General features: G+C 33.6%; 4 protein-coding genes and 1 long non-coding RNA gene across 6 annotated transcripts; 3 read left to right on the top strand and 2 right to left on the bottom strand.

The window, feature by feature from the left end:
- The first annotated feature begins 16852 nt into the window (after window positions 1-16852).
- On the top strand, window positions 16853-32655 carry LOC115977092 (topless-related protein 4-like). Of its 2 annotated transcripts, none has more exons than XM_031098746.1 (26): window positions 16853-17063; window positions 17307-17396; window positions 17494-17673; window positions 17836-17949; window positions 18099-18257; window positions 18373-18550; window positions 18651-18774; window positions 19135-19244; window positions 23024-23192; window positions 23307-23416; window positions 23522-23591; window positions 23742-23815; window positions 24183-24278; window positions 24360-24455; window positions 25554-25681; window positions 25783-26017; window positions 26104-26265; window positions 26370-26465; window positions 26659-26802; window positions 29239-29349; window positions 29439-29618; window positions 30200-30328; window positions 30712-30807; window positions 31301-31489; window positions 31720-31886; window positions 31973-32655. In XM_031098746.1, exons 2-26 carry the CDS (start codon window positions 17317-17319, stop codon window positions 32169-32171), a joined length of 3396 nt encoding a protein of 1131 aa, XP_030954606.1. In that variant the 5' UTR covers window positions 16853-17063; window positions 17307-17316; the 3' UTR covers window positions 32172-32655. The 2 variants fall into 2 exon arrangements, with proteins under 2 accessions (XP_030954606.1, XP_030954605.1); XM_031098745.1 differs by having other exon boundaries at window positions 17216-17396.
- Window positions 32656-33222: 567 nt separating this feature from the next.
- On the bottom strand, window positions 33223-39642 carry LOC115977093 (BRAP2 RING ZnF UBP domain-containing protein 1). The gene is made up of 11 exons (XM_031098748.1): window positions 39207-39642; window positions 38980-39088; window positions 38773-38887; window positions 38570-38667; window positions 35997-36103; window positions 35582-35831; window positions 35186-35239; window positions 34490-34633; window positions 34257-34321; window positions 33652-33706; window positions 33223-33560 (listed from the first exon to the last, which is right to left on the bottom strand). Exons 1-11 carry the CDS (start codon window positions 39497-39499, stop codon window positions 33405-33407), a joined length of 1446 nt encoding a protein of 481 aa, XP_030954608.1. The 5' UTR covers window positions 39500-39642; the 3' UTR covers window positions 33223-33404.
- Window positions 39643-55354: 15712 nt separating this feature from the next.
- Window positions 55355-57820, top strand: LOC115977091 (putative clathrin assembly protein At2g25430). Its single transcript, XM_031098744.1, has 2 exons — window positions 55355-55622; window positions 55669-57820. Exon 2 carries the CDS (start codon window positions 55699-55701, stop codon window positions 57565-57567), a length of 1869 nt encoding a protein of 622 aa, XP_030954604.1. The 5' UTR covers window positions 55355-55622; window positions 55669-55698; the 3' UTR covers window positions 57568-57820.
- A 2502-nt stretch (window positions 57821-60322) lies between these two features.
- On the top strand, window positions 60323-63639 carry LOC115977088 (actin-related protein 6). Its single transcript, XM_031098743.1, has 8 exons — window positions 60323-61234; window positions 61658-61877; window positions 61949-62012; window positions 62322-62406; window positions 62537-62587; window positions 62682-62744; window positions 62828-62975; window positions 63057-63639. The coding sequence occupies exons 1-7, from the start codon at window positions 60498-60500 to the stop codon at window positions 62955-62957; spliced, it is 1350 nt and encodes a 449-aa protein (XP_030954603.1). The 5' UTR covers window positions 60323-60497; the 3' UTR covers window positions 62958-62975; window positions 63057-63639.
- Window positions 63386-66228, bottom strand: LOC115977090. Its single transcript, XR_004088490.1, has 2 exons — window positions 65026-66228; window positions 63386-64946 (listed from the first exon to the last, which is right to left on the bottom strand). It is a non-coding gene; the product is annotated as an uncharacterized LOC115977090 (long non-coding RNA).
- Between the last annotated feature and the right edge of the window lie 5861 nt (window positions 66229-72089).

Here is a 72089-nt window from a genome sequence, read left to right as displayed (position 1 = left end):
AAGATAAGCTCATTCTCAAAAAAGAAAAAAAAAAAAAGAAAAAAAAAAAAGAAAGATAAGCTTATTTCTTTTTTCTTTTTTTATATATTATGTTTTATATATATATATAATTGTTTTTTTTTTTTTTTGAAACTTATACATATAATTGTTATGAAAAGTAATATTATATTATTAATTTTCTTTTAAGTGTACCCATATCCTCGGCATTAGCTGATTCTATAATTTCTATTGTCAAATTTTTTATTTATTAATACTTTATAAAATATTACAAACAATTTAAATAAAAATCTAGCCAAAAAAACTTCTCTCGCTTAAAGGTATCAAGCGGTCCTGCACATGTAAATCATAGTCTTTATCATTGACCATATGTATATACAACAAATTAACTATGTGACTATATATATGTATGTTACAGCTTGGTATAAGATGCAGATGCAAAGACAATTTGGTATCAAAATTCAAAAAAGAAAACTCTCTGCCTGCTGATTGGAGAACACGTGAATAAAACAACAAAAGAAAAAAAAAAAAAAAAAAAAAAGTTGTTGTGTTGTGTTTGTGTACCACATATTCACTGAAGCATCCAGGAAAACTCCATCGAAAGTGACATTATTGAAGTGAAATTGCATCTTATTTGCTTTTCTGCCTTTTCAGTGCGTAAGGGTCCCGTCGGAAAAGGGAGTTATGTCTTGGATGCTAAAGCCTAAAGTGCATCATTTGAATTTTTTTTTTTTTTTAAATCATATTATTATTTCAAAGAAAAGTCAATAACCAATAATTTTCTTCGAATTTTAGGCTAATTAAATTATGTAACAATAGTAGCTTCTAGTTAGCTTAAGCTACTACTGATAAAGTTTATTATTCTTGAATAACAGATAGAATTCAAACATGCTTATATCAAAAATCGATTGATGCCTTAGCTTGATAACAAAAAAATATTATGTCTATAATATTTTCACAGCAAATCCTAAATAACAAGTTGTTACAAGTTATTACTGATGGGTAAAAGAGTAATTTTAGTGGTAGATTCAAATTAAAACTAATAATAACTTACTATCTATGATTTATTGTTTAAATATTGTAAAAATGTTGTAAACGTAACACTTAAAAAAAAAATCATAAAAAAGAAAAAGTAGTTAAGCAAACTTCAAAGTGGGTAATGTCCTAGTTCCAAAAGTTATTTAAAAAAAAAAAAAAAAAAAAGTGGGTAATGTCCAATTAGTCGACGTATATAATATGGCAAGCGTATGGAATAAGTTCCGTAATGAATATTTGCAATGTAGAATGTTTTTATTCCATTATTATTATTTTTTTTTAGGGTGAGTAATGAAGATTGAAGAATCAAGAATGTCATTTGTATTTGCTATAAAACCATCTTGTATTTATTTTTATTTTTTTTTCTTCTTCTAGCTTTTACGTGTGCGTGTCACACAGATTCACGATGTTTTGTTGGTTGTGGAAAGAGCCAACTCCGCACTACTTAGACCCTTTTTAGCCACTTGTGTTTTAAGTTTTTACCTTCTCTCTTGTTTCTTTTCTGAAAATCTTTTCACCCTCAAAATATGGTGTGGCTATTAACAAATGAGGTTGATACGCTTTATATGTTAGTGGATCTTAACGTGTAAGTATACCTAATAGTTTTCTCTATTTTCCGAGTGCCATTTTGTGCGGACAAATCAATAACATATGGAGTGCAACAAAGAAACAATAAGAAATTAATCAAAAAGATTGATTATTGCTTATTCACATCTTTATTTGCAGAGGAAAGGAAACAACCATAAGTTTCCAAACATGGAGCAATTATATGGCCAATGAGAAATTTAAAATGCTTTTTAAAAAATTATTGATAATCTCCTCATGTGTGAACTGTTACTTTTTTGGGGCATGTGACCTCTTTATGAGTCACAAACAAGTTTTGCGAGCTCCTCCTTGCCTATATGCTTATTCCTTCACATGTGCTTCATTTACTATGTTATAACTGCATAGACACCACTTAACCTACAAACTTAAGTTTATGAGTTTAGTCTTAATTATATTATATTAACTACTCACTATTAACCAAGGGTCTTATAGCTGAATTAGCACATCTTCATACATAAAGTGCTTAAGGGTTTAGGAAAAAAAGGGTTCGAACTGTAGGGTTAGTAGTATACTATAATTATCTCTCCAAAAAAAAAAAAACTAATCACTATTAGTGTTATTTTATGTGAGATTCCACTCACATGTGTAACCCAACACCTAAAAAACTCTTGGCAAAAACTTTAAAATGTGTTAAATACAATAATGACATGTCCAATTCATTGCGTGTCAATAAATTAATAAATAAATAACAAGCATGTCAATCACTTGGTTTTTTAGAGTTGGCAACAAGGTGAGGTGCGGTTAGATTATGGATGTCCTGTTGCTTCTCCATCCTTTCATTATGTTAGAAAAACCTACACAGAAACAGAACAAGACATTCAAATTTTATCATCCCTAATGAGATAGTTATGATGCTAATGAGGGTGACATAAACGGGGAAAAAAAAATTAGTGAGGGCAATAAAGGAGATTGATTGATGAGTGTTTCGAATGATGGTAGACAAATTTGTGACTATCTAATCCTATCTTTAGAGTGAGGAAAAAAAAAACACGGGGAGGCAATATGAAAGTGTGGTCAAGATAGGCTTAGTCAAGCCAAGGTATAGAATGAAGACATTTTATCATTCCTAAATTTGTATGTCTCAATATTAATGACAAAATATGTCATGAGCTACTAAAAAGTCTAAAATCATTCACCTCCCAAATTTTGCCCATATCAGATCCTATCCTAGAAGTCATGGTTATGGTTACACTAAGTGGATATTCTCTTAATTGTCTTGTGTAATACTTTTAATTATATTTTTACTATTAACTAATTTATTCTTACCAACTTTTGTTTTTAATTGTTTGTTCTTTTCACTTTATCAGCTTTCATTTAGGTTAAGGGTATTAATTGTTCTTATCAACTCTTTTTAAATTATTTATTCTTATCTTTTTCCATTAGTGGAGTTTAGTGTCAAAATTCTAAACAATGCACAAGGCTTTGTTTCGGGTTAATTTGCCTTCCTTAATAAGGGGCGAAAAGTGATCACCTTTTATAGCTTTCGAGACACAAAATTATAGACAAACTTTTGTGATGCTTGTGGAGAGAGAGATGTAGATGGTTTTTAATTTTTATATTAGAAGCGATAGGGGCAGCTAATTATTTCATATTCTTATGCCCTTCTCTTATGATGGTTATTTTATTTATTTTTTTAGGGAACTTAAACTTATTATGGCTAAGTTAATTAAAAATTCTAATTTACCACTGCACCTCTTTGCATATGGTACTTGTTGGGGGGGGGGGGTAACTGGGTAAAGATCATAGTTCAAGTCTCCAAGAAAGAGTTTCAAATACATACATTTAAATTAGACTAGAATATACATAACTTCCATCTTATATTAAAAAAAAAAAAATTCCTAATTACTATTTGAAATTCTTAATCTTAGGAACTTTCTTTTACTATTAACTTATTAACTTTTTATTAACAATTTTCTTGATATTTTATATATGTTTTATTTTAATTTTTTTATATAGTGTGATACTTAGTAGAGTTTTGAGTGCCAGTTCGATTACCATGCGAGTTAACTCTACTTCCAAATTTTTTTAATAATCTGTAATGTGTGTGTATATATATAAATTATTGAATTAGGTTTTTCGCTTAGGTCTACTTCAATTGTGTTTTGATTGTTTTTAAATATAGAATTCAAAACTTTTTCATGTAAGCAAATTAAATATAAACGTCATTATGAGATAGCTTATACTTTATGTGAGAGTTATAAGATTATGTAGTATTTATTTGCTATTTAGTTATTATTTTCCAAAAATAAAAATTATATACTTTATAAGTTTATAAGTTTGCGAGCTTTCCATTAGTATATTGTTATTTCTAATGGTCAAAATCTGAACAAAGATAGATTACTTGATTTTTCTCAAAAAAAGAAAAAAAAGAAAAAAAGATAGATCTCTCGATTAGTTGTAATTCGCAATCATTGTGGATGAAAACTTCAATGATTTCAACTTTTTCAGCTTAGAGATGCATAGTTTCTCTGTTTAGATCTGTATATGGATTATGAAATCCTCTTAGATCCCCACTAATTTCAAAAGCATATCTTTTTTTTCTTTTCCTTTTTTTTTTATTTTTTTTTTATTTTTTTTTTTAGGTTTCCCCGCTTTCACTGCACAGGAGGATAGTATACAAAGTCGTATAGAATGGACCTTTCATGATGTGTACGCGTTACATTTCAATTTTGATGTGATACTTGCATGAAACGTGTTTGAGCAAACTTCCACATATACCTCTAGTCCTCTGCTACTTTACTTGGATTCTTGAAAAAGTAAGAGAAAATTTCTTCTACTTCTTTTTCTAGCTAGTTAAATGCTTCGTAGCACAATAAATACATACTTCTCTTCTTACATAAAAGTGAATTTCACTAATTAAATTCATAATAAAATTTACTATTCATGTAAGAAGAGGAGTGTATATTTATCATTCTCCTAGAATATTGAATAATTTTTTTTTTTTTTGGGATAAATAGTCACAACTCACAAGTTCTATGGGATTTGAACTATAAAGAATTAAAATTTTATTTTATTTTATAGGAAACTATGAAGGATTAAGATAACTCTATTATGAAGTTCTTAAAATCCTGTTTATTCATTATAAAATTGGTAGATTGGTAAACTTTAAATATAAATTAACTAAGTTATTTTTTGCTAAGAGCATTTAAACATATATTAGCTGCGTACTTTGGCTCAATGAAATCATTCGATTCTTCCTATTAAAAAGTCTCCACCTACCCCTTGTTGTGAAAAAAAGAAGGAAAATTTTTCTATTTAAATGATTGAAGAAATATAATTGATTTTAGTGAGGATGAAAAAAATGTCTTTGCATCGTTGCAATCAATCTTACTTTATACAATGTATATAAAAATATCTTCCCTCCTATTACTCTTACTATTCTAGTGTCTCTTATGTCTCTCACTCTCGTCAACACAGGCGTCATCCTTTTTGTTTCACCACAACTCCTCCTATTCTATGTTTAATTTGCACAAATTTTTTCTCTCTAAAAAAAAGGATAAGACAGAGACATGTATTTATAATCTGACCTCAAATAACCTATTTTTATCCTTATATTTTATAATAAATTGATATGATTTAATGAATTTCATAGTGGGATAAACTTAAAGGGTTTTGTTAATGAGTGTCTCAAATAACCTATTTTCATCCTTATATTTTATAATAAATTGATATGATTTAATGAATTTCATAGTGGGATAAACTTAAAGGGTTTTGTTAATAAGTGTCTTTAATCCATTTATTTGATAAGCTATTTTATAAAGTTTTGATATTACTTTTATAAAAAATATTAAAAAAATTGTAAAAAAATAACAATTAATTTTTTTCTTTTTTCTTAATTTTTTTTTTCTAAACCAATGTCTAAACTACAGAAGCTTTTAAATTCTTAATCAGATGAAAACCCAACCCTCATTCACCCTTGTAGATTCTAGTTAGCTCAATTGGTAAAATCTTTAAGGTCACATTTGGTAGATTATAATAGACACTGTAATGTAATAAATATTCATATGGTATAACTATTCGATTGTTTGGTTATATTTTTATTACAATGAATAGTTATTCCTTATGAATAGCTATTCTTCAAAATGAGGAATAACTATTCTTTATCAAAAGTACTGAATATTTATTCTTTAACCTTATGTAATAATTTTTTTTAAAAATTTCATAAAAACCTATTAGTTGCCACATCTTCAAAAGGAAAGAAAATAGGAGTAAATTTTACTTGTTGTTAATTATTAGCTCTATTTTGAATACCTTAAAATAAGTGTTTTGTAAAAAATTTGACTTAAAAATAATTTAATTATACATTTTTTTTAATGTATTCCTTGTAATATTTATATCTATTTCCATATAATAATTATTACAATGTATTAAACGTGTCCTAATAGTTGTATAAGAAATTAAGAACTATATAAAAAATTGATTGAGGTTTTAATTTGATGATGAAAAGTATTATTATAACGCTGAAGTGTCATTTCACCCTAGATCATTAGTGGATCGTTCTCAACCCTAGATCATTAATGAGGTAGACAATTTGGATGGAAAGTAATCCGTAAGACGGTGGTGGGTACTATGAAGTTCCACGTGTCACACCCAAAACCAAAAATTCAAAAAAACAAAAAAATCAATTGCAAATTGCAAGTAGCCATTGAAATTTGAAAGTCAAAGCAAAACTTATGGCAAAAACGTAAAATAAAATATTAAAAAAAACACCAAAGTGGTCTTATAATGAAGTGTTTCCCATGTGATCACTACCCGCTCCTTCATAGATAATTACAAAATGATCTGATTAGAATCGCTTATAATGTCCTGCGTCACATAGATTTGACGTGCGGTTGTTTTCGGCACGAGAAAATGACGTGTGACACAGAGACTCATAGAGCACTTTTAAAATATCCCTTCACGATATTTTTGAGACGATAATTAAAAACTATTCTATTTATGAACTTTCTTTTTTTCTTTTTTAATTTTTGGTGTAGAATGGCCTTCACCACTTGTATCTGATTTAACAGACGTCTGTCACACGTTTGTACGATAAGCAAAAAAAAAGTACTGCAGTCTGCTGGGCAGGTGCTATTTAAAGATTTTAAACCCTACGCGCTTAAGTAGACAAGGTTACTAGTACTCGCTCTCTGCGTGTGGCGCTTGTCATCCAGCCAGCATTGAAGTGTGTGATTCACCGGAAAATCCAAGGCACACCTATTTTGCCACGACTGTAATATGACATATTGAATTAGATAAAAAGGGTGAATCTGTGTGAAAATAATGTTTAGTCAGTCATATTCTATCATAAATAATAATTGTAAAAAATTATATGGTAAAGATTATGCTCTTAAAATAACTAGTGACTTGTATATTTCTTAAAATAGTTTACTAAGATATAATTTAAGAGTATATGTTAGTAAAACCCTTAATATATATATATATATATATATATGAAGTTATGAACATTATTATAAATCATCATAGAAATAACTACAAACTAGTTTTGAGGTAAATTTTGCTCAAAAAGAAAAATATTAAAGCTCCTAGCTAGTCTCCTGCCAAAAAAAAAAAAAAAAAGAATACTTAATTTTTTTAAATAATTAGTGCTATATAGAATAAAATTTATAGTATTCCTACTATAACTCTTTGATTTATCTTCCAATGTGAGATTTTAAAAAAAATACTTTAAATAAATAAAGCACAAATACCTATAAGTTTTGCTCAAGTCCAAAAGATTTCATGTAAATTTTTAATTAAATGTGTGTTTTTCTTTTTGTGTGTTTGAATTTAATTTTGAATCTTATTATAGTTTGTAACTTGTGCTTATATACAAAAATATTCGACAATAGTGATGATGAGGTTGTCGTCTCAACTTTTGCACTAAATATAATGAACGATGATGATGAAACGATCTTATCTAAGTGAGTGAAGTGATTGTCTTAATTTTTGTACTAAGTGTAAAAATGTCACTTAGCTTCTAAATTAAGAAAATTAAAATGGATATTTGGCGCAAAATTAAACTACAATTATAATTAAAAAATTATAAATTAAATCTTGAAATTTAAAAATATCACAAACTAAACATTATCGTCTAGCTAGTTCAAAACCGAACAATATACTTTTAAAGTCACAAAACTTTCCATAAAATTGATTGGGAGATTCTTCTCCAAGTTCAACCCATAGCTTATAAAATCATCAGTGTATAAAATCACATGATTTATTAAATAATTTTAAAGTTACATATGATTATCAAGTATGTTATATAACTAAAAGTATATGCGGATAGTTTTTTAAGTTGTGCGTAATGGATTAAAGGAACTTTTGTCCAAATTAGTTTAGAGGAAAACTCTACCCCTAATTTAAACTTTGGATTTTTGGGGTTCAATTTATCAGATTGATAATGGGGGGTTAAATTGATATGATATCAAAATTCTAGGATTTGATTTGAAACTAACAAAACTATAGGGTTTAATTTATAAGATTTTTAAAATGGTAAATCTTAATCATTTTTAATTTTGAAAATGATAAGGTTTGGCTCCAATTCGGTTTGTAACTATATCTTCCAACCCATTACATGAGAAATTATAATGCTATTGTAAGGGCAGGTTTTTGGATCCTAAGCCCAAAAGATGAATGGATTCAGGCTCAAAGAGCCCAACACAATAAATTTGTAGAGAGTGGGCTTAAAGGCTAAGTTTCAATGGATCAAACAACACGCACAATGAACCAAAGATAATAAAACAAGCTCTATGCATAGAAAACCTTCCTCGGCCAAATCTGAGGAGAGTTGTCCTTATACATCTTTCCTTTAAACTTGGATACAATTTTAGTTATTCTTACTACAATGTTTTTTCTATAGAATTTTTGATCCCCTCTTCCTAGAGGGTCTCTTATATTATATAACTCCCTTTAAATAATTTTAGCCCTCTATTTGCTGATCGTCCAAGTCACTATTTGAGTGCTTGTCCCATCAGATACCTTCCCAAGCCCCTTGTGAGTTGGGCAACCAAGACAACACTGTTCAGGGATCTTCTCCACATAAATGCAGCCAGGAGGTTTGGTGGGATGCATTAAATGTGGGGGTAGCCACCATCCCTTCAATCATGTTAGGGCTAACCCCGTCTCCGAAACTCTTCCTCTACAGTATGACCTACTCTAGTAAGTAGTAACATGCCACTGACGTGGCTTTACTGTCTGAGTGTGTGATCTCCTCAGCGCGATAATGGCCCCCTTGGCCATGGGTATAACACGTGGCGCAAATACTTTATTTAAATTCTTGTATCCCACAACTATCATTGTGCATTCTTAAAAAAGAAAAAGAAAAAAAGACTATCATTGTGTATTATTTAAACAAGTCACGTGATTCACTAAAAAAGTCATGTGACTAAAATTATACATTGATGATCTCTTCAATTGTCACATAATAGGTTGGAAGAAGATAACTTCAAACCGATTTAGAGCCAAACCTTCCCTTTTGAAAATACTTTCAAAAAAAATTTTGCCCTTTTTTTCAAGTTCCCTTATATCATGTAAAGGCAAAACTTTCAATATCATGAAAAATTGTTTTCACCTTCATAAAATCATAATCCTTTGTTTAACAAACGACAACCCTTACTTAGAAGACTAAGCATATCCAAATTTTGTTTGATTGGACAATTAGGCTCATTTGACCCTGTTTGATTATTTCAAGAGGTGGACAAGTTTGAAATATGCTGACCAAAGATTGTGCCAAAAGGCCAATTTTTATTATAAACTTTTTTTTTTTTTTTGTTTTGTTTGGCTGAGTTTTGATTATAAAATTTTTAAGCACAGACTCTTCCAATATGATTCATTGATCTAGCCGGCTTCCAGCTGGCTCAAACATCCTTATTTATTTTTGTTCTCTCCTTCTCTCGTTTAATAATGTTAACAAATGTCAAGGGATTAACAGATTGCAGTGAATCTCGTTTAGGTTCTCACTTTTCACCTTGCAGAAAAATGCTGTTCTTTTGCCACATTGTCTGCAAGATCATAACATAGACAGATTGGGTTGCACCCGTATTTTTTGTTCATTTGTAAAACAGGTTGAAATTTTCCTCGCAAAAATATTTGAAGTTGCTTACAAAATTATATATAATTTTTTTTTTTTAAAATGTTGCATGATTACAACAACAATAACAACAATCAAATCCCAAAATTTTGAGTTGGGTATGAATTCTCAACCAACTAGTTAATGTTATTTACATGTATTCTTTGCCATTAGTATATTCTATTTGAAATCATACTTTTTATTATTCCTTCAATTAACATATCCCATTTGGCTACTTCTATTAATATTAATTTTTGTCTCCATTTACATGTTTTTTTTTTTTTTGTGTGTGTGTTCATTTAACTAGAATCAAATCATTCTTCCTCCTTGGTGCATTCATCACTTTCCTTTGAACATTATCCAATCATCTCGAGCTTAAATGACTCTCCTTCATCTCATTATGCATGAGTCACTCGTATCTTTAAGTGAAATGTTGGTGCATTAATATTAATTAGTATGTAACCTATGCTTACGCACGATAATGATAAATTGAAGTGGTGCTATTGATGTTAACTTGAATTATTAAACATATAAGACATTAGTTCGATGAAGACATTTAGAGGTACTAAAATGGTTTTTATTTTTTGTTGCAATTTTCATGATATTAGTTACGCCAAATTTCTCATTTCATTGCTATTATGTATATAATTTTGAAAATTACCATTGGATACTACATATACAATATCTGTAAGGACCCGTTTTGCAGCCCAAGCCCAAAATGTATGGGATCTTGGCCCAGTGAGCCCAGTACAATAAATTTATAGAGAATGGATCGAAGAACTAGATCCTAATGAATTTGACAACGGTTAGGATGGCTTCAGAAGATGATCAAGCACGAACAAAGAATGTAGAGCTGAATGAATTCATTGTCTAAGGAGGTTTATCTCTACATAAATCAATTAAACTGATTACAAGTATAATTTTTATTGCTACAGTACTCTTTGATGAATTTCCGATCCCTATCTCATGGAGGGTCTCTCACATTATATAGCTCCCTTGGGATCATCTTGATCCTACACTTGTTGATAATTTGAGCCCTTATTTGAGCGTTTGGTCCCATCAGACATCCCCTGTGACTTCCTGTGAGTGGTGGTAACCAAGACAGCACTGTACAGAGGGTCTTCTCCACATAAATGTGGCAAAAAAAGTAACTGCAGTGCATTTAATGCGGTGGTCGCAGTTTTCCCTTATATATTTTTGGGTTTCCTTCTTTCTTGTATGTTCATGAGACACACCCCTATCATTAGAGTTTCTTGGAAGGTCACTCTAATTGCTGGAATACATACTTGAGTTGCATTCATCATATCTGAGGAGGAGTTCCTCCTCGGACCACATTTCATTCATTCCTTACTCATGAGACTTTAAATTGGAACCCCTCATAACTATTTGTCCCTCATCGGACCATTCAAAGTCCCCGGACAAAGCCTAAGACCCAATATATGATTTTAGGCCCTTATCCCTACAATATCAATTTATAATCATTATACATGAAATTCTACTAAATAACACACTAAATAAAAAGAATAAATTAGTCCAGTAGTATCTCCTAAATTGAATGGGGATAGGTGCATGGGATCGTTCAGTTTAATTACAATTTTTAAGGTTCAATTCACATACAAAACATCTACATAGAATCAGTATAAAAAATATGCTTATTAGTTTAAAGAAAAAATAAAAATAATAAAAATCTAAACGATTTAATTTTTATGAAAATCTAACAAAAATAAAATCCAATTTTGATTATAATTGAATTTTCTCTAAGTTTTGGTTTATATATATATATATATATATATAAAACCTAGTTAGTAATGGATCGCATATAGCCATGGTATATTACATAAATAACTTATAAATTTGAATTATTTTTAGTTACACAAAAAATGGCTCGTAAATATAAAATCATTCAAACTCTCTTTTCCTCTAATTTTATATATAGAGTTAGATATATGATTAGGTTTTTTTTTTTTTTTTTTTTTGATTTATTTATATTGGACTTCTCATTTTCTTCATTGGATTAACTCACTTAGCACAAAATTTTTTTTTTCAAAAGAAAAAACTTAGATTAGATGGGACACATGGCGTAAAATTAAACTCTATTTGAAATCCAATTTTTACACTGAATTAACTCACTTGGAACAAAAATTTAAAAAGTTTAAATTAGATGGGACACATGAGGCAAATTAGACTCTAATTGAATTTCAATTTGAAATCTAATTGAATTTTCTCTTAGTTTAGGCTATATATATATATATATATATATAGATTAATAAAGAAAGTGTAAATTTTCTAATAAGTATGATATTTATTTGGATTAAAAGTGGGTTGGTAAATGAAAATATGTGGGGGTTTCAATTATTTTAATGGAGATTAAGTGGCTTGTATTTTAACTCTCAATCTTTAATTTTACAAATTCTCACTAATAGCGGCAGAGCCATAAATTATTTTTAGGGGCCAAGCCAAATATAGAAATAAATAAATAAATAAACCCAAAAGAAATAAATAAATATATTTTTGTAATGAGATTTAACATATGTTATTTTCTCATTTATGATCAAAAAAAAGTTACACAAAGTTTTTTTTTTACATAACTCATGTTGATCATAATTAAAATTATGAAAACATTTTAGATAAACATTATTTTTTGTTAAATAATTAATGATTACACATTTAGAATATACTAACAGTTTCAAGAATTTCTCATAAAAAAAAAAAAAAAAAACAGTTTCAAGAATTATGAAATATATAAAAGGAAAAACCTTATGTGAAGATAATTTTCCACATTTGTCATGTGTGGTAGTATATAAAAAGTGAGTCAAATGAAAACTATCTCTTAACTTTCCTTATTTAGCTTGACATGAGATATAGTTGCTTTCCGCTCAATTTTTTTGAAAAACAATTTTATCTCATGCAAAGCTAATAATGAAAGTAACTCCATTTCACGTGAAACTAAATAAGGAAAGTTAATATATAGATTTCCAACTCATTTTTAAGATTGCTACCCAAAAAAGAAAAATGAGACAGTGTTCTTGAAAATACTTTTTGGAAAAATGATTCATTTTCCTAAAAATGTTAATGTTGAAACAAATAAAGCGTAAATAAAAAATAAAAAATAAAACATAGAGTCCATATTTATAAGTCTCCAAGGCAATTTCTTTTTATAAAAAGTTTAGAATTGGAAAATAATGAAGATTTATATTAAAGAGATTTACTTATCTATTATACTTTGGTTTAATGAGTTGCATATGGTATAAGAGCGATAAAATGGATAAAAAGTAATGCATTGATTATTAATAAAAAAAATTAATTATTTTTAGAAAAATATTGGTTGGGCTTACCTCCAGTACTTTTTTAACTGAAATATCATTTTGTTTTAATGAGAAACTGTCACATTACCCACTAACTAAATAAAATGTGAAGATTAAAACCCACTACTACTTGTCATTGTGTATTTAAAACAAAATGAGACTTCCAGTTAAAAAAGTATTGGAGGTAAGCCAAACCCGAAAAATATAAAATACACTTTGATTTATTGAGATATGTATGGTATAAAATGAATAAGAAGAAAAATGATGTATTGCTCATTTATATGTATGTAGTATAATTTTATCTTTATACCTAGAGGGCCATTAGTAAAATTATACATATAAAATTATATCTATTTTTTATAAAAAAAAAATTTAGAAGGTAGGGATAAGTTATTCAAAACAGGGGGACGCTCCCCTAGCCCACTCACTAGGATAACAATGTATAATATTTATGTGAATAGATGGTTATAATTTCCATTAATTTTGAGTAATACATGTAAACCTATAATCAGGCTCAAGCACCGTACCTAAACACAACAATACAAACATAAATATACCAAGTGATTTATATATAATAAAATTATGGTTTCCCAAAAAAAAAAAAATATATATATATAATTATGCATATTAGGGAATATTTGAACAAATAAACGTTTTTTATGCATATTTGAATAAATAAATATGTTTTATTTGGTAGAGTTTTGGGCTAAGTTATTAGTACATAAATGGCTTAAAACACACCACAATTCAAATAGGGTTGTTGAATTTTGAAGGGGACAAGTTAAATGGAAATTAGTTTCACTGATTTGTGAGTTTACCAACTATAAAGGGCTTCAATTCCATAAAAGAGTAATTAGATTTCCATGCCTAAGATTGGTTTTGTTCTAATTTTTAATTTTGTATCTCTATTAATTTAGTTTTCTTTTAATTTCTTATATTTTTTAATTATATTTTTAGTGTATTATTATCGCTAACACAAATTTCCTCATTTCAAATTATATATATATATATATATATATATTTTTTTTTTTCACTTATTCATCTCTTGTATTTTTTATTTTATCCATCTTAACATTCTCATTTTAGCTACACTCATTTTTATTAATATTAATACGTAACCTTCTTAACAATCCAACATCTAATCATAGAACATAATTGGTTTTATAACAATTTTATAAAAATTTCTTTTAAACTTAATAGGAATTTCACTTATTTTATTTTATTTTAAATTTAATAGGTATTTTATGATTTCACAATATTTGTGATATGCCTTTTCACTTCATCCAACCTTCTTTTCAAGATTAACTTAAATAGCCAAGATCCTTATAACTTAATTGACATTTTTCCAAGCACAAAATGTTTAGGATTTAAGGGGAAAAAGTTCGAATGACAGAGTTTTAAGTTTACAGCATATTTTTCTACTTTGTTTCTTACCTCCCCTTCTTTGTTTCTATTCAATTTTTTAAGCTCCATGTGGTCTTGCATTTTTGGAAAGTCAATGAAGACAATGTACACTGGACGCCCCTATCTAATATCATGCGTGCCGACCAATATCGAAGCAGCAATAGTACATGTACATCATTTAATTAGGGTTTACATTCACATGCTGACATGCAACCATTTTCTCATAAAAAAGAAAAAAGAAAAACATGCAAACATGTTTATTTTGTTTCTTATTTTTTTTTTTCAGTACCAGTGAATAATAAATTAGTCGTTACTGTTAGTCATATTCACACATTGAAATAAACTGTTCATAAATCACGTCCATGCGAATACAAATTGTTCTTCTCCTCCAAAAAGGAAACACAACTGGATAAATTCATAGAAATTTCACTGAATATATATATACACACACACACATTGATTTAGAAATTATTTTTAAAATTTTTTTATGAAAAAAAAAACTGATTTTTTAAATAACATTTTTACATTTTTCATGAAAATATTATTAAAATTTTATTTAAAAATAGTTCATTAATAAATATTTTAAGAATATCTGTGAAATGGATCTGATACATTTGTTCACTTTTTAGTTTTTAGGTACAAATGTTAACAAACGGATGAATTTTTGTTGCCTTGTAATCTAACGGTAATTACAACGTCGTTCTTATGGTACATGAAGTAGGGTATTCTTCGACATTAATATGGTAGTTCAATAAAGTGCGGTAGGTGTGGAAAAACTGTCATTTTACAAGGTTGATTATCTAATCTTACGTATTAGGTGGCTCCAAATTGTGTAATGAAGTTACCGTCACGGCGAGTTTATTTATTAGCATTTATGAATTTCCTTTTCTTTTTTCATGCATTTCAGAAGATAAAACATTGTAGGATTTTGTTAACGAATCAACTAAGGTCTAAGAACAGTGGTTAAGATGTAATTAATGTTTTATTAAATAATGTTTTATATATTTTTCAAAAAATAAAGTCAAATTATATATATACACACACAACCACAATGAATTTGTGTCAGTAAGTCAATGAATTATTACCGCATGTATTTTATTTTATAAAAACATGCGCATTACAATTTATAATTGAATATTTATTAGTCTTTAACATATGCCCTTATGACACTTGTTAACAAGACCCAATATTTTAAGTATTATATTAGGGCAAAGATTGGGTCTATTGCTCTTATTTATGCACTAGACCGATCAAGATTATGACATGTGTCCACTTTTAATTACATATTTTAATTTCAATAGCTCTAATGAGTAAGAATACTTGAACCAAGTCAAGTCAATTAGATCATATATATTAAGTTCAATGTGATACGATTATACACTCAAAGTTAAAAACTGAACTATATGCTTTGAATTTCTTGACTGACAAAAATATAGCAGTGAAGAATAGTAAATTTTTATTATTCTTTGTTATAAATAGTAAATACAATGTGGTGTGGAATCCACATATACGTGGTTTTCTTTTCATGTGACTTGAGCGATGGTTATAAATTATAATGAAAAAAATAAAATAAAAAATTCAGTCTTATTTGAATATTTCACTCTATGTTTATGTTTTACTTATAAAGTAATGAAAATTTAAAATGGTAAAACAAAAAAAAAAATCTTATTTGACTATTCTATTTTATATTCTACCAACTTAGACAGTACAAATTAGGGTGGCAAAGCATAAAGAAAAACATGAAAAGGAGAAAGTCTATAAAAGAAAAAAAATTCTACAATCATAACATTTTCAAAAGTAAAGTTATGGGTTATTATTGATTATTACTAGTGAATAAAAAAAATAATTTTAAGTATAAGTTCAAATTAGAATCGATAACAATTTATTATCTATAAAATATTGTAAAAATAGTATGAAAATATTGTGAAACATAACATTTCTAAAAAAAAAAAAAAACGTTTTTAAGATGAAATTTCTCATATATATATATATATATATACTTAAATTAGATTAAAGTAGAATCCTATAAAAAAGAAAAAAGAAAAAGAAAAGGTGGTGTTTATTGGTCTATGATAGAAGTGTTCCAAGCTACCTTCTCCCACACAAAACGTTGGAAAAGGGAACAGAGTTCAGAGATTGGAAAACAATGCCGACCACATAATAGCTTTGCCACTTAAAGAAAAAGAAAACTATAAAAAAAAAAAAAAAATCGAAAATGTAGTACTAATTAACAGTAACAACTCTTTGAAAAGCCCGCAAATCCAGCCGAAAATAAATCCAAATCCAGGCGTATTTATGACCCTTATAAGCAACATCACTTATCACCCTACATATCACACTCACTTATCACATTTACAAATTCGTACACCGTCTTATAAAATCCACTTATCAAGCCAATCCATCTCATCTCGTTTCTTTTGTCTCTCATCACGGTATTTAAACCTGTCCGATTCCTTTGTTTCTTCGCTTCAGACCTCTCTTTCTCTCTCACATTTTTCCAAATCCCTAACCCTTTTTCTCTGTATAAATACTCAGACAAGGCATATCTCGCTCTCTCAAAGCGAACAAAAGCTAGAGAGAGAAAACACAAAGCTATGGAAGCTTAGAAAAACCACTCAGAAATTCTCTCAAACCTTCCGATCTGTGAAAAATTAAATCTCTCTAAGGTATTTTTCTCTCTCTCTTCCTCATTTTCCTATTTTCTCTCTGTATTTTTTTTTTAATTTTAATTTTTGTTATTTTTTTTTCCTGGTTGAAATTTTGTACTGAGAAAATCTGTGTGTTTTTTTTTTGGGTACGTGTTTGGTGCATAATTTAGGATTTTGATGCTGAAGTGTTATCGATCTGTGAAGGTGTAGATCTTTCTGGTAGTTTTGTTCCATTTTTTTTATTTTTTATTTTTTTGTTAGAGACAAAGCCATGTCTTCGCTTAGCAGAGAACTCGTATTTCTCATACTTCAGTTTCTCGACGAAGAGAAATTCAAAGAAACTGTGCACAAGTACGCTTATTTTTTCCCTAATTTTGCTCAATTTTTATTTTATTTTATATTTTTGTATAATATATTTGGTAAATAATGGTGATTGTGGATGCGAAAGGTTGGAGCAAGAGTCAGGGTTTTTCTTCAATATGAGGTATTTTGAGGATATGGTGACAAATGGTGAGTGGGAGGAGGTGGAGAAGTACCTTTCTGGTTTCACAAAAGTTGATGATAATAGGTACTCCATGAAGATCTTCTTTGAGATTCGCAAGCAGAAGTACCTTGAAGCTTTAGATAAGTATGTGTTTTTTTTTTAATGCTTTGTATTGAATTTTGGATTTTGTGTTGAACTATGGCTTTGTTAGCTTTGCTCATTTTGAATGTTTGCTACTGGTTGTTGGTTAGTTTTTGTCTGAAAAAAATATTGAGAAATGGAATTAAAAAATTTGATAATTGGTAGGCGGGATCGTGCTAAAGCCGTGGAGATTTTAGTTAAGGACTTGAAAGTGTTCGCTGCATTTAATGAAGACCTTTTTAAGGAAATTACACAGCTTCTGACTTTGGAAAACTTTCGGTATGAAAAATGTGATTTCGAGAATTGTTTTTGTATATTTCAGGTTCTTGCGTTTGTTATGATAATGACTACAGACCATATTTTTTTAAGTAAGCTAAAATTTTCATGGGTTTCTCTCTTCTTCTTTTTTTTTAATAATTAATTTGCAGAGATAATGAACAGCTATCTAAATATGGAGATACTAAGTCTGCTAGGGGTATAATGCTTGCTGAACTAAAAAAGTTGATAGAAGCTAACCCCCTGTTTCGTGATAAGCTTCAATTTCCTCCATTGAAGAACTCAAGATTGAGAACTCTAATTAATCAGAGGTCCTTGAGAAATTCTTGCCTTTTCTTTTGTATTTTAGACTCATTGGTAGAGTCTTGCTTTAAGTAATACATATATTTTTACTATCTTCTTACATTTCTTTGCATTGGATTGCAGTTTAAATTGGCAGCATCAACTTTGTAAGAACCCAAGGCCTAACCCTGACATTAAGACACTATTTGTAGACCACACTTGTGCAACACCAAATGGTGCACGAGCCCCGTCCCCCGTCACGAATCCCTTAATGGGTGCCGTCCCTAAGGCGGGGGGTTTCCCACCACTGAGCGCTCATGGTGTAAGTGAGAACTATATGATAACTGTTCTGCCTTTAAGGTAATTAAGCTGTTTTGAAGTTTGAATTGCTGGATATTTGACTCTGTTCTATATGTTTATAGCCATTTCAGCCCACACAGGCCGCTCTTCCAACGTCTCTTGCTGGCTGGATGGCCAATCCATCTTCTGTGCCTCACCCTTCAGCTTCTGCAGGACCCATAGGTTTGGCTGCAGCTAACAATGCAGGTAGTTATATAATATACAAAGCCTTTTCACCAGCTGCTTTTGGAACTGTTTTGCTAACGATAGATGTTCCACACTGTAGACTGATATAAATGCATATCTTTATGGTTGGTTATAACTTATAAGCAAAGCATACTTGATCAAGATGATGTGATTGGTAAATCATAATCAGGATATTGAAACACGGAATTTAACAAATCATGAGAAGCATACTTATCGAAAAAGGAAAAAAAAATCCTGAGAGAAGCATGAAATTTTAATATGAAGACACTGTTGCACCCTTCTTTTTTAGTTAACTTCTTTGTGTCCATTTTAACTGATGTATTTCTACCCATTATGTGTCTGTTTTTATCATGGTGGCAGCAATGTCGAAGCGCCCAAGAACTCCTACCAATAACCCTGCTATGGACTATCAAACAGCTGATTCTGAACATGTCTTGAAGAGAGCTAGACCTTTTGGAATGTCCGATGAGGTACCACATATCTTTTTCATCCTATTTCTTCTCTTTATGACTAGATTCACTCAGTAGAAATCTGAGTAATTAGTACTATTACTAAAATTTAAAGCTTTCGCACATCTGATTTTGGGCAATCTTTTAACATGGCTTGAGTCTTGTGGTGCCAACTCTTTGAGGCTCAAGGAAATTGATTTATGCAGTCAGCAAGATGTGAGGGTTCTCTTATTACACAATTGGGGGTTGAATATTGTTGTATTTATTTATTTTTCTCTCTCTCTCTTTTCTTCGTTCTTTCTTTCAATCTTAGTTTTTCTGGTGTTGCCAATACGTTGTAGCTCAAATGATGCTTCTTTATTCCAAAATAATGGGATAGAGGGTGCTTGTAGGTACTAGTGCATATGGGGAAAAAATCACATTTTTTCTCATGTTGTGGTGTTTTAAATTTCCCTTGGCACATTGTGAGGTGCACAGTGCACTTATTACACAATTGGGAGTTGCATCCCCTCTTTCCAGTGGCGATGCCACGTGTAGCTCAGGCTGTTCTCAGAAACACCCTGAGCTGAAAAAAAAAAAAAATTTATATATAATAATTAAAATTTTTTATATTTGCTCTGTATTAGGAACACCCTCAAATTAAAAAAATATATATATATATATATATATATATATTTGTTCTACTTTAAAGCCAAAAAAAAAAAAAAAAAAAAGCCCAAAAAAAATTTTGAACTAAAATCTTAAAAAAAAAAAAAAATTGTAATAGAGCCAAGCCCACGGCAAGCCTAGGTAGCAAACCCACGGATTCTCAAAAAAAAAAAAAAAACCCAATACAGAGCAAATCACCAAATCAGATCCGAAACTTTGGTCCTTATCGTCCGCTACAGCCTCCAGTCGATGACCGGCGATCAGATTTCTCCAAATCAGTGCATAGTGGCACTAAGACTCTTTCTCCCTTTCTCCTTACTCAGACTGTTGTGTTTTCTTTTCTTTTGCTGAAATTTCTTTGGGTTGATGAAGGCTTTTTCTGTTTGGTAAAGGCATTTGTAGCTTAGGCTGCGTTTTTGGTTGAATGTAAAATATTTTTAGGTGTAAAATATTTTCGGTAAAGGAAAATATTTTCAAGTGTTTGGTTGCATTATGAAAATTGTTCTAGAAAATGTTTTCATGTGTTTGGTTACATTCTGAAAATGCTATTTTTCTACTACTTTCTCACATTTTCTCACCCATTTTCTCAGTTACCAAACAAATTTTATAATAGAAAATTTCAATATATACACTTTAAAAAACAAAAATCAAAACAACACAATTCGTTAAACTCCACCATTCGGTCAAACTGAGAGAGCGAGGAAGAGAGAGTGATCAAAAATGGAGGGAAAGGGAGAGATCAGTCATGGGTCATGGGCGACGAGATCGAGACGACGGCGCCGATGAGATCGGTTTTGGGTGGATCGGTCTTTGGTGGTGATGTGATCTCAGTGGGGTGCGATCGGTCTGGGGTGATGCGATCTTCGGTGGTGATACGATCTCGGTGGTGGTGTGAGATATATGGCGGCACCGGTGCTGGGGTGCAATCGGTTTTGGGTGGATCGGTAACTCTCTCTTCTTTCTCTCTCCCTCGCCCTCTCTTTGCACGTCTGGGACCCGGAAATGGTTTGTAGTAAAAATAAAAGTGTAAACCAATTTCCAGGTCAAAGCCATAAAACACACGGTCAATTGAAATGCTTTTCCGGAAAATTTTATTTTCCATGTGTAACCAAACACGCAGTAAGGTGTAAAATCATTTCCTGAAATGGTTTTATACCAAAACAAACGCAGCCTTAGTAAATAACGCCAGTCAAGTCTAACTTCTCGCCCACTGTATACCACTGTACCAATCTCTGTTTTGGCCACATAATTTGTTTATAGCTAGTGTACCAGTCAAATCTCTTTCTTTTCACTTCAAAAACAATCTCTTTCTTTTAATTTAATTTATTATATTTAGTTTTTAACTTAGTTGATATACGTGTATTACAGTACCACTGTACCACTACTGCCACAGTAGGCTGTAGCTTTAAGAGCTTTAGGCTTCATCAAGTCTCTTTTTTAATGTTTTAATAATATTTTTATATTAGATTTAAATTTGAAAACAGTGGTTTTCTATTTAGTTACTTTTTTTGAATTATCTATTTTTTTTATTTAGTTATTTCAGTAATGATCTTAATAAATTAACTAATTTTTATAATAAGTAAATCAACTATGATATTGTTATTCCCAAAAAAAAAAAAACTACTATAATATTGCTATATACTTATATATTTGTTTATTTATTATGTTTTGCTTAAAATTTAATATTTCTTATTTATTTTATGAAAACTATAATATGAAAAATACTTTTAGACTTGGACTTAGATATGGCTGCATGCTATGCAAGTTGATTAGTTCAACTAATGGTCTTAAAATATGTAATAAATCACACTTTTTTAGACTTGGACTTAAGCTATACGGTCTATATATTTTTGTGCTGCACAATTTATTGACTTTTCCTTTTTTTGTTAAGTAATAGTGTGATATTCCAAGTATCAAACAACCATAGTAATTAGTTGAACTAATTAATTTTGTTTGTTTGGGATATTAATTAACCAATAATTAATTGGAAAAAGCAACTAATAAACAATAATTAATAATTTAATTAACCAATACATTATAAAAGAGAAACAAATTAAATTATGTTAGGCTAAACAACAATTAATAATTTTATAATTAATAAAACAACAATATAACAAATTATAGTTTATAAAAGATAAACAAATTAATGAAACAACTAAACAACAATACATTTGGGAAAAATTCTTGGAGCCGCCACTGGGAAAAATTATGCTTCTTAAGGAACACCCTAGGAAAAATTCCTGGAGTCACCACTGCCTCTTTCTTCCCCATTTTCCCCCCCTTTCAATCGCTTTTTTTATTGTGTTGCAGTTCTTATTCATTTCCATGGGACATTGTGATTAGAAACTAGGTACTCATGCTGCATCTATGCTACTTGTCTTACGATGTGGGTTGATGGGGTGGTCCTGTTTTAATCTATGTAGGAGGAAAGCTCTTTGCCTCAATTTCGGCTTTAGGGAATGAGATTTACTTTCCTGATTGAATATCAAGCCATCAAGCAACCAATCGAAGTGAGAAAGGAGATTGACATAGAAAATAGAGTGATTTAATGTGAAGATTGGGTTACCTATGAGATATTACATTCTTTTTATTAACTAATGATTAATTGACTTATCCATTCAAAAGCACTTGTTTAGCATATATATTAGAATGCCTATTAAATTGAATTATCCTTTATATATCATGAAAATCCTTTAGTGATTATAAAAAATATCATACAGATTAATTTGAACTTGTAAAAAATAAATAAATTCATACAGATAATTTGATTCTAATATTAGGCCATATTTATTTGAAACAAATGGAGGAGTACATAAATTTAGAAGAAATGTTCATTCGGTTGTTTCACTTGTTTGGGTTCTGGTTTGTGCTTCCTTTTCTGTCCCTAGTACATGGGAAGGGGTAGGGTTCTCGGTATTCATGGTGATTACATGATTGGTATTCTTTTGGCTGTACTGTCATGTCATTTTATGAAATTTTGATAATAATCTTATAGTTTGTGAAACTGAGGTCGATGTCCTTTGTCTTCAAGCCTAACTTTTGGCTTTTGCCTTTGCTTGAAAAATGCTTCAATGTGTAATTTTTGCCTTTTCTTGAAAGAACAATGTCAAAGGTTAAGTTTACATAATTGGTGATACATGATTTTTCAACAGCTCAACAATCTGCCAGTAAATGTTCTTCCTGTTCAATACACTGGCCAGAGCCATGGTCAAAGTTCCTACACTTCTTCTGACTTGCCCAAGATTGTTGTTATGACTCTTAATCAAGGATCAACTGTCAAGAGTATGGATTTCCATCCAGTGCAACAAATTCTACTTCTTGGTGAGCACCTGTTTCTGTTTTTGCATGGAGTTTTTATTTAAATTTGGGTTTGGATTCTGGCTCGTTAGCATTCCCCCCCCCCCCCCCCTAATATGTGTGCCTCAATAATTTCAGTTGGAACAAACATGGGTGAGGTCATGGTATGGGATTTAGGTAGTCGTGAAAGGATTGCTTCTAAAAATTTCAAAGTCTGGGATATTGGGTCATGGTCAGTGGCTCTGCAGGTTTGGCTTTTGATACTGTTTTTTTCTTTTTGCACATGTCATGTTTGGTGTCTAGTAAATAAACCACTTCTTCGGTGAAAATCACTTTTTCTTGTTCTCTTATAGGCATCTCTGACAAATGATTATACAGCATCAGTCAATCGCGTTGTGTGGAGCCCTGACGGAAACCTTTTTGGTGGGTTCAAATGCTTTTGCTGATATATTGTACTGTTTAATTATTGTTTTTTGATTCAGAAACCTGAGAATCTGGTGTCTTAGAAAAAAGAATGTTAAAAGAATGACACTGAGCTTGTTGTGAGTCATGATTCTTCTTGTCCCTACTCAGGTGTTGCATATTCTAAGCACATTGTGCACATATACTCCTATCATGGGGGTGATGATCTACGAAACCACCTAGAGGTTTGTGCCATCAACTAATCCCTCTAATGTTGAGTTTCCTTTTCTAGCCGTCTTCAACATATTATTATTAAGGGCTCAGTTAGCAAGTTCCCTTATTAGGGAATTTTGTTAATGAGCCACTTTAGAAAAGTTTAAATATCACTTTTATGGAAAATATAAAAAACTGTCAAAAAATTTTGCTTTTTTCCTTTCCCATAAAAAGTTTTTGAAAGTATTTCTTAAACAAATTCCCTTAGGGCATCTGTTAACAAAATCCTATTATTAATTATTTTTTAATTTCATGTTTTTTTAGTTTCTTTCTTATGAAAATTTCATACGGTTCCCTTTGGCTAACTAATTTCTGATGGATTTCTTTTTGGTTTCTCAGATTGAGGCTCATGCTGGCAGTGTAAATGATCTTGCTTTCTCTTATCCAAATAAACAACTCTGTGTTGTCACTTGTGGCGAGGACAGAGTCATTAAGGTTTGTTTTGTTCTATAACCATTTCTGATGTGATTTTGTGGGTGGGAAATTATATATAATGTTTCAAGGATTGTTTTGCAGGTGTGGGATGTAGCCACTGGGACTAGGCAGTATACCTTTGAGGGTCATGAAGCACCTGTATATTCTGTATGTCCACATCACAAGGAAAATATTCAGGTATTTTTTTTTCAATTATATTGATTGTAAAGCAAGGAAAATGAGGTGCTCTTGTTCTGTAAATTTGTTTTTTCCTTTTAATTATGAAAGTAAGGCGTTAGGACCCAATTTAAACAAAGAAGGGGGCTTTATATATATTTTTTGTTTCACTTAAATCACACAGCAAATCTGTATAGGTTATTTGACTCCCCCCCCCCCCCCCCCCCCAAAAAAAAAAAAAAAGAAAAAGAAAAATGAAAGAAAGAGAATCTGTACTAGTTTTAACCTAACTACTAAGATTTTCATGTATTGTTTGCAGTCAAAATGTGTTTTTTCCATTGCCAATATTTGGCCTTGCTAAGCTACTTACAAGGTCCTGCCATTTTATGAGAAGCATGGATAATTAGAATCTCTGACAGATTTGTCAAAGTGTTTGCATGTCGGGCTTGCTTTGTGACTGGATGAAGAAGTAAAGAGCTACTTCCATAGTTATAGGAACAAATTATTGACGTAGGAAAAACTAAAACAATGCAACACAGATATTAAAGAGAATGTAAAATAATGATGAACTTAGGAGTTAATACCTAGGCTTGCTTAAAGTCAGCAGCAAGCATGAATAAATCTCTAGGAGTTAGCACCTAGAGTTAACTAGATTCGACACCAGACCATTAGGGCAAAATTAGAATTAGGGTTTAGTATATACAGTATTGTACTCCTATGCAGAGAGTATCATTTTAACGATGTAACAAGCCACCTCGATGAGCTGACTCTTTATGGCTAATTCTAAATGAATTGAGAAATCCAAATGATTGAATTAAAAAAAAAAAAAAAAAACCTTGGCTTTAAATAAAATTACTAATAAACCTAATTAAATAGCAGGGCCTAAAATAAAATACAATTGACCAAGGGAAATACTATTGACTCCATAATCAAATAAGTCTAAATTAAAATAAATATTTGTTTGCGCTTCTCACATCAATTTATTAAAGTAGGGAAACACGCAACCAGGAAAATGGACAGGTTTGAGTTCATTTGAGTTATTTGCTTTGGTTTTTTACTTTTAAAAAAAATTTTATAGCTGTTGGATTTTCTAAGCTTCCTAATGTTTTTTTTCACCAGTTTATCTTTTCAACTGCAACTGATGGAAAGATAAAGGCATGGTTGTATGATAACATGGGTTCAAGAGTTGACTATGATGCACCGGGCCATTCATCCACCACAATGTCATACAGTGCTGATGGAACAAGGTCCATATATGAAATTTGTACTTTATCCAAAAAAAAAAAAATTTGTTATCATATGATGATGTTACTGAAATTGCTTTCCATTATCTATTGGTAACTCATAGGTTGTTCTCATGTGGGACAAATAAAGAAGGAGAATCATTCTTAGTGGAATGGAATGAAAGTGAAGGTGCTGTCAAGCGCTCATATCATGGTCTTGGGAAGCGAACTGTGGGGATTGTGCAATTTGATACAACTAGAAATCGGTTCTTAGCTGCTGGTGATGATTTCTTGGTCAAATTTTGGGACATGGACAATAATCAGTTATTGGCAACTACTGAAGCGGAGGGTACTTTACCGGTAATTATGGTTATGCTTGGCTTAGTGTTGATTTATCTTTAGAAATCTTCTTGCCAACCAATTATCCTGGTCTTGCAAACCTGCAGGCTTCTCCTTGTATTAGATTTAACAAGGAAGGTATACTGTTAGCTGTCTCAACAAATGATAATGGTGTTAGAATCTTAGCAAATGCAGATGGAATTAGGCTTCTAAGAACTGTGGAGAATCGCACATTTGATGCTTCTAGAGTTGCTTCTGCAGCTGTTAAGGTAAACACCCCCAACACTCCCCCCCACCCTGCACATGCGTGTGCATGTGTAAGAGAAGCAAATCTGTTTCAATTATATTTTCTAATTGCATAATCTGTATATAGGCCCCCCCTTCTTTAGGCACTTTTGGATCTACCGATATAACTGTTGGAACAAGCATTGGAGATCGAGCTCCTCCTGTAGCGGCCATGGTTGGAATGGTGAGTGTTTAATTAGTGCCCTTCTGTGGGTGCTTAATAAGAGTTCATTAGAAGAACCAATCTGTTAATTTCACCTATGCATGCTATTACAAGGGAGCATGTGTGCTTGTTACTGTATACGTTTTGGATGTTCATTAAAGTTAATATTTATACATCAAGTGATTAATTTTTTTCCTTTTTTGAGTTTGTGTAGAACAATGATAGTCGAAGTTTGGATATAAAACCCAGAATTGCTGATGAGTCAGTTGATAAATCTAGGATCTGGAAACTGACAGAGATCAATGAACAATCACAATGCCGCTCCTTGAGGCTCCCTGATAATTTAACAGCAATGAGGGTATGGGTCCACTCTCTCTAATCTTATTAGAAAGAATATAATTTTTGTGCCACTTCGCCAACTTTTGTTGACTTTCAAATGATAAATACTTTCTTGTTCTTTTATTCTGTCTTGTGTACTTGTGCAAGTCTAGTTGACAATGCAGGGTTTTAATTTTGGCAAACACGTATGGGACTACTAAATCACAGCATTGGGCCAATTGTGTGCATGTGTTTGCACCACTAAAGGTCATCATGAATGCTTTACCTAGTAATCGGTTTGGGTGCATGCATATTTTGTGTTTGTGTATGTGCATGTGAGGGAGAGTATAGTATAATGTAAAAAAGTCTCCAAAAAAAAAAAAAGAAAAAAAAAAGAAAGAAAAACCTATCAAAAACTAGTGCAATCCTATGGGCGGTTTATTCTAGCTCTTGATAATGGACAAGTCATATGGCACTATTTTCAATTACTTCTTCTTTGGAGCATATTGTAATCACTTAAGGGTCTGCAAAATGAAAAAAAAAAGTTTTATTTTATTTTATTAAGACTATCATTTTTATTTATTTTAAATAGTTTTAGTAGTTATGGAATAGCATGATACTTTCTAGGAAGTTGCATTATCTATATTCGAGTTCAAGTAATCAATTAAAATCCGTCTGCCCAAACTTGGTACCATTAGAACATTGCATGGTTGCTAACGGGCAGTAAAGCAAGAATGAAATGCTATCAATTTATAAGGGTTTTTAATTTTATTAATATTAATAATAATAATAATAATAATAATAATAATAATTATTATTATTATTATTATTATTATTATTTTAATTATAAAAAAACTACATTGGATGTAAATGAATTAGTTTCAGTTGAGTAGTTATGATAATTTGCATTTGATCAGCTATGGAATGAGTGGATCATAGTCTAGTGGAGGATTGGAGTCAATGATGCTGACCAGACCAGGTGTGGTCTATCCTCAGGGATTAACAGACCACTTGGCTTTAAAAAAAAAGGATTTATAGTCACACTTTCTTTGTTTTAGCGATAATGTTTTCAAGAAAAAGAGTCATTTTTCAAAAAGTATTTTCTATAAAACTATTTCCTATTTTGATAGCAACTTTAAATGGGTTGGAAAACAATCTTTTAACTTCCCTTATTTAGCTTGCTGTGAGATAGAGTTGTTTTCTAAAAAAATTTAGGGTATGTTTGTTTTGGCTTCAAACCATTTCAGGAAATCATTTTACACCTCACCGTATATTTGGTTGTGCATGGAAAATAGAATTTTTGGAAAAGCATTTCATTTGACCATAAAATAAAGGCTTTGACTCGGAAATTGTTTTACGTTTCTATTTTCATTTCAAACCATTTCCGGACTCAAACGTGCAAAGAGAGAGAGAGAGAGAGAGAGAGAGAGAGAGAGAGAGCCTTCGACTTCGTGCAACCAAACACGCCAGCGAGATTGCGCCCCAACCCCAGATGCGCCGGCGAGATCGCGCCGTCGACTTCGTGCCGCCAAGATCATCCCACCGAGATCGCATCACATGAAGCCTGCCGCCGCTTGACCAATCTCGTCCTCCTCTGGGTCAGATCATCTCCTCCTCTGGGTCAATCTCGTTGTCCGCCACTCGCCGATCTATCTCCTCCTCTAGGTCAATCTCGTTGTCGATCTGCTTTCTCTCTTTGATCTCTGATCAATCTCGTTGTCGATCTACTTTCTCTCTTTGATCTCTGATTTTTTTTTGTTGTTGTTGTGTGGTGGTGTGGGTGGTGGCGTTTTGGTGGTTTCTGTGTTGTGTGGTGGTGGGTTTTGTGTGGATAGTGGTGGAGTTTCTATGGGTGCTGGTGTGTGGGTGGTGGTGGTGGATTTTCTGTGGGTGCTGATGTGTGGGTGGTGGTGGATTTTGTGATATAAAATTTGTTTGGAAGCTGAGAAAATAGCTGAGAAAATGTGAAAAAATTGTAGGAAAATAGCATTTTCAGAATGTTACCAAACACTGAAAATTGTTTTCTAATATAATTTTTAAAATGCAACCAAACACTAGACAATATTTTCCTTTTCCGAAAATATTTTCACCTAAAAATATTTTACACCCGGAAAATATTTTATACCGAAACAAATGCAGCCTTATTGGAAAACAATCTCTAAGAATAAACCATACTTTTTATGTTGACCAAAGATAATTTTCCTTGGACTCATTTTTCTGATGCTACCAAATATTGGAAAACACGAAAAACTACCTTTATACAATGTTCTCCATCGAAACAAACAAAGCGTCAGTGTGTGTTGCACTTAATAATTTTCATGTCCTTTGCAATTTAATATTGCAACTCTAATTTCTTTAAATATGTCTTGCATTTGATGATAAAACACCAGTTGTATAGATCTCTTTGAATTTGAGGTTAAAAAATGGTTAGTATTGGTTTTCACTTATGGTTCTAACACATTGACAACTGCTTCAGGTTTCTAGATTAATTTATACAAACTCTGGTCTAGCTATATTGGCATTGGCATCTAATGCTGTACATAAGCTTTGGAAATGGCAGAGAAATGACCGTAATTCAACAGGGAAGGTATAGAACTTTTTCCAGAAGGTTGCATTGCCATTTGATTGTTTTAACATCTGCAAGCTTACTATTTACAAAGAATTTTCTTCCTGTAGGCCACAGCTAGTGTATCACCACAATTATGGCAACCTCCAAGCGGAATATTAATGACAAATGATGTTAGTGATACAAACCCTGAGGATGCTGTTTCATGCTTTGCGCTTTCAAAGAATGACTCTTATGTCATGTCAGCTTCAGGGGGGAAAATTTCCTTATTCAATATGATGACTTTCAAGGTAGATAGTTGCGCTTCTTTGCATAGGTTTATCATTGGTATATTCTGTATACTTGGTTGATTACTTTACTCAGACCTGGCATGTAGTTTATTTTAATAAGTAAACCTCGCAAACAGTGTTGATGTAGCTGTTACTGGAGATTATTTACCAAGTCAACCTTTTTATTTTCCACTATTTACTTATCAAAAAAATAATGACCAAGTCACTGCAGAAGTATTCTTCCTGCTAAAAAATACACCTAGGAATTTTATATTGGTTTTGGGGCATGATTATTGCAATGTTATATATATTTTTAGTCCTTACATATCCATAATAATGGAGACCGTAATTATTAAGTTTATATGGTTTCTAATGCAGTTTCCAGGTTGAGTATAGGGATACTTTTTTCAGAAGTAATTATTTTCAGAAGTAATTATTAAGTTGGAAAAACGAAGTAAAAACCCAGGGCAAATTACTGATCTAGATATTATATTGGCTGGGTTTTAGTTGGGAGTTCTCTACACATTTCCTTCTTTTGCCTCTTCATTAAATTTGCTTCTGTATCTGTGGTTGTATTTATTGTGAGGCTTTTTCACTTGCAGACAATGACAACATTCATGCCCCCACCTCCTGCTGCTACATTTCTTGCATTTCACCCTCAAGACAATAACATTATTGCCATAGGCATGGAGGACTCTTCTATTCAAATTTATAATGTTCGGGTTGATGAGGTCTGACTTCTATCTAGCTGAAGCTTGAATGTGGGAATTAAATTTGTTACTTCCTCTGTCCACTTTGTTGGTTCTGTTCAGAAATTTTAACTTTTTAAGGGGGTATTATTTAATGTGTTGCTTTCAAATAAAACAGCATAACTTTTCAAAATAACCCCTTTATTTTGAACTCAAATATGGCAAATAAGAAGGGAATATCAACTTTTCAAAAAAGGTGAATGGTAGTTAGCAAAGTTATTAACATTGTGTCCATTGACTTTTTAAAGTGGACAATATTTTGTGATATCCCAAGATGAAGTAAAGGACCAACACTATGGGATAGGGGGAGTATTACTAAACTGGCTTTTGGAAATTTTAACAACTTGCATGCTTCATTTTCACAGGTTAAGACCAAGCTAAAAGGTCATCAGAAAAGAATTACAGGCCTTGCTTTCTCTCATACTTTAAATGTGCTTGTGTCATCAGGAGCAGACTCTCAGGTAAAAAAACATAAAGAGTTTTCTGTTACCATAACCAACCAGCAGCTGAAATGCTTTTGAGGGCTCAACCCCCTTCATGTTTAGCTTACACTTAGCCCTTTTTTGTCATTCACTATTCACATCAAGATCATTTCGTTATGGCCACAGGGGCAGGCCTTGACTGGAGATGTTCTCTAAAATGGATGTCACTAGAAACGTTTCTATTTACTTTCTTTATGTCAGGCCTTTGCCAATGCTTTTATTTCTCTTTTCCAATGCCTTGCATTCTTGTTTTCCTCCTAGGTAAATTTAACTTTAAGAAAAACAAAAAGAAAAACTTGTTAACCTTTTTCTTTTTGTTCTTCCTTGCATCAAGTTTTCTTTTTGTTTTTCTTTGCATTTACCATAGGAGAAAATATGAATAATTTTTGACCAAATTATGCATATTGGATGCATCAACTCAAAAATGTCACCCACATCCTTTCCAACTTTAATTTTTTGTTTTTCTTTACAGCTGTGTGTTTGGAACACAGATGGATGGGAAAAACAGGCTAGTAAATCCTTACAGATGCCAGGTGGGCGAGCTGCAGCTCCCCTTGCAGATACCCGTGTTCAATTTCATCTAGATCAGATGCATTTGCTGGTTGTTCATGAAACGCAAATAGCATTATATGATGCACCAAAATTAGAATGCCTTAAACAGGTGCGCCAGTTATATAAATACATGCATTGATAGGTAACTGCATGACATATGCTTGCATAACTAATTGAACATGCGTTGTATTTTCGAATTGTAATTGCATTTGTTTAATTGATTCACATTTACGAGTACATTGGGTATTTAAGCTTTGTTATCAATGCAATTGTGGATTTAGTTTTACCTAGTTCAATGCTACTGACATTTTTATTATTAACTTGTGTTTTCTCAAATAGTGGGCCCCTCGGGAAATTAGTGGGCCCATAACACATGCCACATATTCCTGTGATAGCCAGTCAATATATGTGAGCTTTGAAGATGGAAGTGTGGGTGTTCTTACTGCTGCAACACTAAGACTGAGATGTCGAATAAATCAGAATGCTTATCTACCTCCCAACCCAAGGTGCATACTCTTATCACTTATATATTAGCCAATTTTGACTTGTATTTACACACTTCAACTTATCTAACAACATATAATTTTTACAGCTTAAGAGTGCACCCTCTTGTCATTGCGGCGCATCCATCGGAACCCAATCAGTTTGCATTAGGTCTTACAGATGGTGGAGTGCATATACTTGAGCCATTGGAGTCAGAAGGAAAATGGGGCACCTCCCCACCAACTGAAAATGGTGCAGGACCTAGTACCGTGTCTGGTGCAGCTGGTTCGGATCAACCCCAAAGGTGACAGTTCCATGTGTGTTCATTTCACCAAGGAATTTTACTGTATGTATTAATGCGACTCCTTACCTGGTCCCAGCATATTAGATTTTCTAGGGAAGCTGCTAAATTCAGGTAAGTATAGTTTAGGATACTTCAACTCAACCTGGTAAAGTTTGTTAGTGGCATCTTACACAAATTTGTGGTTTGAGGCACGGTGGCAACGTATTCCCTTCATTTAGCATAATTGAAGAAGACGAGATTATGGTGTAAATTTGGAGGACGGCGTACCATTGATTATTGAATGGAAGATTAAGGTCTGACTATAGAGGAACTCCGGGTCTTGAGTTGCTTTGGTCTTGGGCCCTGGCTATTTTATCATTTTCCTTCACTAAGTTAATCAGCATTTTTTGCCCCTTTTTATTTTTTATTTTTTTTACCCGGTGAGTTGTGAACACAGATACTTCTAGGTCTTATTTATGAAATATAATTTTGGTTACTCTGTCCATTAATTTAATCTTCTCTGAAAAATACCTACTACAGTTGATAAGAATTGGCTCGTTGCATATTGATGTGTTGAAACTCTTGTCTGATGTATTAGCCATCGCATTCAGTGACATACGAAATGTGCTCCGAAGGCTTCCTTATTTGTAGTCTTGAAATGTATGCGGTGACATCACAAGAGTAGCGAATCATGACAAACCACAAACCACGTTGCAGCTTTGAGCATTTGACTATTGACTCAAAAGACTGCCTATCACCCACTTGGTTGGCTTAAGGTTGACACACCACAAGAAAGTTCAGAACAGCCGAACAGGTGTGGGAAAGGAGCAGTGTGAATTATTCTTTAGAGCAGTTCACAATTTCTTTTGCGCGCGTGTATATATATTCAGGTTACTTGTACGATGAGTTGAATACACCTAAAACTATTAGGTTTTTCTCAGTAAATATATTTATCTATTGGAAAAAAGGTCCTAGATTCTTGGTTCCATCATGATTGAATGCCCCCAAGACTGGTAAGCCTTTTCCCAGCGAGCATATACCTATATAACTACAACTGAAAATCCCAGTTTTTTGCCTTAAGAGAATAACAAAATCACTTCTGCTATCATCATTGACGACTAATAAATGGCTTCATATGCCAAATCTAATTAATATCTTTATACAACATCACTCAACAAGACGCGTTATCCAACTCAAGAAAATATGGTTATTTGGTTATGCCATCAATATACATTACACGCAATGAGATGATAACCATCTACCGCCTACGACCTGCCTTTGTGTGCCTTCTACTGTTTGCCGGGGAAGACTGCTTATAAGATAATGGTAGAAGTGTGCCGTCTCTGATGCCATCTGAATCTGTCATATTACCAAGTGTTTTCTGGGCTTCCATGTAGATGGTTAGATCTCTGATCTGTGATCATCATTGTCATTCAAACGTTAACAAAACTGAAAATTTCAAGCTGTGGCTTACAAGAATAAGAATTTAAAGGTAATTGTAGCACCTGTTCTTCCAGATCAAGAATCTTCTCATCCCTCGACTTCAGTAAAGTAGCTTCCCTATATGAACAAGGAGTTTAATACTTGGTTTACCCAGGATAAAATGTAAGGCAAGAATTAGTTGCCACAATCAAGAAAAAGATCTTTGCAGTCACTACTTATCTTACTGATGTAAAATTTACTGAGGACTAATGCAGGTAACTTAATTCCTGATCGCTTTATAACCTTTTTTTTGGGGGGGGTTGCAATAATAAATTGAACGTGAAGTGCTAATTTTTACCTGAAAAGCTAAGGTAATAATTTAATAGGACAGATACAACAACAACAAAAACAAAACTTTAGTCACCCTCAAAAAAAAAAAAAAAAAAACAAAGCTTTAGTCCCCAAATTTTTTTGGGGTTGGCAACAAATTTTTTGCTTAAGTGTTGGCCACATGTATTATTTTCCTATTTTCTATTATTTCTACTAATGTTATTTTTGGTCTTCCTCTACCTAAACAAGAGTTTCTGTCACAAGTATATGGCTACCTATAGCAACATTTCAGAGGTCATTGTCTAATCCAACATTGTCATTATTAAGATAAGCAAATGGAAGAATAAAGATTGCGTACCTCTCTTCAGTTTCCTTGGCCTTCTTTCGCCAAATTTCTTGGTTCTTGATGAGATCTCGATTGATCTAAGGACAAAAAGGACTCTTTTAAGGAAAGAAATTGCTAAAGATCAAGGTAAAAAATTTAAATATGACCCTAGCTATGCCAATACCTAGATGAAACTACTAAACTTGCTAGTATAAAACAGAAATTTAAAATATCCAAACTTGATTAGTATACAATTAACAACTTACATCTGCAACAGCATTTTTTTCTTCAATAAACTTTTCCAATTTATTTTGGATGTCCTGCATCTTGGAAGTCACAGCGTTCTCCACTGCTTCTGAAATAGAACTTTCCACTTTACTTTTGGCCTCTACAATTTGAGATTCATAATACTGGGAAAAAAACAAGTATATATAGATTAACTTCTAGAAAATTTATAAGAGGACATGCTGAGTGCCAAACTTGTAGTACATAAATAACTTAACTACACATATGGAGAAAAATTATCCATGCGAAATATCTCAGAAAAAGAAACCCAATTAAAAACTCCTACCGGTTTAAGCAAATACATTAGCTTTCAATGATTTATGACACAGTGATACTTAGATTTTTAAGTAGCCCTAGCTCATGCAATTAAATTCCCCACCCCCATCCCTAGCAGAGACATAAAACTGACAAATCAAAGGATGGACTTGGAACCCCGCATTCTACCAGACAATTAAACTACATTTGTAGATGCTATAAATGACTGAGAGAAAGAGAGACATACAGAAACATAGAAAAAAGTGTAGAACATATTTCAGATTCTACTAAAATTTAATGAGTGAATATCTCCAGATCAACATCCAGCAAGGGGTGGGGAGAATACAGGATAGGAGAATGAAAGGGCAGGGGATAGGGGGAGGAGGGTGCCAGGAGTAGGGGTCAATTTATAATTAACTTACTTGTCTTTGGGTATCCAGCTGATTTGCAAGAAGATGGTTGTATTCATCCATAATCTGGTGTCAATCATATAAATTGAAGATTAGTCCATGTTTACTTCATATTTTAAAAAGTTCAACTCATAGCCATCCAAGTCGTAGTAGACATGCATGCATATCGGGTAGAATCAAAGTTCAAAGTAATCTTCTTCTTTCTTTCTTTATTTTTTATTTTTTTAGATGATTAGAAATATATACATTAATATGTTATTGACCCTGCAGCTCAGACCCCCAAGCACTTTGTGCCGGGGGGGGGTACCATCTGCCTACAAGGATGGGTGGTAAGTTCAAAGTAATCTTAATAACAAAAAATTTGCATATTCAATATTTTAGAAAGAAAATATAAAAAGAGAATCTTACTGCTTCAACTTTGCTGCTAAAGAGGGCCCCACTTATGCTAGAATCTTCACTACATCCACAAGTACCACAACTTCCTTCCAATGACATACAAGGAGAGCTCATCCCCGCCAACTTGCTATCAATTTTTGACTGATTCAGTCGGTGAACATAATTGTCACCAACATAATCCCAAATTTGTTGTGTTTGCATATCAAGAGAATAGCAATGCTGAGTATCCTTGTAGTGCTCAATGGCATGGCCTTTTTTATATCTACAAAATGAAAATAAAGTCACAAACTATGAGTACCAAATTACCAGAGAAGTTTAGGAGAGAAAAATAAAACAAAAAAGGTATCAGTGCTTTATTACCCTAGAGTCTTCAGAAACAAAAGAGCAGAGTAAGAAGTAGAAATGTAGAATAAAATAAATGCATTACCTTCCACATCCTACAAAACCGCAAATCATACAAACCCAAATATTCTCCAATGTTTCACAAACAAAGCAAGCTGGTTTCTCATCTTGCTGCAGACAGAATCGGCAGACCTGATTACATACAGAAAGCACATTAGAAACCTTCTTCAATATTGTTATCCCAACATTCAGACACTTCTAGTGCAGTCAAACAGTTTAAGACAAACTCTAGATAAGACTGATGCAAGGGCTGTCGACATGAGATGGTGTGCATTATACAAGCTAAAACAAATATGTCAGTATTGTACTAAGACTTCCATGGAATCATGCAAGTTAAACAAGTCAAAGTTATGGCTACATACTTGCATAGCTAATCCAACCAGTAATATGACCAACACTAAACATAATATTTTGAGCTTACCTTCTTTTTTTGATAAGTATATCTTGACCTTACTTTCACTATGACACAGAAAGTTGGGAATGTTTTATTAAGTAAGCTATACAGAATATTGGTGGGGGACCATGGCAGCAACAATTGAACATATATAAAAAGCATCCCAAAATTATTTCTAATAATTATGCATTAATTTGGCACATGTCTGATGATGCCAAGGTTCCAAGGTTACTTAGGAGCTTGAATAGGCTTGCTAGTAGATTATGAGTTTTGTTGTTCAGGTCAGATTTCTTTTAGTCTTATTCATTTTCATGTCTGGCAATTCTGTGATTTTCTGGTCTCTGGACATGGGCTGTACTAATGGGCCATGGGGTCTTAATTTGGGTTCTATTAAGTAATAGGTTTCTTATTTGTGAGTTTAGTTATTTAGTTTGGGCCCGGTAGTAAAAGTCCTAGAAGACCAAGTTGTATTAGGTTTTCAAGGGGTCCAAGTCCTTAAGGTGTAAGTGTCACTTGCCTATATACGGATCTAAGGATTTTTATTGGAATAATAATGTAACTCACCAACAAAAAGAAAAAAGGAATAATAATAATATATGTTTATGAATAATTCAGCAACTATTGCTCTTGAGGATTGTGTGATGCAAGCAACCCTTTCCAAGGTGTGATGCCAATGAACAACAGGTGTGATGCTTAGGTATGTTTATCTTTCTACTTTCCATTGACATTTCTAGTGATCTCATCAAAATTCAGACAAGATGAAATTCTATTGTTTGAAACCTCAAACCACCCATTCATCAAGTAGCTTTCCAAAACCCTCAAAACACTAAAACACTATTTGAGGGTATTGTTTACAGATACTGTTCACAGTCTATGAACACCCCCCAATTCCTGAAGTTTTTCCCTTTTGTTTTCTTCTCTAATCTTAACCTTACAATATTAAATCCACATATTTCCCTAATATGTTCTGTTAAGAACCCATGGGTGCGATTCGGGGTGCTTCGAATTCTTTGTTTCCTTGGAAGGGTGTTTACCAAAGATTCCTAGGCGAGTGGCATTCTTTTTGTGGACAGCTGCTCATGGTCGGATCCTCACTTTGGATAATCTAATGCTTAGGGGTCGCCTATTGGCTACTTGGTGTTGTATGTGTTGTTGTGATGGGGAGTCGGTAGACCATCTTCTTCTTCATTGCCCTTTTACTCATTCCCTTTGGACTTTTATGCTTCAGGCCTTTGGTATTCATTGGGTTATGCCAGGATTAGTGGCGGGTTTGTTATCTTGTTGGCATCAGTGGCTTGGGAAACATAATTCAGACATTTGGAATTTGGTTCCAGGGTGCTTAATGTGGATTGTGTGGTTGGAACGAAATCGTCGTTCCTTTGAGGATAATGAGAAGACATTGGACGAGTTAAAAGTTTTATGCCAACGTAGTCTTTGGGAGTGGTCTCGTTGTTGGGGTTTTACTAATTGTTCTTCTCTCTCTGAGTTTATGTCTTCCCTTAGCTTAGTTTCCTGATACCTTGTTTTGCTGTGTTGTTTGTTCTTTTTTTCTTGTTGTTCATCATCATGAACAACTTGTACTTTTCTTTTCTTTTTTCTCTTTATTAATAAATTTCTGATTACCTATCAAAAAAAAAAAAAAGAGCTTATAAACACATGGTTAAGCTTACACTTAATCCATGTGAGACACTAGGATCATAACATGTCCAAACCTTTTCCATCCCAAAATCCTATAACAAGTTGTCCAAAACTTTTAAATTAGATTTGACTTCATTACTCTTTATCCTGGGTCAGGTGTCAACCCCAACTAAGGTACAACATTAGTGACATTACCAATGAAAAATTGTGGGTTTCACAATATTCAAAATACTATAATGAAATTGGAGCTTCAAGATCAAAACAAAAAGGCCAAGCAAATAAGATTCCACACAAAAAGGGTGTTAAAGCACCAACAGTACTCCAGGTGAGATGATGACAGGATGGCACTGCTTTGTACCAACATCACCATCATTGTATGCATAGAGCCATTTGAGAACTCCCAAATTCAAGAAATTGGATTGAGCAAGTCTTAAGCACGACATGCCCATGAAGGACTTTCTTGTGCATTGACACTAACGATAACTTTATATTCAACAACCAAGTTCTCCAATAAAGAACTTAAAACACAAAAGAGGAAATGTTTGTGGAATCAAGAATTAGCTCACCTGGCAAGATAAGTAAGTCCATTTAGAAATGCAGGGACACTGAAATGAATGATCACAAATTGTACGCAGTATTCCACTAGTGTCCGCATCCAATCTCTCTAACATTCACACACCAAACCAAAAGAAAACCATACAATCATTAATTCTCAACTTTAATGCATACCAAAACATAAATGAAAAAAAAAAAAAAGGTTCTAACTCACCAAGACAAACAGGGCAAGTAGGTAACTTGGTACACCCGGCAGGAGGTGTTCTGGCTATCTCTTCCGATTCCGTGTACTCAACAGACATCACGAATAGAATATGACATACCTCAGCCTAAACATTCAACCATTAAGAAAACACACACAAATTCAATGAGTACGAATTTATCATCTTGCAATCAAAACCTACACGAAAATATCATCTACCTCGCCCGGTGAGAACTTCTTCCCATTAAAATTGCAATAAAATCCATTAGCCATTGACTGATTCTCCAGCCTAATCACAACACTGTACCGATCCTCCATCCCATCGTTCCTAACAAAAAAAAAAAATTCAAATTTCCTTTCTTTTTTTTCTTTCTCTTTCTCTCAACTTTCTCGGCAACCAAACAAAGTGTAACAAATTCAATTCAGGTTCGAAGTAGTAGTAATACCTGATGAAGAGAAGTTCGGAGACGTGATCGATGCGGGACTCGCAGAAGCGGATGAAGTCGTCGAAGGAGAGGTAGTTAGGGACGGCGACGATGAAGAGGAAAGTGGATCGGGAGCTAGGGTTTGGGAGCGAGGAGTGCGATGTGCTTCGGAAGAGGTGGGCCTCGCCTCTGCGTTCGCGGAATTTAGGGTTAGGGTTAGGATTTGATGGAGTGGTGGTGGCGGTGGTGAACTCGGTGGCTTCCAATTTTAGAGTGTGATCGGTGTCCAGTGAGTGAACTCGGAGGAAGAACATGATAGATGGTCGGGATCGCTATTGTGTCGAATCGGCGAGCTGAGCTGACTCAGTTTTTGACAGGGAAATGATAAAAATTTTCGCGGGAAATCGGCGGTTGGGATGGTTAAGTAAAGTTTGACCATCCTGCTGAAATGAACTTAAAAACTTTTTTTTTTTTTTTTTTTGATTGAGAGAGCTTCAAATTTTTCTTTACATTATCCGTACGGGTGTTCACGGTGTGGTGCGGTGTAGTTTTGGGTCATTTTTAGTACTGCACTTTACGGTGCGGTTTACCTAAAATTATAACTGCACTGCACCTTGTTTTTACGGTCACATGTGCTGTGCGGTGCAGTGTGGTGCAGTTTAAAGTTTAGTCAAAATTATAACCGCACCGCACCTTACTTTTGCGACTATATGTGCGATACTATGTATAAGATGCGGTTTAAAATCGGTATATTTTTAAAATTTTGAGCTTTTCTTACTCAGCCCAAAACTAATTTTCCCTTTTTTTGGGCCAATTTTTAAATTATTGAGCTAATTTTTCTTTATTTTGGGTTGGCTTTTCTATTCAACACTTGCTATGGTTATTAAACTTTTTTTTTTTGTTTGAAAACTAAGGTTATTAAACTATTAATAATATATTTAATATTAATAAATAAATAAATATATTAATATATAGGGAGGGTACGGTGCGGTGCAGTTTATACGGTTTTCTTATTATAAAACCGCACTGCACAATGTGGTGCGGTGCACTATTACTTGCGGTGCGGTGTGGTGCGGTGCGGTTATGCCATTTTGCGGGCAGTTTTGGTGTGGTTTTTGCAGTTTGTGCGGTTTGGTGAACACTTACACATACATACATTTTCTCCCAAGTACACAAAATGGGGGGCAGTTTTGGTGTGGTTTTTGCAGTTTGTGCGGTTTGGTGAACACTTACACATACATACATTTTCTCCCAAGTACACAAAATGGGGATTTAAAAAAAAAAATTAAAAGGAACTTTCCTTTTTTTTTTTTTAAAAAAAATATTAATTTTTTATGAAATGTATTTCTTTTGTTACCATTTTCATTTTACCCTAGTTACTTAAAATTGGGCCAAAATTGTTATATACCACTATTTGTAAAATATTTAGCAATATATCACTGTTGTGAAATATTTAGCAATTTTACAAACTCGAGTTCTTTGAAAAAATGGCCTTCAAATTCGTTTTGTTATTTTTTATGGAACTCAAGTTTTACAAACTTAAGTTTTAAAAAGTGGTAAATCCTTAATTATTTTGCAAACAGTTATAGATCCATATATATTTTGCCAAGCAGTAGTACTCGGCCATTTTGGCCCTTCAACTTGTCTTAATTTATTTGAAAGGAAAACTTTGTTGAATATTTAAGATTTTAAAAGTTTCAGTCCTAAAAATTGTACCTAAGCCTTCTTTGTTTTAGTTAAAAGAATATTTTAAATAAATGAGATAATAAATTAATTTTTATTTGATTTATAAAATAAAAAATAAAAAGTGATGTTAGGATATCACCCTACAAACCCATGTGTCACCAATTATTATTTTTTTTAAAAAAATCTATGCTTTTAAGAAGACTATTATCCTTACTATAGGGGGGAAAAAGACTAATAGGCCCGTTTGAATATCTATACTGGGCCAAGGGCCCAGTCCATGGAAAAACCCCTCCTTGGCTTGGAAAAATCCTCCTCGGATGGATATAGCTGAGGGTAAAAGAGGTAACAGACCATCAATAGCGAAACTCCAGATCGTTCCACAGGGCAGGGAAAGCACGAAAGTGGAGAAAGACGACAGATAGAACGAAAGTGTACAAGGGAAGACAACCTTTATTGTATTCAGTGCCTTGTGCCTGACACAGCTATACTTATCTGTCCTTACAACCACTCCCAACAACTGAAAGTAGGGGCGGATGGGATAAGTACCTGCCCTGGGGACCCCAGTCAGGAGGAGGAAAACGACTATAAAAGGGGAGTAAAGAGAAACAAATAGGGGGGGATGGATCCCCAACACACCGGAAGCACCAAGAAAAGCTCTTCGGATTCTGCCGAGGACTAATTCTCTCTATTAAATTTGGCCCATGGGAAATACCTTGATGGTCGTCATTCACATACCAAAGCCCAGTTCTAGTAACCCACTATCTACAAATTTATTGGTCAGGACTCCTTGGGCCGGAACCACATAATTGTTGGGCCTGGACCTCGAATCGTGACCCTACACTTACGAAAACGAATTATGTCTTGAGCTAAAATAAGCTAAATAAACTTAGGAGTTTCGTTCAACCATATTACATAATCCTCAATGCCCTTCACATGATGAGCCAATAAATGGGCAAGTCTATTACTTTGCCTTTTGATGTGCTATTAAACCGGAGATTGAAAACTTTTCCAACTGATGCATGGTAATAGAGATGACCTGCAATATGGATTTTTACATTAATTTGTAAGCTTTTTATAGCAAAAAATAAAAAAACTAAAATACAAACCGGTCTAGCAAAAATAATGGAAGATGATTTTGTGCAGCGGGTTTTTGTATATTGAAAAGTTTAGCAGTAAAAAAATTTAATCGTAGATTACTTTTTAGATCTAAAAAAGAAAAAGTCAAATTTCATTAAGATAAATGATTAAGTTGAGTTCTTCTGTTACCGTCTCTCTCTAATTTTAAACGTAAGCCGACATCTCATATTAATGTTGAAGATATTTTCTCAAAAAATTCATGCTTAGCTACGGGACTACAACTTTCTACCACTAGTGCTTTACTATTAGTAGAGGCTTCGATCTAGGCTCATCAATCACAATGAAAACATGTATTTTTTTTGTGCTTTGCAATCCCAATGAGGAAAGCATTTGTATCATTTGGAAGGATACTTGAAGATATTATTCTAATTTGAGGAAGTTTTCTTTCATTTTTTTTTTTTTTTGTTAGCGTGTCTTTGTAATGTATTAGAGTTATTCTAGTGCTTGCTAGTGCTGCATAAGATAAAAAAAAATAGATACTGTTTGGTCTGAAAGATGTCGCTCTCTTCTTTTCCAAATTGTAAAACATGATTATGAACAATAAAATCTACTATTGATTTTCGCTAAAAAAAAAAAAGTTAGGATGTATTTAAAAATATTTTATATCTTTATTGTAATTTACATTTTATTAATACTGAATAGATTCCAATTATATTTTTTATGTATATATTTAAAATTGAGTATTTTTTATTGGTATTTTTTTTCATACTTTTAGCTCTCAAAAAAATTTTATTTGACAAAATAGAAACCCATTGGTTAGAGCATTCTCATCTAATACTTTAATTCCAGATGAAATGAAAAATACATAAGAATTTTCATAAAAAACAATAAAATGAGCCTTACTTCCTGTCCCGCATTTTTGTAGCAAAATTTATGCATTGTATTATCTATTTTTAGGTAATACCTTTTTGTAGCATTTTTTTAATTCTTTTTTTCTTTTTTCTTTTTTTTTTCGTTTTCGTTTTCTTTTTCTTTGATTCTTTCAATGTCACTCTTAAATGTTGTATATATAGGTATATATGTGGATAAGTTGTATTAATAATGTTTGAAATTGGAGAATATTATTTTATAAAGTGAAAATTCAAGTTCTGAAATTTTCTAAGTGAAATTCGAAATTCAGTATTTTTGATTGGTTGAAACTTTTGCTCGATCAATCGAAATGATGGAGAAAATAATCCTAAAGTTTCTAGATGATTCGATCGCTATTCGATTCCTGTTCGATCGATCGAAAAGAGCATTCAATCGATCGAAAGGAACTCTCAACCAATCTCGATCGATCAAAACTCGAAAAATTGAATTTTCGCAGAATTTTATGGTGATAGTTCAGAAAGTTTGAAGAGGTTTCAAGTTCGTGAACTATTTTATGAAACATTTTAACTCTTCATACGTGTCTTTTGATGAAATATAACCTTATGCGTATAAATAGCAGCTTATGTTCACTTAAAAAATAGTAAGTTAGAGAGAAACACAAGAAATCCTGTGGTTATTCTCCATAATTGCTATTTGTAGAACCTAACAACTTGGTTATATCTGGGGGACAAATTTGCGATAACCCTTTAACAATAAAAGTGTGGGGGCAAATATTGTTTAAGGATAACAATTTTGTACCTCCAAGTTATTTTTTTCTGTTTGTCTTTTGTGTTATCCTTATTCTTCCCTTATTACTTTGTGTATTATTCCCAACATTAAACACACAAAAACTTTGTTAAGTGTAAAAATATATATTATTTTAAATGGAGTATTAGAAAAAAAAAAAGAAAAAGAAGAAGAGATATATAGACTAGAGATTATGTAGAATAGAATAATAAAGTGGCTTTTGGTGAGACAAAATGTATTTAAATTTTCTTTTTTGCTTAAGCAAATAAGAATGCTCTTATAGTCTTACTAACCTCATCACACGCACTTTGCACGTGCAATGAGACTATTTTTAATTTTTAATTTTAGGTTTAGTGTTGTAATATTTAAAAGTGAGATAGAGGTAGTGTCATAATTTTTAAGATCTTTTTCCATGTGAGGGTTAATAAAAGTTTGAAATTTTGAATTTCAAATAAAAAGTAGTAATTTAGGTTGGAAAGAGAAGAAAAAGCTTAAAACTTAGGAACTTTTAAAATAAAATTACTCTTTTAATCAGTTTGTTTTTTAAATTTATAATTATTTAACTAAAAAATATGAGTATTTTAGAGAGTTTAAGAATTTGTGTGAGAAACCGTGCACCTTTGGTGTGGAGGCGGTGGTTACTTCACAAGTATAAGTCACTACAAAAAAACGATCTTATGGCTGTGTTTTTAAAACGCGCTATAGCTTTTAAAAACGTGGCTATAGGACGATTTGGCTTATAGCCGCGTTTTTTTAGGCCGCATTTTCAAACCTAAGCCTAAAACCCGTGACTATAGGTCTGAGAAGTCTATGGCCGCACTTTTTCAAATGTGGCTATACGCCAGGACGGCCACGTTTAAAACGTGGCTATAGGTGAAAGCTATAGCCGTGTTTGAAACGTGACTATAGGATCAGACCAATGACCTCGTTTAAAACGTGGCTATAGGATCGGACCAATGGCCACGTTTCTATAAACGTGGCTATAGGACATTCTCTAGTCCCGTTTTCTAAATGTGGCTATAGGGGCCATCTATAGCCGCGTTTAAAAACATGGCTATAGGTCACTTGTTAATAGCTTCAGAGACATATTTTAGCCGCGTTTGACAACTATAGCCGCGTTTTTTTAAATGTGGCTATATTTGCCACCTATAGTTGCGTTTCAAAATGCGATTATACCCCCCTGAATATTTTTTTGAATTTGTCTATAGCTGCGTTTCAAACGCGACTATAACCCCCTGAATATTTTTTGAATTTATCTATAGCTGTATTTTAAAAACGCGGCTATAGTTTTTTTTTCTTTTTCTTTTTTCTTTCTTTCTTTCTTTTTAAGCTAGATGGCAAATGCATTTACAAACGCTGCTATAAGTTTTACAAACGCTACTATAAAAAACCTGTCACCCAAACAATTCCAGTTTGTTATTCCTGCAAAATTCTGGCTTGTTGCATGCAACAAAATAACAAGCCGGAATTTGAAAGGAATATCAAGTTGGAATTTGGACAAAATGGGCTTCTGCCATTTTCGGGAAAATTAATTAGCCTTTTGCCCTTCTTCCCAAACTAAATAGAGAAATACCTCTCTTTTGAAAATTGAGTTTTTCAAAATCGATTTAAGCCCTATAGTGACGTTTTCAAAATTGCCTATAACTCGATTTCATGGATATCAAGTTACAAAACGCCACTATAGGTTCTTAAAATGTCACTATAGGTCCTTAAAAACGTCACTATAGGGCTCCAAATTTTTTTTTTTTTTTTAACTCGATTTTGAGAAACTCGATTTTCAAAAGAAGGGCATTTCTCTATTTAGTTTGGGAAGAAGGGCAAAAGACTAATTAATTTGTCCAAAAAGAGCATAAGCCCATTTTGTCCGTTGGAATTTTCTCAAACTTGTCACAATTTCAATCAATCTTTAAGGAATACAAGAAAATTATCAATCTTTAAGGAATATGCAGTTCAATATAGCAACAAAATGGAGGAAAGTTTAGGGTCCATTTGACACATGATTATGGTTATACCTTAACTGCAAACATTACGCACATGACTGTCTCTAACTTCCTATGGCTATCCTGGATGCTTCTAGGGGTGCCTTCCCATCTCCAAGCTCTTGTCTACAAGTGGGGCATCGGTCTTTTACCCTTGTTTTACAAGTAGAACACAATTTATGTCCATAATGACATTGCAAAAATATAAAGGCAACAGTCAGCTATTTTCAAAATTGAATGCTACGATCAGAATATGCAGCAGCTAGAGACGCTCTTAAAAACAAGATTAGTGAAGTTAGACAACTTTTCAACACTACCAAATCCAATCTTAAGAACACTAGGAAACAAACTCATCAAAGGCACTACAAACTCAAAAGCAATGCAAATTCCATAGAACACCCAATTCTTGTTTCTTCCTAAACGACTAAGCATACTCGTATTTTCTTTTTTAATAATTCTAACCAACTAGAAAGAGTCTATAACTTCACTTGGAAACAAACTCATCAAAAGCAATACAAAAAAATGTCTATTAACAGTCGAACTTGTATCATGTCCTTCACCAACTTAGCAAACTATTTTCTTTTCTCTTTTATCATTCTAATCACCTAAGAACACTCAAACTTCACTAGGAAACAAACTCATCAAAAGCACCACAAGACTCAAAAGCAATGCAAATTCCATAGAAACTCAAAAGCACCACAAACTCGTCTTTTCCTTTGTTATAATTCTAACCAAGTAGGAAGAGTCTATAACTTCACTCGGAAACAAACTCATCAAAAGCAATACAAATTCCACAAAATACCCAATTCATGTATCTCCCTAAACAATTTAGCAAGCATATACTTCACTCTTCACTCAAAAACAAACCCATGAAAAACATCATACACTGAAAAGCAATATAAATTTCATATCATTCCCAATGCATGTCTCTTCCTAGACAACTCAGCAAGTATAAACTTCACTCATCACTCTTAAACAAGCCCACTCAAAAGCAATACAAATTCCATTGAATACCCAATTCATGTTTTACTAAACAACAACAAAAACAAATCTTTTAAAAGTGCTGATATACCTACAACTTCTTAAGGTACTGAGGCTGACCATGTCCTCTCTTAATGGTCCCAGTGCGCTCCAAAAGCCTGTCAGCAAGCGTAGACTTGCCATGATCAACATGAGTGATAATGGGAAAATTCCTATCCAACAAAATTACACAAATGGAGCCATCAAAAAGTACTTAAAATTACGAAGCGGTAAAATTTATTTATTTCAAATTTACAGTGAGAACAATGCATGGCTTCACTATTTAATTCTCTTGGTTGTTCTTCTACAAGAGATTCAACTAAAAAGTTTTTTGTTCACAAAAAAGATTGTCAATCTTTGAATGGCATGATTGACTTGTCTACATATCAACCTGTCTATAATATCAAAATAATATTCTATCTACAATATTCCTTCATGAACAGCCAAAAAGTAATACAACATACAATCACAAAATATCCATGAAGAGTCCTCATTGTGATGCAGCACTATCCTAAACTCTAAAAAAGAAACACATCGTATTAGTAGCACATAACAATGCATTGCAATAAACATGCAATTTTCATTAAATTAAATGCAACATTTTTAGTACCTGAGAAGGCAGTGTAGCATTTAGAAGTGGGCTCATTTGGGCTATCATGACTCTCATGTTATTCATCATTTCTGCCATTTGCTCCTGATGTTGTGCATCTGATTGCCGCTCTGCTTCGGCTAGTGCTTCGGCGAGTTGTGCCTTATGCTGCGCGTTTGATTGCAACTTTTGTTCAGCTAATGCTTTGGTGATTTACTCCTTATGCTATGCATGTAATTTGGCGATTTGCTCCTAATGCCTCTGCTCTCACTGGGCAAGTTGGTCCCTCAAAGTCTAGTGCGAATTTTCCAATTTAGTCATCCGATGGGTCATTTCGCTGGACGACGGTGGAGTCAAATGTATAACATGAAAGGTTGGATCCACTTCTTCCTGATGGGGTTGGTCCAAAACCGACCCCACGTACACGTCCACAGCGTTCTGCCCCCATCACTTGAGCAAACGCATCATCTTTTGACCATAGGATTCCTTCGCAGTGCTCTCCTTGTAATGAGCCTCCTTTGTTTAAAATTTTAGTAATTTTATCCTGTTTTCACACAAGAACCAAATAACATATTACTTGCCATAAACAATTCACGCACAAAATACAAAAGAAATAGGTTACGATATAGGACTTACAATCTTGTCTCCCACTTCAGTACGAACAGGACGCCCATCTTTGGTACAGTATATTTTCACAAAAACAATTACACGCTCCACTGCTTGCCCACTTTCTTTTGCCTACATCATATTCAACAGTCTCATTATAATAGTGAAAATTTATGTTGGTGATATGAAGAGGCAATCAACAACCAAACATAGGTTACGATATAGGGCTTACAATCTTGTCTGCCACTTCAGTACGAACAGGATGCCCATTTTTGGTGCAGTATATTTTCACAAAAACAACTACACGCTCCACTGCTTGCCCACTTTCTTTTGCCTACATCATATTCAACAATCTCATTACAATAGTGAAAATTTATGTTGGTGATATGAAGCGGCAATCGACAACCAAACATAGCAAATGGAATTTGGGACATAACATGCAATATAATGTAAAACAAAATAAAAAAATGTAGATTATTACGTTCAAAAAGACAAGTGAGTTGTTTTCTTTATGCGAATGCTTAGTATCAAGCGGTTTTTGGTTCCAACAATCTTAAAATCCATTATAGTTAGTTGTGATAGTGGCTGAAATAGTCCCTAGCTAGCCCCATCCCAAAGCTCTATATATGGGAATCGAATTGGCAAGTGCAGTGAGAATATCCTAAAGAAAAAGGTGCATTTTGCACTTTGAAGAGCTGAGATTTTTTTGATTTGCAGCAAAAGACTACATGAAATAGGACAGTGGCTAACATATCATGACCAACCATAGAAAAGTCTATGGTTTCCAAATTTCACTTAATTGGCCTAATTATTAGATTAAACGATTAAATTCAATATTTCCCAACATCTTAACTTTTTGAGAAAATCAATAATTTATCATAATATCAATGAATCTAATTCATCACTAACTACAAGTTACAACACATTACATCAATTAAAATGACTAACTAAACTCTAACTCAACCACAATTAATGGAAGCAGATTGTGGTTGTATATTACACCCTTGGGGCAATAAATACACAGTAAAATGTATCACTAGAAATAATCTGACACAATATAAATAGAAAGTTTGACTAATTCAGAGACTAAGATTTCAGGCTACAAGAAACTCTTTTCCCTCAAAGTAAAACCATACCATGAGAGTTTGTGGATCCCAAACAAAACAATCAAAGATAAAGGTGCTCAAGGCTTTCAATTGTATAATTAGGTTAAACCTTAACTCTGGTCACTCAAAAATTTATTGAAGTTTCATTTTTCAGGAATGCTGCTAAGTACTTCAATAGGACATTTATGGACCAAACACACACCATACAGGTATATCATGATTACTTTTTAACAATTTTGATTTAAGTTCTACTTGCCCAGATAATCTAATATTTTTGTGCAATTAAATTGAATTATATACAATTCCAAGAATCATTATTCAGATGAAATGAAATGTGCAACCATCAATAATTTTAAATTTGGTAAGAGAATATTAATGAGAATGTATACAGAAGAGGAATCATATGTACCGTAGTTCCCAACACTTTAGGCCCCCATGTCTAGCAGTAACTATAACATTTGCACTCTTTGGATCACTGAAAATCATTAACAACAGTGAGCTATATATTTCCATCATGCAAAATAACAGTAATACCAATACCTTGCACCATAATTTAGCCCAATACCCACAGCAATGAGTTTTTAAAATCTTCTCAGCATGCACATGAGTAGATAAAAACAATATTTTGCCTTGTTGCACCATTGATTAAAAGTTATGGTCTTTTCTCTGTACTATGTTTGTAGTTTGAGGATTGATGCCTCAAATTGTTGTTGATGTGTACTTTAGTCGGAAAAACTTACTTAGGTATAGTAGTATGTGTACTTTGGAATGCAGTTGCTTTTTGCCTTGCATGGACGCATATGGTATTGGGCCAACTCTTGTTGAGATTAAATCTATATTCTTACAGACCCTGTACCAGTGGTTTATTGCCTTTGCAAGGTATGAACTTCTTTTTAGATTAAATAGAATTCTTATATTTTAGATTGTAATTCTTTTGGGAACCCTTTGTATATATCATGAATGTTTGAGGTCTCACTTCTTTGTGATATAATTTCATATTAAACATCAACATAAGAGGTGGGGAGGGAATCATGCCATGGCCATGTACTATTCCAGATTTAGAAAGGTAGTGTCAATGTCAAAAACTTAGACTTTGCCAGGGCCCATAATTCACATGACCCCCCTCAATTTTGACTATACTAATTAGACAGAAAAGACTAGTGGCAATGCTTTGCAATTTCTTCCAATAAAGTCACTTTACATTTTACAAAATAGTGAAATATGTGTAATTTTTTTTTTTTAAGTTCCTTTCTTTTTCTTTGAATCGACTGGTGTGGATGTGGATGTGGTCTTGGAGATCAGGTAATATGAATCATAATTTCCATAAGAAGCACCACGTCAATCTTATGTAATGCTCTTTCACAATTTATTGTTTGCTGATACGATTTTCTAATTGGTATTACCAGTGATATCAACTAATGACTAAATTCTTCAAATTTTTTTTTTTCCATCCTAACCCACACTATCAAATAGAAAACCAACAAGTGAAACTTAGAGGGCGTTGGATTGCACTGAAAGTGGCTAAATGCATTGTTGCGTTTTCCAGCGCTTTTTTTTTTTTTTTTTTTTCTCTTTCAGCCACACTATTTGACCAAGTCAACTATGAACAATGCATTCGTGCACTGTTCACGGACCCACAAATTCCACTTTTTAGCAACTTTTTCATTAAAAATGGGTCCCAAGATACTATTCACACATTTAAAAATTATTTTGCTACAGTGTTTTCAGTTTCAGTTTTCAGTTTCAGCAAAAATAAGCTCAATCCAAACGGACCTTTAAGCAAAAATAAATAAATAACCCAACCCCTAATACCGAGCAAAACAATATACCGATCAACAATTTCTTGGCGCTTAGTACAAATCACCTTCGTGAGAATGAAAAATTGTAAAAAAAAAAAAAAATTCACAAGTTTGCCCAAAAAAATAATAGAAATAAAATAAAATAAAAGACTTAGAACCAGGAAAATCAACCACAAAAAATGAAATTGTTATATAATATGTACAAAACATAGTATTGAACCTAAACAGAGTCTAGAGGACCTCAAGATGAAAAACAAAAACAAAAAAGACTTGATAATTAATTATGCCAAATAAAGAACCATTGTTGCATATATTAAATTCCTATTTGTAAGGTGATCTTAATCATTAAAGTATTGAGATTACAAGGAATGCCTTTGCAAGACTCTTTGATAAAGAGAATTCCTCTGACCTTGAATTGTTTGAAGGCACCAAATATGTGTTGAAGGCATCACATTCAGCATCTGTGACAAGAGGAGAAGTTTAATACTTACCAGGCATAGAGCAATTTGAAATTAACAAAGCCACGGTTTTGACCAGGGGCCATTTCATTATTACACTATTACATAATGATTCCAATAAATCAACTTGAGCCTAAGTTCCCTCATGAAAAGAACTCACCCATCTGATCGTAAAAGTAATGTGATTTGACGACTTAGGTATTGTATGTGTAAAAATATAAAGAATGATGGCCTTATACTCAATATCTTTTAGTTCAACGAATAGCTCTTTGCAGAAGCCTTTGTTTATGAAATGAAGTTGACTAGGAGAGAGTTGAATGAGGCTTATATAATTAACCTAATGGTATGCAGGATCTATTTTACACAAAGGAAAACATCATTTAGTGTTAATAAATTGTAAAGATTCTTTTACAACTTTTAGACAATATAGTAGGTACAATCCAGTAGCCCAAGGGCATTTTGATTACCTTAGTTTCATTTTTTAAAACCTTGTGGTAGGTAGGACCTTTCTTTTATTCCTCTGTTTTCTTAGTAACCAAAAAAAGGGTTGCATGACCCCAACTCAAATCTCCAATCTTTTTTCTCAACCCAGACCATTAAAAATCACCAATCACAAACGAAACTTCAAAAAATTTAGGATCTTTTCAATAACCCCAAGGCAGAATCAACAACAACATAAACAGACACACATAAAGACCTAAATGCAAATTAAGAAAAAGGGAAAAGCTGAGAGAAAGTACCCATAGAAGAGTGGAGAAAGATCAGCGATGGGGCTTGGGTAGCAGATCAGCGATGGGGCGTGGCCTGCGTGGGTCGGCGATGGTTGATTGAACGGATGGGTAAGGATGATGGATGAACGGTGTTGGGCTTTGAAGATGGTGTGTGAGCTTCGATGCAATGGAGCGTGAGCTTTGGTGGTAGCGGTGAGGACGATGATGAATCAGTGAGGATGATGGATGAATCGGAGGTGAGAGCTTGATGAGAAGGATGACAAACAAGTGAGAGTCTGAGAGAGTTTTGTCTTTGTGAAAGAGAGAATGAGTGTGAAATGGCAGAGGGGGGAGATCGGGCTTTCAAAGATGGAGGCTGATGTGCTATTGGAGAGGCTAGGGTTGAAAATTTTTAGTTTAGTATTTATACAAAGCCTAAAGCCGCGTTTTTAACCTGTGGCTATAGGCAAAATCTTGGGTTGCATTTAAGAAATGCGACCCCATCCCAAACTAAAGCCGTGTGTTTAAAATACGGCTTCAAACCAAATTTAAAGCTGCGTTTTAAACATGCAGCTTTAGACCAAATTTAAAATCGCGTCTATAAACCACGGCTTTAGGCAAGCTAGAGCCACATTTTACAAACGCGGCCATAGTTAAGATAATTTATATATATATATATATATATATGTTTGCCAAAAAAATGAAATAGGAAGGTCCTATAGTTGTGTGTTTTAAACACGGCCATAGCTCCACCCCCAAAAATGTGGCTATAGCTCAAGAAAACACGACTTTAGACGCGTTCTATGGCTGCATGTTTAAAACGCAGCTTCTGTTGTTTTCCTTAAGCCGCATTTTTAAAAAATGGGGTTTTAGCCCGTCTGTGGCCGCATTTTTACAAACACGGCCTAAGACCCGTGTGTTTTGTAGTGAGTGTTTATAGGGTGTGGGAGGTAAAAGATGTGGTTCAAGTCTCTAGAAGAGAGATTTATACATATATACACTTAGATTATGTTAGAGTAGAATTTTTATCTTGTATTAAAAATATATATATTGTGGGAGAATATTTTCCTATGTAAAATAATGAAATCCAAGCAGAAAATCTTGTTATTAGTAGTATAGATATATACTGTAGTTAACATTTTGAAACAAACTTTCTTTTTTCTTCAAAATATCATAATTTAGAAGATAAAACTATCGTTGTGAACTATATGGTGGCTGAATTTTCTGTGTAAGAAGTTGAAATTATTTGATGAAGGCTAGATTTCTACTAAAACTTAAGCATGAAGCAAAGTTTATTTGATTAAATATTGATAGATACGGATTTTATGTTTTATAGATAGTTATAAATTTTACTGTGGTATTTTTTTTTTGCGATTTTTTTTTTGGGTTCATACTTTTAACTCTCAAATCTTATTATTTTACAAAATAGAATGCTATTGGTTATAAATGTTAGCTTTTTGAAATTTAATCATAATTTGGAAGATAAAACTGTAGTTATGAACTATATGGTGGCTGAATTTTCTATTAAAAAAGTTGAAACTCTTTTTTGAAAAAAGAAATTGAAATTATTAGTTAAAATCATTTGATGAAGACGCTAGAATCCCACTAAAAATTCTTAAACATGAAGGAAAGATTTAGCTTTTATGTCTAGCCAAACCTTCACAATCTGATTAAAAAAAAGGGCAAAAGTATAATGTTGGTCTCTCAAGTTTATCCTGCGTGCACAATTGGTCTTTCAAGTTTTATGTGAGTACAATTAGTTCCTCAAGTTTTAAAACTGAATTGTATTAGTCTTTTTACTAACTGCCGTTAGTGGTATTACTTACATGGCTACAGAATAATAATTTGACATTTTTTTTTTAATGATGACTTTTTATTATTATTATAAATTACAAAATAAATTTACACATAAGAAATTCACAAATCAGTAACAAATAAAAACCAGTATTTGCAACTGATTCACAAACCCATTGCTTCAAAAAAAAGAAAAAAGAAAATCACAAACCCAGCCACGAGAGAGAGAAGGGGAGAGAGTAAAGAAATCCAAGCACGGACTCGCTGCCGGTGGAGACCCAAGCCTTAGCCACCGCCGGCAACAGCAGAAGCCCTAGCTGCCGCTGACTACAGCCATTCACGTCCCTGCTTCTCTTGCACACTAAATAAACATTGTGATGTGAAGGAATACATCGAAGTGTTTTTATTCATGGATTAACGTTTTTTTTTGGTCAGTGTACTATCTCATGTGTTTGGACCAGTATCACAATCTAATGCCTTATATGATATGACACTGCTTCAAGGTTTTGGTTCTGTTTACAGTTGGGCTCACTGGTCCATGTATGCTCAGAGGTTACCCAAGTTATTTGCTTGTGGTTGACGCTGAATAGTTGAGGTACCAAAGATAGTTTGATGCCATAGGAAGCTCATGCAATAACACATTCACAGCAACATTGGTCTGACGTTTTTGTTGATGTGAGATGCTGTCATCTCAATACAGCTATTTAGAAATGGCTACTACTGCCTAGCTCAAACAAAATAGTCCAATCATGAGCAAGGAGCGGTGGCTAGGGTAGAAATTACTTTTTTTTTTCTTTTTTAAAATTTATAATTTGGTTGGGAGCGGGTTGTGAATATTGTTTCTAATGTGGAAACTAAAATTTTTAATTAAAAACATGGCATATTATTAAAAAAAATATTTAATCATTGTTCCGTTAGTCACATAAGTAACACCACTAACGGCAATTAGTAAATAGATTAAGACAACTCAATTTTAAAACTTAAGGGATCAATTATGCTCGTTTCAAATTTAAGGGGACCAACTATGCACACAAAGTAAATTTTAGGAACCAATAATATAATTTCTCCTTAAAAAAAAGTAAAAAACATCAAAGGTAAATTGCTCATCAACCCAAAGATGGAAAAGAAAAGTTTCAAAAAGAGTTGATAAGCAAAAAATCTTCCTCCACAATTTTTAACGCCTTTTAAGAAAACACAAAAAAATAGTCGTAAGTAACAACTCAGGTGAGTCAGATCCCATTTGATTAGTGGCATTTGTAACAAAAATTAAGAACCAACCGGTGGGTACTCAAAGAAAGAGATACAATTTAATATGACACGTAACGCGTGCGTGCCTCGCATTCAATTCAAAAAAGAAAATCCCCGCACGACGTCGTCTCATAAAGATAAAGTTTACTACATTTTCATTTTCATAACACTCTCGTAATAAATTATAGCTGTTAAATTATAGATGTTCAGTTGTTACGCGTATCTTATCTAATTTAAATCCATGATCTATTGTAAAATTACTTTTTTGGTTTCCTAGTAACCTGCCAATAATAACATATTATTTACAATTTTTTTATGCTAAAAATGTTTTCCAGGTCAATTCTAAAATTTTTTATACAAAATAGAATTTCTGTCTACAGGCATTTATATTTGTTGTGTGAATACCGCGGTGCGCGGGTATTCTTAACCCAAAATGAGTATAGATTACCTCGTCAATTACGCGCTTTTCTTAAAAATCTTTGGCCGCTTTACACTTTCGATAACGCTTACACACACACGCAGACACAGATAGAGAGATAGAGTCCTGTAGACTCGAAGAGACTCTTCTTCGGCTCTTTCGCTACCAACAGCACCTCTTTACTTTGATCCAGTACTTCGCATCCACTTCTCCGATCGTACACTCTCCTCCTCCGATCACCTGTGTTGACCCCAAGTCCACAGATCTCTCATTTTTCTCCACAGATCCGAGGTAAGCTCGATCCCAGTTCCCAAATCTTGAAATCTTCAAAACCCAGTTGTGCTTTCTTGTAGGATTCAGAGTAGCAATGGCACCCAGTACGATCCGAAAGGCGATCGGGGCGGTGAAAGACCAAACGAGTATAAGCATAGCGAAAGTGGCCGGCAATATAGCCCCAGACCTCGAAGTTTTGGTCGTAAAAGCAACGTCCCACGATGACGAACCAGCTGAGGAGAAGCACATCAGAGAGATCATCAATCTGACCACGTATTCGCGGGGTTATGTGAGTGCGTGTGTGGTGACGATATCGAGGCGTTTGAGCAAAACCCGGGATTGGATTGTGGCGCTCAAGTCTCTGATGCTTGTGCATCGGGTTTTAGTCGATGGGCACCCTTCGTTTGAGGATGAGATCGTGTACGCGACTCGGAGGGGCATGAGGGTCTTGAATATGTCGGATTTCAGAGACGAGGCGCATTCGAATTCGTGGGATCATTCGAGTTTCGTGAGGTTTTATGCTGTGTTTTTGGATGAGAAGGTCGAGAGTGTGGTGTATGAGAAGAAAATGAAAGGTGAGGATAATAAGAATGATAGGTATAAGGATGAGTTTGATGATAATATTAATGGAATGGGGATGGGTAGGCGGACGAGGTCTTATGGGGATGTGAGTGAATCGGTTGGGAAAGAGAAGAGGAGAGAGACACCGATGAGGGAAATGCAGCCCGAGAAGGTTTTGGGGAAATTGAATCAATTGTTAAGGATTCTTGATAGGATATTGGCTTGTAGGCCAACCGGTGCGGCTAAGAGTAGTAGATTGGTGCTTGTGGCGCTTTATACTGTTGTCAGGGAGAGTTTTGGGGTTTATGTGGAGATATGTGAGGCATTGGGGTTGTTGTTGGATAGGTTTCTGGACATGGAGTATGAGGTTTGTGTTAAGGCTTTTGATTCTTATGTTAATGCGGCTAAGATGATTGATGAGCTTGTGGGGTTTTATGGTTGGTGTAAAGAAATGGGGATTGCGCGCTCTTCTGAGTATCCTGAAGTCCAGAGGATTACTGATAAGCTTTTGGGAACCCTTGAAGGGTTCTTGAGGGATATGACAAACAAGCCAAAGAGCGTTGAGAGTAGAGTGGAGAAAGTGGCTGCGAAGGATGAGGAGGTAGTGGTGGAGCAGAATATGAATGAGATAAAGGCTCTTCCTCCGCCAGAGAATTATACCCCTCCACCACCACCACCTGAACCGAAGCCTAAGCCACAGCCTCAGCCTCAGCAGGTGACCGAGGACTTGGTGAATTTAAAGGAAGATGGTGTTTCAGCTGATGAACAAGGCAACAAATTAGCTTTGGCATTGTTCTCTGGACCACCAAAAGGGAATACTAATGGTTCGTGGGAAGCTTTCCCATCTAATGGAGAGCCTGAGGTGACTTCAGCTTGGCAGACACCTGCTGCTGAGAGTGGCAAAGCAGATTGGGAGTTGGCATTGGTGGAAACAGCTAGCAATCTGTCGAATCAGAAAGCTGCATTGGGGGGTGGTTTGGATCCATTGTTGTTGAATGGAATGTATGATCAGGGGGCAGTGAGGCAGCATGTGAGCACTACTCAATTGAGTGGAGGAAGTGCAAGTAGTGTGGCATTGCCTGGGCCAGGCAAGAGTGCTACACCAGTGCTAGCTCTGCCTGCTCCAGATGGGACAGTTCAGGCGGTAGGGCACCAGGACCCTTTTGCTGCATCACTTACAGTGCCGCCTCCTTCATACGTGCAAATAGCAGATATGGAGAAAAAGCAGCACTTGCTTGTCCAAGAACAGCAGCTCTGGCAGCAGTATGGAAGCAATGGGATGCAAGGCCAAGTGGGTTTGGCTAAGATTGCTGCTGCCTCTGGCTACTATGGCCCAAGTCCTCAACCAATGATGCCTTATGGCATGCCACAGCCAGGAGGGTACTACCATGGACCCTATTGAAATGGGTCTCAATTGAAAAAGGGCTTGTGTTCCTCCCATGATGCAGATTATACTACTATCTTACTTCCACTCTTTTTGGAAGATTTTGTATGTTCATTGTTTGCCATTGTGGTTTATTTCTTTACTTAAAGACATACGTGGTTTTGGAATAACAGAGTACATACAATGTAATGAAGCGTTTATTATTAGTCTCTTTGTGCAATGTAATTCTAAGACAGCTTTGAATGAAACCATAAAATATTATGTTCCTTTTCGCTTTGCAATTGGCATTCCTATGTTTTCATTCACTCTTTAATTTCATTGAACTCTTTCTGTATGCTGGACCTGTGATTAGAATTTAAAACAGAAAATCTGAAGCTTGGCTCTTTGAGATATGGCGGCTATGACTAGGAGTAGCTATAGGTCAGGTCGTTCCCTTTTCTTGACTGAGCTCCTCTGGCCTGTTTTGACCACATCACAGTCCAATTACATCTATATGACTTATTCAAATCGGTTTTGGTCAGACCCGTTCATCTCTGCATTAGGTTTCACATGATCATGAATATTCAAGCGTTGAATTTGAAATGAATTGGCATGATATTGATATGGGCGGGACCTTGATGGGTGGTTTCTGACCATGTCTTGATTACTTTTTGTTTGATGATGGTTCGTTGTGATAGTTATGACCATCTCGATATGCAGCCAACTGTTTTGGTAATAGCTGAAGGTTACAGGCTACATTGGTTTGCACCGAAAACTTTATTTTAATATGGAGTTTCAATTTCAGTTTCTGGGTTTTGACTAAATTACTAGGTTTGGGTTTTGCAATTACTTTTCTCATGTTAGGTTTGCCTTTTCCCGCATAGTATAGATAATAATAGTTATATTAGGATTGAACCGTGTTATCTTTTAAATAAAATATTAAACCCATTTGATCAGCAGTTCTTATCTTATAAAAAGAAAAATTCTTGATCCTATAAATTTGCACCTATAAATTCTAGATATATTGCCGTTCAGTGTTTTATCACCAATGACAGTTCAGATGAAGTTTTTTAGGAAACAACAAAATCCAGTTTAATCAACGTATTATTCTCATTTTCGGCAATTGTTTTCCAAGATTAGCATAGAAAATCTATCAACTTACTATGACAAACAAAACTTTGCTTTTTTTATTGGGTAAAGTCTAAAGAGATTAAATTCTATAAGGATGGAGTGTAAAACTCATGTTTTACACTATCCAATAAGTGATTATTACGTCAGCATTTTACTTAAAATTCAATACATCTTACCACACCTAATAATATTTCATCCCAAACTTAAAGGGAAAAATTTTCCCCTTGACATTCAATTAACCAAATTTTGTTAAATTTAGTTAAACCACCATGCATCTTTAGTTTGATGGTCATTCCACAAGTATAAGTGTTTGTGGGGTGGAGGGGTAAGGATCGGGGTTCAAGTCTCTAGGAGGGAGATTCACATACATATACACTTAGATTAGACTAGAGTAGAATTTCTATTTTATATCAAAATATTAAAAATGTTATGTACTATTTGCCCTTTGCTTAAGGGCAAGTTTCCAAAATGATCTTATTTCATAATTAAAATTAATTGTTTTAAATTTTTTATTAAAGTGTATTTTAAAATATTAAGAAGATTTTGCTTATTATCTTATTTTTCTTTTTTCAACTGGTTATGGATAAATTTTTCATTGACCAATGCGAGTTGTGAACAGAGTTGTGTAAAATTATGTGGTTTTAGCATTTTCCTTCGCTTTTGCAAGTGTTTTGGTACTTCATAAATTTTACATTTTTATTATGAATTTATGGTTATTCATTTACTAAACATGACTAAACTTTTGTAAAAAGATTCTTATAAAAATTTAGAATATTTCATTACTAATATAAACAAAAGAAAGAGAGTGTTAATTTCTTCAAATCTCAATGGAGGAGTTTTTATTTTTATTTTATTTTTATTTTTTTTATTTTTTAAGGTTTGGGATAGAGTGCCATTCCTTTAAACTTTAAGGGAGAAAAGTGTAATTATCCATACTTAATATTAATTGATTTTAATAAACTAGGCAAATTATGTAAAATATTTTCCACCAATTTTTTCACAATTTGATAACATTACCACTTCCTTATAATTATGTAAGATATTGTGACAATTTTTTTTTTTTTCCTGGTGTCATAATTTCCTTTATTTATTTATTTTTAATTTGGATAAATTTGTTTTGACGACATAAATTATTAGGAGAGTACCATATTTTGTAGGCATTTTAAGTGGAGTTGGAGATATATTTTTGAGTGATGCTACGTCTATAATATTTTTACAACATTTTCACAACAAATCATAAGTGGTTAGTTGTTATTAGTTCAAATTTGAACCTAACACTAAAATTACTTTTTTGCCCCAACAATAACAACCAGTAACAATCTGCCACTTAGGATTCGTTGTAAAAATGTTGTGGATATATCATTTCTCTATTTTTTTATCGGATTGTCCTCAAAATTTTTTTTTGTTAAATGTAAAATTTATCGGTATTTCTAAACTACATAAAAATTCAATTCAAAAAGAAGAATCTCCTTATTAATAATATAGATGAATTTTAAAAAAAATCTTTAAAATACATTTTGTATTCTTTTCTTCTTTTTTTTAATAGTATTTTCTTCTTTTATTTCTCTATTCTAACAAATAAGACAAATTTTCAGCAAAAAGATAGAAATAAATTATCTTTCATTTTCACTCAACCCACTTCTCACTTTTGCAACCTACCTAATTCATGGAAAATCCTCTTTTGTTTGATCAGGCGAAGTTTCTTACCATTTTACCAACTAAACTACTCTAACACTGCACACTACACCATACTCACCCCACACATAAACCCCAGAAGTAACACAACAAAAAAGCAAAAAAGCCAAAAAAAAAACCCCATTCTCCTTATCAAATTGCAAATGTCGTCGTCTTTCTCCTACCCAGACTTCTCAAACGTGGTAGTCCTCGACAACGGCGGCGGCCTCATTAAAGCCGGACTAGGCGGCGAACGCAACCCCTCCACCGTCCTCCCCAACTGCCTCCTCCGCCCCATCTCCTCCAAAAAATGGATCACCCCTCCACCCGCCACCACCAACCCCAACTCCGACCCCCTGGACCTCACCTCCGCCGCCGTCCGCCGCCCACTCGACCGTGGCTACCTAATAAATCCAGACCTGCAACGCGACATATGGGCCCACCTCTTCACCACACTCCTCCGCGTCACCCCTTCTCACTCCTCCCTCCTCTTGACCGAACCCCTCTTCACTCTCCCCTCCATCCAACGCGCCACCGACGAGATCGTGTTCGAAGACTTCAACTTCAAGTCCCTCTACGTGGCCGACTCCCCTTCCTTGGCCCATCTCTACGAGGCCAGTCGATCTGGGCCCACGGGCCGGCTTGTCTCCAAGGCCCAATGTAGCCTCGTTGTCGACTGTGGCTTCTCCTTCACTCACGCCGCACCTGTGTTTCAAAACTTTACGCTCAACTACGCCGTGAAACGAATCGACCTCGGTGGTAAAGCCCTCACTAATTACCTTAAAGAGCTCGTGTCTTACAGGGCTGTTAATGTTATGGACGAGACTTTCTTGATCGACGATGTTAAAGAAAACCTCTGCTTTGTCTCCCTCGATGTCCCACGTGACCTCCACATCGCAAGGTTTGCTTCTTTTTTTTTTTTTAATTCGAGCTTATAATCAAATTAGCTTAGTTCATTTACATTGCTTGAGCTTACTCATAGGACTAAAATTTTATGCTGAATTATAGTTGATTATGTTGTTTGAGTTAATTTGGTAGAATGACTTTCCTTGATGAATTTAAAAAAAAAAAAAAAAAAGATTAATCAATATTATATGATTAAAAAAACATAAAATTTTTATTATTAATAAATTACAAATAATAATTTGATATCATATGACTCGCTCATTTTTAAGTATATATTGTTATACAGTATACATATAGACTTATAATATTTAAATTGAGTTACATACTCACGAGTCTATTCACGAACATGTTATTATGTTTGAGTTCAACTTATTTGATTTAAAGCCCTTTAAGTGTTTGATTACTATGTTTATTATAGGAAGACTGGGAGAGACAATTTGTACAGGTGCACGTATGTGCTTCCAGATGGAGTAACTCACACCAAGGGCTTTGTTAAGGACCCGGAACAAGCAAAAAGATACTTGTCTGTGACACACGGGGACACACCACAATTAGAGGCTAATAAGAAGGAAATGGATCAAATTGAAGTTACAGAGAGGAGTGAGAACCGGAAGAGAGAAGTTGATTTCTCAAAAAATGTTAGTATTATTTTCCTTGGAGAGAAGTGAACTTTCAGTTTTTTTTTTTACTGAATTTTTATTTTGTGCAGGAGTTTGACTTGACAAATGAGCGGTTCCTTGTCCCCGAGATGCTCTTTCGTCCTGCAGATCTAGGTCTGTTTAATATTCTATTTTTTGTAATTGTAAAGTAATATATATATATATATATATATTTTTTTTTTTTGGGTTTATTGTAGAATTCATTATTGGTGGAATTGTTGGGTAGTTATAAATTATAAGATTTTTTCAGTCTGTTTTAATGTTTATGGTGACTATCTTGATACATCAAACATATTTCACTGAACATTTGGAAATCTTGTAAAATCTAGTGAGAAACTGAATGCTAATGGCATTTGGGGTTTGCCTGGTCTTTTTGACGAAAATGTAGTGCTACAAATTGCTGACTTGAACCTGGTTCTGCAGGAATGAACCAAGCTGGACTAGCAGAGTGCATTGTTCGAGCTATCAATGCTTGCCATCCTCATCTTCACCCTGTACTCTATGAAAGGTGTTTTTACAAAATCTTGGAGTTTATATTTAGCATGTTAAATATCTCAATATTACTCTTACAGTCTTACCTTTTTCCTGTTTCATTTTCCAATACCAATTTCTGTGTTTGAATCTTTTTTTTTCGGCAGCATTATTTTGACTGGTGGATGCACGTTATTTCCTCGATTTGCTGAGAGACTGTAACTTCTAATCACTCTGCTGTTATTTATATTCAGAATTACTTATTTTAAGCATCATCCAGACTTTAGTTTGTATTGATTTGAAAAATTGCAGAGAGAGGGAGCTCCGGCCTCTTGTCGCTGATGACTATCAAGTGAACATAACAACTCAAGAAGAGTAAATTTCCCTCTAAAATATACTGTTTCATTATGAAGATTCTATTGCATCCTGTTGGCTTAAAACTTGCACTTCTTGTTCAGTCCCATACTAGGTGTCTGGAGAGGGGGGTCGCTGTTGGCATCTAGTCCTGATTTTGAAGCGATGTGTGTCACTAAAGCTGAGTATGAGGAGCTTGGATCTGCTAGGTGTCGGAGGAGATTCTTCCATTGAATATTTGAAATCTTGAAGGTTAGAGATGGAAGTTTGTATCTTCAAATTTTAAATTCCAAAATTTTGTCAGGCTTTGAATTTTTGTCGATTTTCCTATAGCTTCTTGGCAAGTGAATGATGGGAAAATGCACTCCACTTATCAGCTATTCTTGTTATTGCTGCATCAAAGAAAGGTGTAAGTCAGCAACCTGAATGAGGTTGTTCTATTCATTGGCATGATATGGTGATGGGCAGCATTCTGGCTTCTTGGATCTTTCAGCCAAAGGATGCCCTTGGGTTGCTATCCCTCCGATAAAGAAGCTAGTCCAATACATTCAAGTCCTGAGCTAGCCATAGCTTTTGTGCAGAACTTTCTCTATTCAAGAAGAAAGTGCAGGTTGTCAATGCTGGATCCATGCTCTTGCATATTCCTATTTTTGATTAGGAAGAGACCTAGAGATGGTGAATCCAATCCTGGTTTGCAGTGTGCTCCTTTATGTTCTGAGTCTGGCGTCAAATTTGGGCTTGCTGCAGTTCATACATTTCAATTTCTCAAATCAAAAGCCTTGCATTCTAAAAATGTTCATTTGACCTAATTTATTGTCTCTAATTATTTGCATGACAATTATTCATTCGTGCTGTTTGCTGTAATTATAAGATGCATCTATTTTATGCTATCCAGTGTTATTCCCATGTTTTCTAATCCTGTTATAACCTGGACATATACGGAAATCTTACCCTATTAATTGAATTCCATGTCTTGATATTTTGCAAATAGAGAGGCTGATCCATTTGTTGCCATCGATGTCTTTTAAAGACAAAACCTATGTAGGCTATGTTTTCATTTTGTTGCCAATCTCAAGATTGGAAGGAGAAAGGAAGGCCCTGCACTGGATGCTGAAATGCACAATGCGATTGAATAGGTGCGAATAATGGTGATACTTTGATAGCTAAAGTTCAGTTGAAGAGAATGTGAGTCGGAGAGTCCTGTGGTAACGGTTTAATTGAAGAAAAGAAGTGAACGGTTGAATTGAGAATTGAGAAAAGGGCCGAGTTATAATGAAGATAAAGGTTGATTCTCCACAAAAAAGAAAAAGAAAAAAAAGAGGAAGATAAAGGTAAATGATGTAATAAATGGGAGTTTAAAACGGCAATCAAGCACTCGAGGAAAAAAAAAAGAAAAAAAGAGAGAAATAAGGAGAAAACAATGAATCTAAATCAACCAACCATAAACTCCAAATATAGCGTTACAGAATGAGACAGGTCCAGAACTCCAGATATCATCTTTGCAAAACTGCCAGAAGGAGGTGACAACAAATAAGAATATGATTTAATGTAGTGTTGTACAAAATCAAGGAATAACATTGATTCTTTCTCTAAGAACTGATATCATTCCTACCAATTATATGGTGCATGTGAATGTTCTTGCTGACAAAATTTTCTACATTAGTTACAACACTATAATCAACCTTCCTGTAATGTTTATCTACAGACAACTTTGCCAAAAACCAGTAAACTAAATTTTCGTCATCCAATCCTATTCCGTGTTTATGCGGACTGGTAAATCCCTTCTCTCGAGCCGCTCAAGATCATCCACTACCAACTGCCTATTATATTACTCAGTCATCTTTTGATAATGAATCCAGAAGATATTTGCCAATTTTCACTGTAAAAACACTTGCATATGATATGACTGAGCCCAGTAATTTCAGTCAGAGTCAGAGAATGGTTGAGTCCATGCACAGAGGCAATTTTCTTTGATATTGCCCATAACATTCATCTACTGCAATTACATCTTCATTCTATGGGTCCAACCCAAGCAAGTTACACAGCTAATCCTTCACAGAAGAACTAGATTCATCATCTAAATCTCCTAAATCAGCAACTATTTCTGCATGCTTTTCATGACAAGCAAGGATGAACATGGCCGCTGTGTCTGGTTGTTGTGCCTTATGAAGTGATGCTAATGCCTCTTGAAGTGCACCAGCTCCAACATACAGAATCAAAGCCCTGCAATTGGCCATGTTAAAGCTCAGAACAAATCAGAAGAAAGAAAATCATGTTAAGGAGAGTCATAGGAGATATATACCTCCAAATGTTATGTTCCGCAGGAAGAGCACGCTCAGCCCACCTTTGTAACACCATGGGTAAACACAAAACATAATATCACAGGAGCATACAAGGCTTTCAAAATATCTTCTCAATTTAAAAGATTAAACTAGAATTAATTTTTTTTTAACATAAATAGAAGTTCATGTTGCAAGGAGAACAAATTTATAAAAACTAAAATGCTATCAGAAATTGGTACAGCATTCCAGCAAGGGAAGGGCAAAATCCCTTGGTTCTACTGTACAAATTATTTCTTTGGCAGAGCATAAGTATTTGGGTGTTTAAATGTAATGAACAAGCTGTTAGTCCGTGTCCTTTCATAATTAATCATATTAACATCAGTCTTAGGGGAAATATTAAAAATGGGATTACTTCAAAACATGATTTCCAAAGTGAAAAGATGATTGTGCTATATATTCACCATGGTAGATCTTCAGTTATGCTTTTAACTAATATTTATTTGCGATAATGATTTCATGAAAACATATACAACCTGATTAGGCAAGATCCGCATTGCTAGGTCATCTATAAAACTTTGTTGGTCACATATCAGGACATGCTCACACATAAATATAGTGAAAGGCAAATGCAATCAAGGGTAAAGGCAATTCTCTAGGTGATTATTAGTTGTTTGTCTACCCCAGAAACACTAATCAGATGAGGAACGTAGAAAATGGTTGAGATTATTAGATTACGCCATAAAGCACAAAATAATTCAGAAAAATAAGCCTTCTTTATTGATACAAAGGCAAGAATCAATTAAAACTCCTGTATACATGATGAAATATTTGATGTATAAACTGCACTGCTGAGTTGATTTTGGGTTTTCCCTGTGCACAGGGGACGGGAGCGTTGAGATAAACACCCAAGATTAAAATTAGAGACATGATAAGAATAAGTTCCAGAAGAGAGAGAGAGAAAGAGAGAGAAACCTTGCATAATCAGATTGTAGCAACTAAAGTAGCAGCATCTATCCAGCATATTGTAGCTGCGTAAGAGATTATGCGACAATCAGTCCAGCAAAAATCAAGCATACCATGTTGACAACTTTTGAATGCGCAAAAACTGTCTGAAACAATAGCCTTGTCCTTGTAATCTAAGTCCCATTTCCAAATTATGAAAAGTCCATCCCTAGTCACTAGTTGCAGGAATCTTTTTACAAGCACGCTTCATTTTCTGATCCATCTTTTTCATACTTTGACACCATTCTTCAGTGACATGCTGGCAATCATAATCAACTACTCCTAAACTTGGTACAAAGTTCAACATAACAAGTCATACTTATCAATTCTTTTCATTAATAATTTTTCATAAACAGTACCACCACACACCTTTAATACTAAAAAGAATCTAAATTTAAATGTTGAACAACTAAAAATTCCCCTAATTGCCAAAATTGTAGATCACATGAAAAATATCAGCTAGCCCTTCTTTTCTAGGTTTGCATCATATTCATTGTAATTTTATCATTAGTTTTCTTACACATTTCAGCTAGAATGTTCACAAATATTGCCAAACATTGTAAACACAATCCACGTAGTTACCAATTATGTTTCACAGTTACACTTGGCAGCTATGGCAGTTTAAGTCACAATCTCACAGAAGAGGAAGAGCAGCAAAATAGATAAATCAAATTAATCCTAAATTGCAAATGGAAGTTACAACAAGTTTCAGTTTCATGCAAAATTTACAATAACAATGTGTCCCCAAAAAAAAAAAAGTTCAATTTCAACAGGACAGAAAAATCAATACTATGCCAAATAAAATAAAATAGATCAATCAAATTAATCCTAAATTGCAAATGCAAATTGCAACAAATTTCAGTTTCATGCAAAATTTACAACAACAATATGTGCAAAAAAAAAAATGTTCAATTCAAGAGGACAGAAAAATTAATCCCAATGCCAAATTGAATATAAAGATTATTATAAAAAAAAAAAAAGAAAAAAAAAGTGGCAGTTTCTATGTTGGGTTTGCAAGAAAGCTGGCATATTACTGATTTACGGATTTATCATATTTATCATATTCATTGTAATTTTATCATTTGTTTTCTTAGCCTCATTGATCTTGTCTCATACACATTTCAGCTAGAATGTTCACAAATATTGCCAAACATTGTAAACACTGTAAAGTTGTAATTTACTACTATGTGTTTTGTTGGCTTTAATTCCATACCAAATTTGATTGTAAATTTATTCAATCTTTTGTATCCTGTATTTATTGTGGGATTTAATTGTAAGGGTTGTGTGATAGAGAGAGAGTGTGTGAAGACTCAAGCTATTGAAGACTGAAGAGGTTTTCGTGGGTAGCTTGCGACTTAACATCCCGTGAAGTGATGCATGTGCCCTGCACATGACTGGAATGCGAAAAGTCAGTACAGATGGAGACAGTTGTGTTTCGCGAGTAGTTCGCGGGTAAGGCCTTCTCGCGAGACACTCGCGAAATATTCTGTTTTGCCAGACTATGCTATCTGATACACACTTTCTGTACCCACACTATATATACCCACATTACTCACAAATGTTAAGGAGTACTTCAAAGAGAAAACCCTAGCCACAAACCTTGAGAGTTAGAGATTGTTATACCCACAATCCTCTACACAATTGCTTGTGGATTTTCCTCAACTCCTACCTCTTCATTTCCATATCATTGAGAGGTTGATAGCTCAAACACTTACCACACCCTTTTAGAGTGTCAAGTGATATTTTGGTGCTGTTGGGAAGTATTGGAAGAAGCCAAGGATGGCAGATGCAATATGGTGCTTGTTGCAGGATTTGGAGAGCTAGACAAGACATGGTTCCGAGAAGCCTTGTTGGAGTAGGAGCTTAGAGAGCTTAGGTTCATCGGGTAAATTAGGCTTGGAGGGTCTTTTGTTAACCCATGTATTCCAACTAATTGTCTAGTGGATTAATTATCGCTTGGAGAGTGGCGGAGAGGTTTCTTCGCCAAGTTCTTCGGTTTCTTCTTTGATAACACATTAGTGTGTTATCTTGTGTTTGCATCCCTCTTCCCTACTCTTTTACATTCCATTTTACTGCTGTATTGTCTTGATTATGGATTAGAGTAGCTTGTTCGTTTTGTTTATTCGCTCGCATTTACACTATTCCGTACTTAGTATTAAGTTAGTGTAAAATCTATCGAGCCGTAACTTTAATTTGGGGGTCTAAACAGCTCCTGTGTTTTTAACACATTTTCGAGCTTTCAAACACAATCCACGTAATTACCAATTATGTTTCACAGTTTCACTTAGCTATGGCAGTTTAAGTCAATCTCATAGAAGAGGAAGAGCAGCAAAATAGATAAATCAAATTAATCCTAAATTGCAAATGGAAGTTGCAACAAGTTTCAATTTCATGCAAAATTTACAATAACAATGTGTGCCAAAAAAAAAAAAAAATCAATTTCAACAGGACAGAAAAATCAATACTATGCCAAATAAAATAAAATAGATCAATCAAATTAATCCTAAATTGCAAATGGAAGTTGCAACAAGTTTCAATTTCATGCAAAATTTACAATAACAATGTGTGCCAAAAAAAAAAAAATCAATTTCAACAGGACAGAAAAATCAATACTATGCCAAATAAAATAAAATAGATCAATCAAATTAATCCTAAATTGCAAATGGAAGTTGCAACAGGTTTCAATTTCATGCAAAATTTACAATAACAATGTGTGCAAAAAAAAAAAAAAATCAATTTCAACAGGACAAAAAAATAAATACTATGCCAAATAAAATAAAATAGATCAATCAAATTAATCCTAAATTGCAAATGCAAATTGCAACAAGTTTCAGTTTCATGCAAAATTTACAACTTGTGCCAAAAAAAAAAAAATTTGTTCAATTCAAGAGGAGAGAAAAATTAATCCCATTGCCAAATTGAATATAAAGATTATTAAAAAATAAAAGAAAAAAAAGTGGCGGTCTCTATGGTGGGTTTGCAAGAAAGTCTGACAAACCCAGCCCATAAATCCAACCACTTTTATTGCCCCACTTAGTAACAAGCCTACGTTACCAGGCTCGGCATTTTGATTACTCATCGCAACAACTTATAAATAAAATAATTGGCTTGTATCTTATCGGTGTGGGATAATTAATTAGTAATGTGACCAACATAAGTTCAATTCTATTACTTAATAAAACTAATGTTACCTCGCAATATCAGCATGGCACTCGTTCTTCTTGGGTCTGGTCTCAGCTTCCTGTTGTGTTCCCAAATAAGAAAACCAATACAATTTAGTATAGGAAAAAGGAAGAGAGATTGATAGAAAAAGGAAAAAAAAAAAAGGAGGAGGGTTGCACTTGGGCATACTTACTGAGATAGGGTGACGAGACTTGGCAAGGGCTGTAGAAGATAATACTAAAAGTGAAATTATGAAAACCAAAAATTAAGTAGAAGAAGAATTTAGAAGAAGAAGAGGCTTACTTTTATTATTATTATTATTATTAGCCATTTTGAAACCAATTTTGGATCTCAATTTAGGGGTTTTGGGCCTTCTAGTTCTGGGAATATGGAGGATGGAGTGAACGTTAGGAGCTGCAGTCGAATTCAATAGAGGAACTGGTAACCTGGTACTTTATTATTTCATTAATAATATTCTATCGGTATTATTACTTTAACAATAAAATTAATAATTATTTAAATTGATTTTGTTTTAAAACTATTAGGGTAATTTTTTGAGAAATGAAAAAGGGGACTCACGTGTAGCAATCATTGTCCCACACCCCACAGTACATTTGGGTAAGCCTACTAGCTTGAATCGGAACTCAATGACCCCAAACTCACATACACCCCAGGCTTTATCGATTTCTGAAACTTACTAGAAATTGCGATTTTAGTCCTCACGAGAATTGGAACTTGGGATGTGGTGAAGCTTTAGCAGTCAGATACCAGTTGTATCACACCCATCGGGTGGTAACTACTGAGGTGTCTAGTTTTTTGAATTTTTTTTTTTTTTTTTTTAACACACGTACAAGAGAAAGGGAAATAGGTTCTAACATAAGAGCACACCACAACTCCAATAAAAAATCATGGTAAAAACTTGATTTTAAGTGTTAAAATCTTGTTTTGAAAACATGATTTCTAACAAACGGGTTCGGTCAGGTTTAGGATGAGTCAATCAAGTTCGGGTAAAAATAAATCATCTAATCCAAATTAGAAGCAACTCAGCTTCAGTCAATCCATATTTTTTCACATGTTTTTTATTTTTATTTTAAAACATATATTTTATACTTGGTAAGTCATGAGGAGGAAAAACATAAATAAATAAATAATGAAGATAAGAGAAATAAGGGAAAAAAAATATAAATCAACTAATCATAAGATTGCAAACAAAAAATAAAGAAAATAAGAGAAAACTAATTAAAAAGACTAAGAATCTAAATCAACTAATCAATAAGTTCATAACCTTCCAAATCTAACGTGATAGAATAAGCCAAGTCCAGATATCATCTTTGCAAACAGACACAAGGAGGTGACAACAAAAAAGAATATGATTTAATGTAGTGTTGTACAAAATCAAGGAATAACATTGATTCTTTCTCTAAGAATTGATAGCATTCCTACCAACCATATGGTGTATGTGAATATTTTTGCTGACAAAATTTTCTACATTAGTTACAACACTATAATCAACCTTCCTGTAATGTTTATCTACAACAAGCAACTTTTGCCAAAAACGAATAAGCTAAATTTTCATCATTCAAGCCTATTCCGTGTTTCTGCGAACTGATAAATCCCTTCTCTCGAGCTGCTCAAGATCATCCACTCCCAACTGCCTATTATAAATTTTTAATACCCAGTCATCTTTTGATAATGAATCCAGAAGATATTCACCAATTTTCACTGTAAAAACACTCGAATAAATGAAAAGCATGGGAGTCATATGACCGAGTGCAGTCCTTTCAGTCAGAGAATGGTTGAGAATCCATGCACAGATGCACCAATTTTCTTTGGTATTGCCCATAACATTCACCTAATGCAATTACATCTTCATTCTCTGGGTCTAACACAGGTAAGTTACACAACTTATCCTTCACCAAGGACTAGATTCATCATCTAAATATCCTAAATCAGCAATTATTTCTGCATATATTTCACGACAAGCAAGGATGAACATAGCTGCTGTGTCTGGTTGTTGTGCCTCACGAAGTGCTGCTAATGCCTCTTGAAGTGCACCAGCTCCAACATACAAAATCAAAGCCCTGCAATTGGCCCTGTTAAGCTAAGAACAAATCAGAAGAAAGAATATCATGTTAAGAAGAGCCATAGGAGATATATACCTCCTAATGTTATGTTCGGCGGGAAGAGTATGCTCATCCCTCCTTTGTAACATAACACCATGGGTAAACACAAAACATAATATCACATGAGCATACTAGGCTTTCAAAATATCTTCTCAATTTAAAACATTAAACTAGAAATAATTTTTTTTTTAAACATAAAGAGAAGTTCATGTTACAAGGAGAACAAATTTACAAAAACCAAATGCTATCAGAAATTGGTACAGCATGCCAGCAAGGGAAGGGAAAAATCCCTTGGTTCTACCGTACAAATTATTTCTTTGGCAGATCAACAGTATTTGGGTGTTTAAATGTAATAAACAAGCTGTTATTAGTTAGTGTCCTTTCATGATTAATCATATTAACGTCAGTCTTATGTTTAAGAATGGGATTACTTCAAAACATGATTTCCAAAGTGAAAAGATGATTGTGTTATGTTCATCATTGCAGATCTTCAGTTATGCTATTATCTAATATTTGTTTACCATAATGATTTCATAAAAACATATATAATCTGATTAGGTAAGGGCCGCATTACTAGGTCATATATAAAACTTTGTTGGTCACATATCAGGACATGCTTACACATAATATAGTGAAAGGCAAATGCAATCAAGAGTAAAGGCAATTCTGTAGGTGATTATTAGTTGTTTGTCTACCTCAGAAACATTAATCAAATCAGGAAAGTATAAAGTGATTGGGATGATTAGATTATGCCATAAAGCGCAAAACATTCCAAAAAAATCAGCCTTCTTTATTGA

This window comes from Quercus lobata, chromosome 2 (assembly GCF_001633185.2).
Source record: "Quercus lobata isolate SW786 chromosome 2, ValleyOak3.0 Primary Assembly, whole genome shotgun sequence".
Taxonomy (NCBI): domain Eukaryota; kingdom Viridiplantae; phylum Streptophyta; class Magnoliopsida; order Fagales; family Fagaceae; genus Quercus; species Quercus lobata.
Note: the sequence above shows the minus strand (reverse complement) of the source record. Positions and strands in the feature narration are given on the sequence as shown.

What these genes read in the sequence shown, in the direction of transcription:
- LOC115977093 (XM_031098748.1), bottom strand. Translation starts at nt 39,499, where the DNA reads ATGTTCTTCCTCCGAGTTCACTCACTGGACACCGATCACACTCTAAAA. An exon ending in TACTTGCCCTGTTTGTCTTG is followed by an intron (nt 38,668 to 38,772) that starts GTGAGTTAGAAC and finishes TGTGAATGTTAG; the next exon opens with AGAGATTGGATGCGGACACT. An exon ending in GCCAAGGAAACTGAAGAGAG is followed by an intron (nt 33,707 to 34,256) that starts GTACGCAATCTT and finishes TTGTTCATATAG; the next exon opens with GGAAGCTACTTTACTGAAGT.
- LOC115977091 (XM_031098744.1), top strand. Translation starts at nt 55,699, where the DNA reads ATGGCACCCAGTACGATCCGAAAGGCGATCGGGGCGGTGAAAGACCAA.
- LOC115977088 (XM_031098743.1), top strand. Translation starts at nt 60,498, where the DNA reads ATGTCGTCGTCTTTCTCCTACCCAGACTTCTCAAACGTGGTAGTCCTC. An exon ending in CGTGACCTCCACATCGCAAG is followed by an intron (nt 61,235 to 61,657) that starts GTTTGCTTCTTT and finishes TGTTTATTATAG; the next exon opens with GAAGACTGGGAGAGACAATT. An exon ending in CACCCTGTACTCTATGAAAG is followed by an intron (nt 62,407 to 62,536) that starts GTGTTTTTACAA and finishes TTTTTTCGGCAG; the next exon opens with CATTATTTTGACTGGTGGAT.
- LOC115977092 (XM_031098746.1), top strand. Translation starts at nt 17,317, where the DNA reads ATGTCTTCGCTTAGCAGAGAACTCGTATTTCTCATACTTCAGTTTCTC. An exon ending in CTGACTTTGGAAAACTTTCG is followed by an intron (nt 17,950 to 18,098) that starts GTATGAAAAATG and finishes ATTAATTTGCAG; the next exon opens with AGATAATGAACAGCTATCTA. An exon ending in AATTAGAATGCCTTAAACAG is followed by an intron (nt 31,490 to 31,719) that starts GTGCGCCAGTTA and finishes TTTCTCAAATAG; the next exon opens with TGGGCCCCTCGGGAAATTAG.